Source organism: Eptesicus fuscus, chromosome 14 (assembly GCF_027574615.1).
Source record: "Eptesicus fuscus isolate TK198812 chromosome 14, DD_ASM_mEF_20220401, whole genome shotgun sequence".
Lineage (NCBI taxonomy): Eukaryota > Metazoa > Chordata > Mammalia > Chiroptera > Vespertilionidae > Eptesicus > Eptesicus fuscus.
The window spans coordinates 82,806,270-82,863,981 of record NC_072486.1 but is presented as its reverse complement, the minus strand read 5'-3'; the positions used below and the strand labels follow the sequence as shown (position 1 = coordinate 82,863,981).

The following is a 57,712-nucleotide window of genomic DNA, read 5'->3' as shown; positions in this document are numbered from 1 at the left end:
GTCCGCTCCGCGGTGACCGTTGCAGACGGAGTCGGGCCAGCGTGGCGGCAGCGCCCGCCGAGCCGCTGTGTGCTCCTGTGGACGGAGCCAGGCGGGCGGAGGTGTGGGAAGGTCTGCCCCGGGCACGCCCGCCCGACCAGGGGTGACACAGGAACTTAGATCCCACCCACTAAAACCTATTTTGGCAAAAAGAAGACCAGGTGTGACCGCTCGCCCGTCACAGCCCCACTGTCTCCAGGCTGTGAGCAATGTTCGAGGGTGTCCCGTGTCTGGTTTTGAGGGGCTCTGGGGGAGGGAACGGGGATCTCTAGCGACTGTTGGTGCAATTTCCTGAGAACGTGTGAGTACTTCACAAGTATGGTGGGAGGGTTTTGCAGCTTTAATCCTCCCAACACCGGCCAAAAGCTCTGCCCCCAGAGGTGACGCCCACGCGGGAGGTGGGAGGCAGCGCGTGGCCCTGGGCCTCTCCAGCTCACTGGGCCGGCCGCGGTGGCGGTGAGGCCCCACAGCGGCACGGACACGTCATGCCGGGGCTTCAAACTCTCAGGGCCCCGACAGCACCCCCGACGCGGCTCCAGGGCGACTGGCCTCCAGGGACAGTGAGGGACAAGTGCCATGAAACCGTCCCTCCCGCTCCCCCCCCCCGGGGTCCCCCAGAGGCTCCAGCGTGACAGGATGAGTCCCACTCAGGACAGACCCGCCTGGACCTGCACGTGCCGCCCCGCCCAGCGAGGCCCGGGCCTCAGGATGCCGCCGACGGGCACGGGCACGGGCAGGACTTTCGGGAGCACGTCCCTGCACCGGCCCGTGTCCCTGCACCGGCCCGTGTCCCTGCACCAGCCCGTGTCCCTGCACCGGCCCGTGTCCCTGCACCGGCCCGTGTCCCTGCACCGGCCCGTGTCCCTGCACCAGCCCGTGTCCCTGCACCGGCCCGTGTCCCTGCACCAGCCCGTGTCCCTGCACCGGCCCGTGTCCCTGCACCGGCCCGTGTCCCTGCACCGGCCCGTGTCCCTGCACCGGCCCGTGTCCCTGCACCGGCCCGTGTCCCTGCACCAGCCCGTGTCCCTGCACCGGCCCGTGTCCCTGCACCGGCCCGTGTCCCTGCACCGGCCCGTGTCCCTGCACCGGCCCGTGTCCCTGCACCGGCCCGTGTCCCTGCACCGGCCCGTGTCCCTGCACCAGCCCGTGTCCCTGCACCGGCCCGTGTCCCTGCACCGGCCCGTGTCCCGGAAGCGCGGGCCTCACGCTGTTCAGCGGGGGTGTCACCTCAGAATCCAGCCTTTTGCTCCAAAACATCCACCCCCGGAACTGAGACGGCGCCCGGCTGAGGCGGTGAAGGAGGCCGCAGCCGGTGGTGCTCACACTTTATTCCATGGTGGCGCCCGGTCAGGTCACCGTGCTGGCCGTTCCCACAAGCACTGCCCGGCCCAGCCCGCAGCGCGCCCCCATCCACACGAGAGCAGCGCCCGCGGCCGCCACATCAGGACCACACGCCACACCAGGCGCGGCACAGGCCGAGCCCGAGCCGCCGGCTCAGCGCTGCGGGTCCGAGTTGCTGGCATTTTTACGTCACATCCACACTTTTCACAATTCCTTTGTTTGCGCGGGGGCGAGGGGAAGGCGGTGGACAGCAGGCTCTCGTGTTAGCGGAGGAGTCGTTGCCACAGGGAGGGAGCAGCTGGGCGCCCGCCCGCAGCGGAAGGCACAGCGCTAGGCAGCGGGCGGTGCAGAGAAAGCAGAGGCGAGGCCGGCAGACAGGAGGGCCGCGTCCACAGATGAAACTCGAGTTCGTGCCTCCTGGCGCCCACATGCCAGGCAGCCGCCTGCCTCCCGGCACCCTAAACTCGGAGCCCGGGCTCGTGCCACGGGACCAGTGACGGGTGGGAAGAGAGGGGGACCAGCACTCATCACAGCACACTTGGCACCGGCGGTTCTATCCGAGGGTCGGGTTAAAAGCTCAGTGACGGGGCAGACAGGGATGGGGCCACGACGGGGCTGAGGTCTGACCCCTGCGGCCCCGCTCAGGGGTGATGTGTGTTGCCTGGAGTCACTACACTCACTACCCCCCGATTCCCACCAGCCCAGGAAGAGCCCCGGTGCCTGTCTGCCCGTCAGCCCCGAAAGCTAGCGCTGCGTCAGGGTTTGCACGGCGGCCGCACCGTCAAGAACAAGCGAGAGCCCCGACCGCTGCCCAGGAATCGCTATCTTAGAGCTGGGCTGAGGCCAGGGCGGGCGCTCACGCCACCGCCCCACGCTCGTCGCCCGCCGCCTGACTGGCCGCCAGTCCGCGTCCCGAGGCCGAGGAGGTGACAGGGCGGGGAGCAGGCGCCCTACCTATCGCACACACCACACAGCGCGACGCCGCGGCGGCCGGCGCTCTAGTGCTGCCCCTTGGTCGACTTCTTCTTCTTGGACTCGTCTCGGTGCTTCTGCTTCTTCCTCTTGCCGCCGTCCTTGAGTCCTAGGGAGACACGGCGTGTGAAACACTGCGCGGCAGCTGCCCCCCGTCCAACCATCCCGCACTAACAGCACACACGGCAGGAAAGCCACGCCTCCTCACACGGCACGGCCCACACCTAAAGCTCAACCAAAGGCTTGGCTTCACCACAACTCGGGCGCCACGGCCGCCGCCTGGGCCCACCGGCAGGGCACAGCCCATCCCTGGCGTCCCCGCGTCCCCCACCCGAGTCTACACCCCGGGGACCAGCACGGCTTCTGGCCGGTGGTGGCGCCCGAGGGACAGAGGCAAGGCCCCCGGGGCCCCGTCCGAGCCACGCGAGGCCCTCTGCCCGGAGCAGCTCTGCAGCCCGGGGCCGAGGCCTGTGGAACGGGCACGGGGCGCACCCTGAAGAGCCCAAGTCACGGGGCGACGTTTCACAGCCGTCTCCAGTCCTGACCTCGGCCGCCCACTGAGGACGCAGCTCAGCGACCATCGCAGGCGTCACAACCCCGTGGTGGGTGCCCACAGCCGCGCCTGCTCCCGGGTGGAAGCCGAGGCGCACAAACAAGGCTCCGGCCCCTGGGTTCTCAGCGTGGCATCGGGGCCTCCGCCAGCCTCCGCCCTCGCCATCCAGCAGGAGGTCCGCGACGTTTGCAGAGCCGCAGCACCCGAGGTGAGGGCGGGCGCCCCTGCTGGCAGGGCCGGCTGTGGGGACACGGACCTGGGCCCTGGCAGAGGACCTGACAGGGAGACAGCGGCCTTGGAGGAGAAACGTGGGACCAGAGCCGCGGAGCCTGCGGTGTGTCCCGACGTGACTGCAAGGAGTGGGACGGGACGAGGTGGGGGAGGCGGCCGCGGCGGGCCCACCTGGGTCCTTCCTAGTGGGGAAACCCGGAGGCAGGCGGGTCACGGTGAGAGGGGCAGCGGAGGCCCACGGCTCGTGGGGGGCCAGGCACCCCACCAACATGAGGAAAAGGGGAAGGCCTCCTCACTCCCATTCTTATTAAACATGAATTTCTAAGTTTAAGAGCACAGGAAGCCCGGCCGGCGTGGCTCAGTGGTTGAGCGTCGACCTAGGAACCAGGAGGTCACGGTTCAATTCCAGTCAGGGCCCATGCCTGGGTTGTGGGCTTGGTCCCCAGTGGGGGGCGTGCAGGAGGCAGCCGATCAATGATTCTCTCTCATCATTGATGTTTCCATCTCTCTCTCCCTCTCCCTTCCTCTCTGAAGTCAATAAAAAATGTATTTAAAAGAATAAAGAGCACAGGACAATCACCTCGGACTGACAAGGGATTTAACGAGAAAACAGAGCTGGTGTGTGTTTGATTGGCGCAGCCACACCCCCCCACACACCCCGGCACGCCTCCCGGGGAGGTGCCCGCCCTGCACCTGGGGCCCATCAGAGCCCCTCAGCCCAGGAGCTGGGCAGATGCAGACACAGCCCCACCACCTGGTTGGGAGATTTCTTCAAAATCGTGTCAAGTGCCCTGCAGGTCTGGCTCAGTAGAGAGAGCAATGGCCAGCAGACTGAAGGTCCTGGGTTCAGTTCCTGGTCAAGGGCATGTACCTGGGTTGCAGGTTCCATTCCCGGCCCTAGTCGGGAGGCAGCCAATCAATGTTTCTCTTTCTCTCTTTCTCTTCTCTCTCTCTCTCTCTCTCTCTCTCTCTCTCTCTCTCTCCCCACCCCTTGCTTCCCTCTCTCTAAAAATCAATGGAAGAAATTTCCTCGGGTGAGGATTAATAAAAAAATGTTTTTAAGAAAATGGATGTGTGATGGGAACGGTCCTCGTCTGATTCCAACAGGCCGGACCCGCAGCCACATTTGGGTCAAAGGTTCAAACCCAGGGGAGCACAGCAAACAAGCTGCTGGTGGGTGCATGCGCTGAGGGGATGGGGGTGGGGGGCCGAGGAGGGTGCTCCAGGGCAGGTGGACACTCAGATCCCGCCAACCCTCCCACGCCCGCTGGGCCTCGCACCTCACCCGCCCTGGCCCTGCAGCTCCACCCACAGCCCCGACCAGCGGCCAGCGGTGTGCGGGCCTGTGGCAAAGTCCTTCCTGAGGCGGAGTCAGGACTGGAAGGAACGCTGGCTGAGCCCGAACACGGTGCAGGTGAGTGACAGGGCGGGCACCCGGGCTCCTTGGAAAACAACTCCTCTGCTATTTCCTTAAAATGCTCAATGTTCACATTAATTTAAAACCAAACAAAGACGTGGGCCGCCCTGCCAGGGATTTCGAGGAGACACGTGGGGGCGCCTGGGAAAGAGCAGCTGCGAGCCTCATGGAGAAGCGCAGGCAAGCAAGTCAGTTTCACCGCAGACAAGCCCCCACCTCCCGCAGACCTGCCCGCCAGCTCCCAGCCCGCAGCCCGCAGCGAGGGCGCGGCGGCAGGTCCGAGCAGAGTTAAGGGCATCCTGACCGGTGGCTCAGTCTGTTGGAGCGTCGTCCCAGGTTGTGGGTTCGATCCCCAGTTGGGGTGCGTGTAGGAGGCAACCAGTCAATGTTTCTCTCACTTGCTCTCTCCCTTCCTCTCTCTAAACATAAATTTAAAAGTGTTTAACAGGAGTTAAGGATGGAGGCCCTCATTCCTGCGTTTTCCCTGCGCAGGAATTTCTTAGTCCTTCCCAGCAGCCGCACCTGCGGGAGCGTGACTCACGCAGAAGCCGACCTCCTGTCTTCCTGGCCACTTGCTGGTTCCTGGGCTGTGCAAGGGCACACGGGCGTGACGTCAGAAATGAGCTGGCGAGCTTTATGGATTAGAGTGGAAGGCAACGCACGTTAAGAAGCCAAATGCGCCCTCGCTGGTTTGGCTCAGTGGATAGAGCGTCGGCCTGTGGACTGAAGGTCCCAGGTTTGATTCTGGTCGAGGGCACATACCCGGGTTGTGGGCTCGAACCCCAGTGTGGGGCGTGCAGGAGGCAGCCGATTGAGGATTCTCTCTTATCATGGATGTTTCTCTCTCTCTCTCTCTCTCTCTCCACTCCCTCCCCTTCCTCTCTGAAATCAATAAAAATATTTTTTTTAAAAAGCCAAATGCCAGCAACTGAAGCTGCTTCCCTTGCCCCTGCTGCCAGTGCCGGGCCTGGTGGCCCAGAGCCAGGGCCAGGGCTAAAGTCACCCCCCACCCCCGACGGCCAGGCCCCTTCCGTGCATCCTGCCGCCATACGTGAGCCGAGTGTGGGACTCTCACTTCCGCACCCGAGTTCCGCGCGTGAGGGGGTCTCACTATTTCAGTGTAAACGAGCCACTTGCCGAAGCTGCCGCTGCCTCCAGGCAGCACTGCCCCGGCCTCAGGGCACCGTGTCCCGGGAGCCAGGTGCCTCCCCTGTGCTTCTTTTACAGGAACGTTACTCGGGACTTGGAGTATGGCGGACGATGACCAGGCCAGCTGAGTGAGGGGCCAGCATGAAGCGGGCCCCGCGGCCACAGGAGGGGCCCAGCCGTGGACGCTGCGGAGGGAGCTGCTTGTGGGACGAGGTCACCAGAGACCAGGTGTCAGCGCCCCGCAGGCAGCAGCGGCTCAGATGGCCTCGCCGCCCCCTTTCCTGCACCCTCCTTCAGGGCGCTCCTGCCGGCTGACCGCTCGCTGCGTGTTTGTGCGAGAGTCACGCCTTTAATTCCGTGTGACGCGCTCAGTCTTCTCAACGTCTCACAAGTTGATTTTAAAAAAGGAAACAACAAAAAATGTTTGACTCCAACATTCAGAAATGCTCCCAGGGTAGCTGGGTCCCCAGAGCCGGGGGCTCCGGCCGAGGCAGGCCACCCCGCAGCCACGGCCGCGGACTCGTGCCGGCGCTCAGAGAGATGCCCCACTCCCTGCGGGACCGACGGGCCCAGTGTAGACACTGACAAAGGCAGGTGGCTTCAGAGAGAAGGACTCCGTGTCCTCTGCTAAGCTGGCGTTCCCGGGGTTCTCTGGCAAGTGACCAAGTGCCTTCCACTCCCAGGCACATCCGGGACACGGCCTGGCGCTGAGCGTGGATGCGGCTTCGGCCTGGGAGACGGGCTGGACCACACGCCTCCCTCCCGGGAACTGGGACCTCCTGACCAGGGGGCCGAGGTGTCCCTCCAACCAGACGACGCACCCATTAAATCACTGTCAAGCAGCGCTCGTCCAGGGAAATGGAGCCTGCAGCCCTGCCCTGGTCCCGGCCCAGCCCCCGAGCTGCAGGAGGGACAGGGAATCCTGGCGAACATCCATTCAAGGCCAATGGGTCCTTCCTGAGTCACTCGGACTTCCAGCCGCCCCTTTTACTGTCACCCACAGAGGCTTCTCCCCAGCGGCGGCAGCGTTGGTGGCATGGCCGGCCCCAGGGGCGGGGCTCCATTCAGGGGGTGGGACACTTCCTTCTGCCTGAACAGACACCCAGAAGGACTCCAGAGATAGATTTCGATAAGAAAGCTCTGGGAGATGAACTTATTTCTGCCCTAAGTCCACCGAGTTAACCTCACGCCGTCGCGGGACACGAAAGACCAAGGGTGAGCCTTTTCCTCCCACACAGCCTGCAGGATAGCTGCACCCTCAGAGCCCCCCCCCCGGATTTGAAACAGGCCCCCCAGAGCCTGGGACAGCCCCCCCCCCCAGAGCCTGGGACAGCCCCTCCTTCCCCGGGACCTGGGACAGCCCCCCCAGAACCTGGGACAGACCTCCCGGAACCTGGGACAGATCCTATGCCTGGGACAGACCCCTGAGACCTGGGACACCCCCCCCCCCCCGGAACCTGGGACAGATCATATGTCTGGGACAGTCCCCCCCCGGAACCTGAGCCAGACCCCCCCGGAGTGAGACAGACCCCCGAGAACCTGCGACAGACACCCAGAATATAAGACAGACCACAGGCCCGGGAGCAGGACGGGACAGCCCCAGGGGCGGCCGTCAAGGCCACCAGGCCCACAGGAAGCAGCGGGCTCAGCACCCACCCAGCCTGACAGAGCCCGGGCGGCCGGTGTCACTCTGCAGTGAACCAAACACGGGGGAAGGCAGGCGGCGGAGGAAGATGCCGAGGCGGCAGCGCGGAGGCTGCCTGGGCCGGTCCGTCCAAGACGGACCCGAGACCCGAGTTACCGAAGGAGCACTGAGGCTGAGCTGCCCCTGGTGACTGTGGCGCCCGCATCCGGGCCAAGACAACACATTCATACAGAAGGTGGCACCCCTTTAATCGTGGGGTCTCCGGAAGGCGCCTCCCCTACCTGCAAGGCCAGCTGACCAGCCGCACCTGCCCACCCTGCCCATCAGGTGAGGACACAGCACAGCAGTGATTTCTGTCCTCGCTGGCCTTGGGCAGGACGGGGCACGTCCCTGGGGGGGCGCTCTGCCTCAGTTTCCCTCCGCACACCTGCTGAGAAGGTGGAGGGGTCCCAGTGGCTGGCGGCCCGATGGCGGCCCGGCTCGTCCTCGTCCTCGTGCTTGGGCGGTGGGGTGGGCCTGTGGGACCTCAGAGGGCGGGCGCTGGTGCTGGCGGGCTGCTCGGGCAGCGCGTGCTGGCCTCGGAGCCGGCAGGCCTCCCGGAAGGCGTCCTCGTCGGCCACACCTGCAAGGACAGACAGGGTCGTGTGAGCGGGTGCCACCCTCGCTCTGGAGCAGGAAAGCTGCCCACCTCCTCAGGGGCACAGCGGGGGCCGCACGTCGCTGAGGGATCGACCATGGGAACGCCCGCCCGACCCGAGGCCCAGGGGACTCGAGGGCACCCGCTGGAATCCGTCCTCAGACTCGCTCTCCGCACACTGACTCTAGAACCTGCACCCAGGCCCTGTCCGCCCCCCAACGCTGGCCACAATGGAGGCACCGGAGGCCCGTCCCTGTCCCACCCACGGCACTGGCGTCAGCCACGCTGGACGCACGCCCCACTCGGGACAGTCCCCCCGCCCAGAGCGTGTTCCTTTGGCCTTTCGAGCCTAGGAGTGCTGCACCGCCAGGGAGGCCAGGAGGCCGTGGCAGCAGTCAGATTGCAAGTTCACCCTCTCGGCAGTTTTTGACGAAGTCATGCTTCCCTTCCAGTGCCCGAGGCAGGACGCACACGTGGGGCAGGAGACACCTCCGCCGGCTGCCCTGCCCCCACGCCATGCCGGTAAGAACTGCTGGCTCCAGAAGGTCCTGCGGTGCAAGGTGTTAGGACAGAGCTGAGGCCTGAGGCCTGGGCAGGGCAGTTAGAGCTGCTGACCTCATGCTGGTGGCTGAGCACCTGAGCTCGGCAGTGCTGAGAGGCTGGTGACCAGTCCTCGGGGTCTGAGCTGGGAGGACGGCTCGATCCTCGCAGGAGCCTGGCCGCGGGGCCCAGCACGTCCTCCACGGCAGGGCTGGCCGAGGGGCCCGGGTGCCGTCCGAGAGGCCGCGCCCTCCCACACCAGGCAGCTTTCTGGGAAATGCTGGGCTCTTGGTGGCCTGCCTTCTGGGTTTGCATTTTAGAGGATTTCCAAACTGTGTCCAGTTCTGTTTTATTAAACCTCCGACCTGCACAGTCCTGGGCACGGCTGCGACCCACAAACATGCATGTGGGCTTCACAGCTGGGGTCCAGCTCGCGGGACATGCCCTCGGGGCCCGGCCTCACCCCTGCACCCATCACATCCCCACCCATTTCCCCAAGCAGCTCCTGCAGCTGCGAGGGAACCCCAGCTGACGTCACACCAGAGCTCACAGCCCCCGCCCCCCGCCGGCTCCTGTCAGATGGCCCTGTGGGTGAGCTGGGCAGTTGGCTGGTGTCGGACGGCCCTCCCCTCGAGGACCCGCCTGCCCCCCAAGAGGGTGCCAAGACCCCCGCCCCCAACACCGGCTGCTCACTAGGCAAGCAAGCAGCACCAACTGCCCAGGCCTCGCGCTCAGGCCGAGACCCACGCGCACTGTGGGCCTCTCCGCGCGCCGAGCTCCTGGCAATCGCACGGGAGCACGTGGACCAACCCCTGGGAGCGGGTGGAGAAATGAGCATGTAGCGGCTTCACCGGCCTCGCCCGAGTGGAAGACGGAGGCGCTGATGGCTGGGTCCTGTGCTCAGGGCCCATCACTGTGGTGTCCAAGGCGGGCAGACACCAGGAGAAACCTACACGAACCCTGACCCAGGTCACATCCTGGGGACAGACAGCGGGCGCCCCACATGTGGCAGCAGAGGGTCAGGACCCCCTGCCTGCTTGAGGCCCTCACACCGGGTCACCCACCCCGTCACAAGTATCACTGCCCACCAGAGGGTGCCATCCTGTCAGGTCTGAGTCTGCCCTGTGAGGCTGAGCCTGAGCTGCACGGGTGCGGGGGGGGGGGGGGGGGAGTGAGGAGGGGGGGAGTGGCAGTGGCGGACCCCGGAGCGTGTCCACAGTCCCACTTACCTCGCCAGCAGGGTCCCGCTCTGCAGGGGGACTCAGGACCCAGTCCACCCTGCAGCCCTGTCACGGGAAGGAAGGAAGCGGTGGCACTGGCGCTCACCCACGGCGGAAACCCACGTCCACGAGCACTCATCACCGTGTCCCGCACAAGCAGCACAGCAGCTGCGCTGGGCCTGGCTCGGGGCAGCACGTGGGCGGGACTTGGCAGGGCCAAGACGCAGGCCCCCGGCCCCCTCGGATCCAGCGCCCGGGCGGGAGCCACGGGGCAGCTGTACATCAGCCAGGCCCCCACTCTGTCTGGATGAGACACACCCACTGGGTCAGTGGTGACACCACCTATCCCCTTGCTCAGCGCCCACATGGGCCGGGACGCTTCCAGGGCCACTTGGTATGTGTCTGCTGTTTGGAAAAGTCACTAAGATGTTCAGCGTGATGTTCTGAGAACACCCCAAATGCAGAGAAACACCAGACCTCTCTCTCTCTCCGCGTTCCCAGGAGCACAGCCTGGGGCAGGGGTGGGAGACTGGGGGGGGGGGGGGGGGGGGGGGGGATGTGCACACCGCACTTCCCAGCAGCCTTCAGATCGTACTTGCAGAGCCCCTTGCCCCTGCACCTGGGCCCCGCCTCCTCGCAGCCTGCAGGCTGCGCAGCCCTACTGCATGTCCTATGGTCAGGGGGAGCCTGCAGCCGGGCTGAGCTGGGCCTGGGGGCCCGGCCTCCACGTGAGCCACAGAAATGGGTGGGACACACCACGGAGCCCCGTCGCGTGCGAGTCCCTGACCGACTTACCTGCATGGTCAACCTGGAGGACACGTGACCTCTCGGCGCCCGCCCTCCCAGCCCTGCTATGGGGTCCAGGGTCTGGAGCAGGGCCCCAAAGGTGCCTATGAAATGCTAATGTCTCAAGTACCAGAAAAAACCACTTGAGGACAGGAAGTAACGGTGGAGAGAAACCAAGACTAATCAATCATTCCTCCGCTCACCCAGAAGTTCTCACTGGGCCCCTGCTCGAGGCCACACAGGACCCCCAAACCCCTTCATCCCTGTGTGCACATCACCAGGCCACCCTTCAGAGCGATCCTGAGCTGTGAGTTTGAGGAAAGGGGTCTTAAAAGGGATAATCCTGCCTCGGCCGCATGGCTTAGAGGTTGTACATCCACTGCCCACTGCCCACCCCGCCTGCGATCCCAGAAGTCACGGTTCAATCCAGTCAGGGCACATGCTCGGGTTGTGGGCTGGTCCCCAGTGGAGGGCATGCAGGGGCAGCGATCAATGACTCTCTCATCATTGATATTTTTTTCTCTCTCTCTTCCTTCCTCTCTGAAATCAATAAAAAAATTTTTTTCATAAGGATAATCCTGACAACGTCCAGGGGCACCTGGGGAGGGGACACTGTCTCCATCCTCACGGTGCTGTGTTCTCACCCCGGTCCCAGCCTGGGGACTCTCCCACTGCTGACCAGAGACGCCCCTCGGGCCTTTCCAGAGCAGGTGTGGCCAGAGCAGGGCTGCTCCCCCTTCCGGGCCCCCAGTGACAGGGGTGTCAGCACAAGGCGGAGTCCTGCCCACTCCCGCCCCGTGAGGAGGTGCTGGGCTGCTGGACACTACACAGGGGGGGGGGGGGGCAGGGCGGGGGAGAGATAGTTGTGCACAGCAAGGACCACAAGCCTCCCATGGCCATGCCTCAGTGGCAGTGTGTGTGTGTGTGTGTGTGTGTGTGTGTGTGTGTGTGGGTGTGTGTGTGTGGCGGGGGGCGAGGGGGGAGGGGAGTCCAAGACACCCTGGACTCTCCAACATCCTCCTCGGACTGCACATTCCGAGCTCTGTCATGTCTTTTCGGAATCCCCACCCACCACCCTCCAAGCACAACCCTCGTGGCCTCCCACCCACATGGCCCCTGCCTGTGTGCTCCTCACCCTACAGGCTTGTAGGGTCAAAGGAATCTGCTCCATGTGGAGGCAGGTTTCTGCTTCGGTTCCAAGGACACAGCCTGTCTTCTTGTGGTGGGGGACGCCCCAAAACCACAAGGGGCCCCAGGAGCTGCTATTTGACAGGTAACCATGCGGTTTTCCCAGCCCTGCAGGCTCGGGTGGTATGACGAGAGCTTCAAGAACAGGGTCTGGGCTGGAACCTCCCTTTGCTTGTATTCCTTTGCCCCCTCCAACCCAGCATGCAGCAAAGCCCCCATAAACTGAGGATGCAACCTACTTTTCAACTGCATGCTGAACCCCTAGGGTAAGTGAGTGACAGAAGCGCAGGCCACGGAGGGGGGTGTGGGGGGGGGGGCACACATCCCTTTCAGGACACAGGGTCCCTCAAAGACACGGGAGGTCCTGACTTCAGAGCACACAGTGAGGACCAGGCCTGCACCAGGGGCAGGAGCGACTCCGAGCTGTGAGCGCTCACACCACGTATGACATAGGCACCTACACACAAACATGTTTCCCGCACCACGGCTGTGGGCACTGCAGGAGACAGGAGGGGAACAGCTCTGAACCCGACACACCTGCCCCGAAAAGAAACCTCTAAGAAGGCAGGTTCACCAGCAGCGGGGCCTGCAGGGCAGCTACAACCCCACCAGCAGCCCACCTGCCACACCCACCAGTCACCCTTTGCTTTCCAGAAAGCACTGTTGTTAATCCTCCCCTGAGGATAGCTGTTCTCACGGATTTTTTTATGAGAGTTGAAGCGGGTGGGGAGGAGAGGAAAGCATCAATAGGAGACAGTTGGTTGTCTCCTGCAGGCACTCCAATGAGGGCCTGAGATCCAACCTGCAACCCAGGTACCTGCCCTAGACAGGGAACCAAGCCCTCCTTCAGTGCACAGGCAGCTCTAACCACCGGGCACACTGGCCCGGGGAACCCAGAACATCCAAAGGCATTTTCTCATGAGAAGCTCCTTGCTATCCACCTTACAACCCATCTTCCAAGTGAAATGCAGTGGACAATGACGGCATGGTGCAGGCAGCAAAGCAGACATCCTGGGGGGGGGGGGGTTGCCCAGCAGTGGGCACCCAGCCCCAAAAATCACCCAGGAGGATGTAAGCCAGGTCTGTGGCTACACGGTGCCCCCCCCCCCCCCACCCCGAGGGCTCTCAGGGTGCCTGAACCAGTCAGTACACACTGGGGGGAGGGGGGCAGCTCACAGGGAGCGGGGCAGCTCACAGGGAGCGGGGGAGCCCGAGCCAGTGTATCCTGGGGGTCCATTCACAGGGACGGGAGGGGGGTTAGGGGGTGCTGAGCCAGTGCCTGTATGACCAGCTGGTTAGTAGGAGGGAGCGCAGAATGTACGGGGGCCCTGCTGCTCCCCAGACTGGGGCAGTATTGGAATAAAGGCTCATGGATGACTCAGCCTTGTCTCTGCTGAACTGGGCTTTGGTGTCATTTCAAAAGTACTGCACATTGCTTATACCAGCACAAGGACTTGGCCTGGCAGTGTGGCCCGGTGTTTAGAGCATGCCCCTACACCAAAGGATCGTGGGTTCGATTCCTGGACAAGGGCACATACCTGGGTGGCAGGTTCAATTCAATCCTGGCCCCAGTCAGAGCGCATTCGAGAGGCAACCAATAGATGTTCTCTCTCTCACATCCCGCCCTCCCTCAGTCCCAAAAAAAGTAAAGGGGAAAATATCCTTGAGTGAGGACTAACAATAACAAAAAGCACAAGGACTTTGAAAACTATGTTATAAATGCACCATATTCCAATGTTCTTGCAAAAAACTGCCCCCTCCCTACAGGCCCCACCCCAGGGGAGAGGCTGGGCGGGCTCTTCGGCTGACAAGGACCTGCCAAGAAATCGACTCGGTGCACACGGTGCCTCTCGCAACAGCCTGATCGCTGCCACAGCTGCCACCACACTGACCACAAGCCAAGCAGCTCGGGCTTCTCTGACCGCCTTTTCCCAACTGTCCACTGTCCCACTGGTTCCCGAACCTGTGACAACTTCCATTAACTTCAGTGTGAGGTTAGCAGGCTGTACTACATCAAGGCAACACGTTAGAAAAGAGCCGCGCCTAACTCTACATCCCATACGGAACGTGCTCGCTTGGTATCAGTTCTGAGCCTCTTCCTGTGCAGAACCACAGTCAAAACCTGTGACAGTGCGATGGTTACGACTGGCCCAGCATGCTTTTCATCAGAAATCTAAACATACCGCAAAACATCCTGCCCCCCAGCACCCGGCTAAATTTAAAAACAAACACGCGATCTGCCGTGGCCAGGCCAGAGCACTGAAGTCACCACGAAAACACGCAAGGAATGTTCCCGCAGCTGTCACACGTGCTCGGCCACTGCCCTGGGCTCGTTCTTCCCCCAAATGGATCTCAGCGCAGTGCGGAGCCCAGCTGATAACATGCAAGTGAAAACAAACCTCCAAAAATAAAGTCACTTTTCCCAAATATGTGCAATCCTTGGTTGTGGAGGGTTCTCTGTACTTTGGGGGAAGGAGGGTCAGACTCCGACTACCACCCACACTGTGATTACTCAGTGTCCAAAAACGCGTCCCGGGCCCATCAAATGCGTTCACATACCGAGGGCCGGCCGAGCGCCGCCCCCGGGGTCCCGGGAGGGACGCCTTCTCATGGGCCTGTGGTGTCCACGCGCACACAGAACCCAGTGGCACCGACTGCGGGCTCTGCACAGGCTGGTGGCCAGAGGACACAGAGGAAATGAAGCCGGGCAGGTGGTCAGCACGCGCTGCCAGGGACGAACACAGCACAGACCGTGATGTGACTTGGACACAGTGATATGAAAACATAGGCATGAGACCAATTCTGACATCTCTCTCAAGCCAGGGGAGACGGAGCCATTTTAACAGGAAGGCGACCAGACTGTGGACACACGACGTGGTGATATGACAGAGAAGTCAAAGCAGAATGGTCGAAAGTGAAGGCAGATGCCACGGCCACCACGACTATCGCCAACAGCTACTGACAAAGGGATGGACGCACCAGTTCTCGAAACAACTGGAGAATGATCACCATGAGGGTTACAGGAAGGGAGACCAGGTCAAAGCGGCGCCAGGTCCTGGAGATGGGTGGTGGTGCTAGGGGCACATCAGGAGGGACATGGAGGATGTAGGCAAAGAACACGGATGAGCCCTGGCCAGGTTGGCTCAGTAGGTAGAGCTCCAGTCCGTGGACTGAGGGTCCCAGGTTCAATTTCTATCAAGGGCACATACCTCGGTTGCAGGCTCAATTCCTGGCCCTGGTTGGGGCATGTGTGGGAGGCAACTAATTCTTGTCTCTCTCACATCAGTGTTTCTCTCTCCTCTCCCTTCCACTCGCTCTAAAAAAGTCAACAGAGAAATATCCTCGAATGAGGATTAACAACAAAGGCAGCAGCTGAACTCTTCCTGCCCTGGCCCTCTGCACCTGCAACGAAGCAGTAAAACCCTGCCAGGCCCAGGAGGCAGGCGCAGGCTCCCCACCAGTGCCGTGGCTTAAGGCAGGGTCACTTTTGTTAGGCACCCAGGACAAAACGCGTAAGCCCCGTCGTGGGCATTGGCACGCAGGCTGTGTGACTCCTTGTCCACGTCTGAGCTTGGACAAGCCATGAGTCTGCCTGTATGTCATGGGCACGCACACAGCCAACGCTTACTGGTGGGAAGGCAGACAGATCCTGGTTGTGAGAGCGACCCAGCATGGCAACTTCCTCCAGCACAGACAGGTACTACTCAGGGTGTTCCAGAAACAGGCCTGGGTGGGGACATCCATCAACAGCCTCCTGGGATGAGGAGCGGGCAGGCTCTGACAGGGCTGGGTCCCAGTTCTGTGCCTGCTGCCTCGTCCAAAAATCTCCACCTGAGGGCCGTTGTGCTAACCAAGGTACCAGTGCCTAGAGCACAGGCCACCAGCCAGCATCTCATCTCCACGTGCTGGGAGCAGGGGTGGTTTGAGGGGCGCGCCAAGGCATGCCAGCGTCCACTTTCTCCATCTGCCTGCAGAGGCTGGCACTGGACGCATCTGAGGCCCTTGCTCTGTCTCGACCCCCCAGCAAACCCAGAGGCAGCAGTAAAGCCCTGAGACCACGCTGGGGCTGGATCTCACACCCTCTTCCCACAGGGACCTTCCTGCGGCCTCAGGGCCACTCATCCCTACTTAGGAAAACTTGGGGCGTCAGGAGAATCAGGGTTCCTTTAGAGCAGTGATGGCGAACCTATGACACGTGTGTCAGCACTGACACGCGTAGCCATTTCTGATGACACGCGGCCGCCTCATGAAACATTTGCTGCTCCTGAGGATGAAACATTTGTGACTAGTCTTGGAGTTAGTTTTTCCCTCAAAGTGACACACTACCCGAGTTATGCTCAGTTTTTTGGCGAAGTTTGACACACCAAGCTCAAAAGGTTGCCCATCACTGCTTTAGAGGAAGGGGGTGGATCATTGCAGACCAAGGGAAGAAAAACTCCAGTTCAGTTTCAGGACACCTGCTTCCCTGGGGGTGTCCGGGCCACCCACAGCAAGGGGACCAGGACTGTGTGTGAAGCACGACGTCCTCAAGATGGCCTGAGGCTGTCGTGCAATTGAAATACATCTTGAAAGAACAGGGTCGCATACCCATAAAATCTGGTTTTTCTAAGACACAGCTGAATCCACATAAAATTTTAATGACAAGTGTTTCTTCTAAAGTTCTTCAGGCTTCTTTGAAATATTAGCCTGTTAAACATTTTTTTTAAAACCTCTACAGACTAGACACGTGCCAAGGAATTCTTGTAGCTGTTTCAATGCAAGTGACCCAGCAGAGGGGAAACCCTAGTGCATGCTGGTGGGAATGAGGCTGGCGCAGGCACTGTGAAAAACACTGTGGTTTCGTCACAAAATTAAAGATGGAACTGCCATGTGACACAGTGACCCCACTTCTGGTAATATATCCTAAGAAGCCCGAAGCACCAATCAGAAAGAATATATGCACCCCTATGTTCACAGCAGCACAATTTACAATAGCTAAGATCTGGAAACAGCCCAAGTGCCCATCAGTAAATGAGTGGATAAAAAGCTGTGGAACATCTACACCATGGAATACTACACAGCAGTAAAAAAAAAAAAAAAAAGGATCTCTTGCCCTTTGGGACAGCATGGAGGGACCTGGAGAGTCTCATGCTAAGTGAAATAAGCCAGTCAGAGAAAGACAAGTATCTCATGATCTCACTCATATGTGGAATCTAATGAACAAGATAAACTGATGAACAAAAAAGAACTTATATATATATGCATAACCAAAGAACACAGACAACAGTGTGGTGAAGGCATAGGATGGGGCAGGGGTAGGAGAAGGGGGACTAAAGGGAGGGGGGAGGGAATTGGGGAACATCTGTAATACTGTCAAAAATGAATTTTTTTAAAAAAAGTGACCCACTAGGAACAGACTGTCCTCATCGTCACCCTAGTCGTCACACATGGTCGCTACTGGACACTGGGGAGCCCAACATTGTGTTCATAACCAGAGTGACCACTACTCACCTCACAACATGCCTATGAAATCCTCTTCAAAAATTACAAGTCCAATAAGAAAATCATGATTGTTCCCTACAGGCTTTACACTTGGCATTGCTGCATGCCACACAGGAGGCTGAGGGCTTCCTTCAAGCCCAAAGACGACCCAGGACACCACCCCGAGTGCTGCTCATAGAACTCCACGTGTAACTAGTGGGAACACACAGCTCACTCACACCTGTGCTGGTCATGTTACACCGGCAGATGAACAAGGTACACACCTTCCTTTGACATGTTAAGGGCTAGGGTATTCTTTCCCTGGCTTTAAAAACCAGTCCTTAGCCCATTTATTCACTGAGGGGGAACCTGATAAGCTGCCTCCAAAAGCAAGTAAAAATCCGGAGACAGGCCCATTACTGAGACATCACTCACTGCCAGGGGCACGGGCACAGTACCTGCCCAAATGGCAGGACAGACGGTAGGCCCCATGCCTCGCGCGGAAGCTCTAGCGGGTTCGTGTTCCCCAGAGCAGCAGCCCGTCTACCCAAGGCAGAGACACCAGCAGAAGCAAGGTCACGACAATGACGCGGCAAAAACGTACGGTTCCCGAGCCCTTCATTCCAAACAACACTTTTCCATGGGCCCAGTTTGGAATGAAAATAAAAAATACAACTAACTTAGAAATCAACAAAATGGAGACTCTTTTGTAAGTCAAACTCAAAAGCAATTTTTAAAATTCACATTTGTGAGCAAAAGGCTGCAGATAATCTGCATAAGTGCAACTAACAAAGAGAAGGAAGAAAAAGGGTTACAATTAGATACTGGTTAATAAAGAGGCTTGAAAAATGCAAAAACACTGCTTGGAGAGGGAGGGACCACAGAAAACACAGGACGAGCACTTGAAACCCTCCAGAGGACAATGTAAGGCACCCAGAAATCCAACCAGATGGACAGAGCCTCCCGGGTCCCCAGCAAGACGCATGTCAGGTCGAAACAGAGCTTACTAAACTGATGACAGAGAAAACCTGCACAAACCTGTCCTAACAGGCCATTTTTAAAGACATCAGTAGGTCGACCAGGTGACTTGGGGACAGGACAGCTCGAGGCTTCCGAGGCATGCTTACCACCCGGCCCGGCCCTCCTGACACAAGGGAGGTCCTGAGTGAACTCCAGCGAGAAGCAAGCAGGGCATCGGAGGTTCCTTTTCCAAACAGGAGGCCAAGAGCATGCCCCCCAATGGCAACTACTGCCATCAGCCTCCTGGGGAGCAAGGGAGAAGGTGCCTAGCGCTGGTACTGACCAGGTGAAAACACGGGGGATGTGCACCTTTCCCGCTATAAAACCTCTCCCTGGTGACATCGGCGCGTAGACTGTTCCCAGCCGGAGCTGCATTAAGCACAGCAGGTCCCCAAATGGGGCACCAACCATCACAGAGCACTTCCTCACGTCTCCCCAAGTCCCTCAGGACCGTGCAGCCACTCCATCAAATGGCTCATCCCTGCAACCCCCACCCTGAAACATAAAACCCTGAGGTTCAAGCATTTCCTCGAGTTTCTCACCACAGAGAAACCATCTATCCTACCAGCGTAAGTGAGAAGCAGGCATTCTGGTGATGTATTTGTTAGTGACACCAGGCCCTGCAACCCTTTCCGAACGAAGCAGGACGAGCAGACACACCTCCCATGTCCAAGGTGCTCAGGCTGACCATGCACACAGCGTCTTCATTGTTCCTTGAGCTCGGGTGCCTCGGAGTCCTCACACTGAACTTTGCGATGCTGTACTTCCAGTGTCTATTCTAAATACTTCCCCTTGTCTTCCATCACAAGACACTCATGTTCTTACCGAGTGGATGGAACCAGAGCAACTTCCGTGGGCTTTCCCACGAAGCCTGTGTAAGGGGGAACCCTACTAACTCCTATCCTAACAGCTTTCTTCCTGCTTATTTCCAAAACACAGCCAAGTGGGGTGGCTTCCATCCGACCCAAGTCTCACTTAACACCCCTCTGGCTGGGGCCCTAGTGTAGGAAATGGGCCTCTGTGATCCATCTCCAGCACAGCAGTCAACTTTTAACTGCTGCATTTCTTCGGGGCAAACAGAATGTAGGAGGGAAGAGGGTGTAAGAACAAACAACTGTGGCCATGAGCCAGCGTCATGGTGGGGACGCCCCTCCCCCCCCCCCCCACAACTAGACAGGGGTAGGTGGAGGCACCTAGAAAGGCCTCAGCCCTCTTTTTTTTAAATGGCCCAATGGGCCCTAGCTGGTTTGGCTCAGTGGATAGAGCATCGGCTTGCAGACTGAAGGGTCCCAGGTTCGATTCCGGCCAAGGGCACATACCTGGGTTGCGACCTCGATCCCCAGTAGGGGGTGTGCAGGAGGCAGCCGATCAATGATTCTCTGTCATCATTGATGTTTCTCTGTATCCCTCTCCCTTCCTCTCTGAAATCAATAAAAATATATTTTAAAATAAATAAATGGCCCAGGTCGTTGACCTAGGTAACGACTGTTAACCAGAGCACTCAGCCAATGAGGACCCGGAGGAGGGACACTTGCACCCTAGGGATAAATGGGCTGTGATCGCCGCCCCGGGTGAGCCTGTACAACCAGACGGACACACGCTCCTGAGAACCCATTCCAGGTCTCGTTTTCGCCATACTTCTGCCACATGGCACCTTTTGCCACACTGCATCACTCCGTGTCGTTTCCGTGCAGTCTTGATGGAGCTGGCGTCAGACCTAACCCAGTAGGCATGTCAGCATATTAAAATGTTCAGTAAGTTGCTAATCATTATTTAACATAAACAGGAAATCTGCACACACTGTCCAAATAGCCTGAAGGAAACGAGCACAGGTTTGGTGAAGGTGGCACCCACCTCGGTGCACAGGCCGGACAGTCAGGAAGCGACAGAGCCCCAGGCACAGAATCGCACAGAATCACACAGACACAGGAGGCTGCAGCCCCCCTGGGAAAGAATGCACCAAACACATCGCATTTATTTTCTTTTTTTTTTTTTAAGCAAATAACAAAGACCCATTTTACCAGCTTTACTTTTTAAACCTAAGCTTAACATTACACATTTAAACAATTGTCAAAACTTACTAAGTTGCCAGCATTCATGCACAACTAGAAAACATCCTCAATTTATACTAAACCAGAAATGTATTACCATTGATGCATTAGTACCTTTCACTACTCAACACTGAAAGACTGAAACTACTCTGGGAGGCGCGTCCCGGCAATGTGAGCTTCACAGCAGGCCACCACTGCTTGGCTCCCGCTTAAACACAATGGAAAGCAGGTCCGTGCTGGTGTTAGTGTATGAAGTCACGGCCGCCCTGGATCACGTTTAATAAAAAGCAAAGTGCATACAGAGATTTACAACAATTGCAAAGACCAAAAAGAAAAGGTCCTATCATGTGGTCCCAACAATAACTCAACAGTCTGACAAACAGGCTCCGATGAGCTGTGTATAAATACTTTAGATTAGGGACAGTTATACTGAAAGTCGAGTTCGTCTGAAATCTTCAAAAAAATGTTCCTGTTAGTCCTCAAATGGTGCTTGTTACAGTTAACATCTCTGTTACATGCGTGCGTTGAATTACTTGTTATCCAAGCGTAGCAGCTGCTCCTTACCATTTATCGTCAAGGACTTTAACTGGCCGTCTTCTTCAACTTCTACTCTTTCTTGACCATTCTCGACAATTCTGGAGGATAAAATGCATTTTTAAACTTTATCTCTTGCAGAAAACGTATGTTTGTATATATGCATTTGGAAACCAGGTCTGCCACAGACACGCATGAAACCACAGACTCTGGGGCTGAGAACCAGCTGAAGGCACCCAGGGCCATCTCTGTGAAAACAGACCGATTCCGACAGACAACACTGTACCGCTGACCATGACCTACATGGGGACACCAGGAATCAAAGGTCACGGTTTCGGGGAGCATCTGAGATCTTACTCCCGGGCATATGTTGTCAGATTGGCTAAAAAAAAACAACCAGCTTTTACTACTAATTGTTCTTTCCATTTTGTTATCCTAACAATGCCAGCAAACCGATTACACTATTATTACAGCACTGCACATTAAAAATGGCTCTAGCCCTAGCCGGTTTGGCTCAATGGATAGAGTGTCAGCCTGCGGACTGAAGGGTCCCAGGTTCGATTCCAGCCAAAGGCACATGCATGGCTTGCAGGCTCAATCCCCAGTAGGGGTGTGCAGGAAGCAACCAATCAATGATTCTCTCTCATCTTTGATGTTTCTATTTTCTTTCTATCTCTCCTTCTCTCTTCCTCTATGAAATCAATAAAGAAATATATTTAAAAATAAAAAGATTGTTTAAAAAAAAAAAGGCTCTAAATGAAGAGAGCTGTTAATAGGTAACATTGAACAAAATTTAAAAGGAAATGCCCTAAATTCGGATATTAAGATTCTCAGGTACCCAATTTAACATACACCCTGTACTTCACACTCAGGGGCAGGAGGGTGGCACCCATAAATCATTATATCTACTTATTAAAAACATGAAATATGCGAGACAACTGTACCTCTTTGTAGTGATTTTTCTTCCGTTAACAATTTTGGTAGAAGTCGATACGGACTTGAAGTTGCCCATCCCACTACCACCAAATGACGTGGAAGAGAATGAAGTGAGACCCCCATGGCCTATTGACCCGAAGGAAGTAAATCCTATGAGAAATAAAGGAAAAAAACAAGATCAGAGACTAGAATGTCCGGCATTTAGTGGAAAAACCCCCAAGTGTCAAAATCCCATAGCCGACCTCTCCCATAAGCAGGGTACTGGCAGGGGCAATGCTGGGGTCCGGGGACTCCTCTGAATCCAGGGGCAAGATAGCAGGCTCCTTTCACCTCCCCTGCCATCCCCTACTCCTGCTGGGCTGGGTCTTGTTGAATTTCCCCTATTTATGGGGGATCCTCTAAGCACTGAGCCTCCTGGAGGGACTAGGATGGTATACACTCTGCATCTCACAGGAACAAAGTGACCACTGCAGACAGAACGGCAGACCCAATCCGCTCACCTTCCCCTTGCAATGTGACCAAAAGGGACAAAAACCTGAATTATTAGAAACAAATTCTAAAATAATTACCTTAAAAGTATGGCTCTGTAGTTCATGTACAACCTTCTCAACCATGTGGACATTACACCCCGATGACGGCCACAGATCACCCTGAGGCTAGCCTCCTCTTTCATTGTGACAAACACCCGCACTCCCTACACAGGACTCGGCCCTCCAGCTCTATCCTGTCTAAACCAGCGATGTCCCACACAAACAGAATGTGAGCCAAGTATGTCATTTTAATTTTTATAATGGCCCCACTAAAAAAAAAAAAAAAAAGGAAAGTGGCAAAATTGACTTTAGCACTATTTTATTTAATCCAGAATATCCAAAATATTATCTTATGCGATAAAAAAAGCTGAAATGGTTTGCACTGACTTAAATATTCCATCTCTGAAATGAGTGTGTGTCCCACTTGTAACACGCGTTGGTGTGGACGGGCCACACACGAGGCTCAGCAGCTTCGCGTGGCTGTGGCCACCAACCAGGACGCACAGGTCTAGAGGCTGGAGCCACAGGACACTTCGCAAGGCCCCGACCGGTCAAGACTGCACTTCTCTGGTGGTTTGTACCAGCTGTTTCCCTCTCCCCAAGACTTGGGCACTGCCATAAGCACAATGCACAGGCCTGAGGATCTGTTGGAGAAAAGCCCTGGCATGGTGCGCTGCGGGAGAGAGCTCTCCAATCAAAGGAGCTGCTAGCTGCTAGCAGCATGACCCTTGCAGGAGGGACCTTCTGGGCGGTACCATGCTGGCAGCCTGGGTACCAAAGCGCTGCAGGTTCTTACCAGAGCGTTAAGACAAAAACAAGATCCAAAGACAGCAGGAACTAGGTGAGCGTCCCGGCAAGGTTCTCCTTCTTGAGGTAAAACAATCTGTTAGGCCGCCACCCCGCCCCTCGAGCTGCTGACCTGCTTTACCAAGCGCTAACGCCAACACTGTGCATGTGGCTGGGCACCCACAGCAACCATGGGTGTTATTACTGCCCCGCCTCGGCCTCCATCCGTGGACTCAGGGCCTCCTTGGACTAAACTGCCCAGAAGGTTAGATAAGCGAGGACTAAGTAAAACTAAGTGGGTTATTTCACAATTACCCCAAAACACATTACTCCCTTGACCAGGAACTTCATTCTTTACTGGTCAGAGTAGAGATGGATTTTCAGGTGTAACGTTCTTGGGTCAGGAGGCAGAGATTTCCACGAGTAAAAACGACTAGGGAATCTACTAGACTGTTCTATCAAAAGGAACACACGTTTCAAACTATTTACCAGTTACCAGAGGTGAAATCTTGGGATTTGATACCTGCATCAAAAGATGGAAACCCTCCGCCGAAAGCTGGGAACCCCGTGAAGGCAGAGAAGAACGAGGTGGTTCCCCGGTTCCTGCTCCCACGCGGACCCCGCCGAGTCCCAAAGAAGTCGTCAAATGGGTCTTCTGGAAACAAACACATGCATTTTGTAAAATTTTGTTCCGTGTCCGTGTTTCATGGGAAAGCTATAATAAGGGAACAGGAAGCCTTGGAAAAGTCACAGCCACAGCTCACCCGGAGCTCCTGTAATGCAAGCAGAGCCAGAGGCATCGGGGACAGACCCAGCCTGCCCACCATGCAGCCTTCTGTGAAAGGTCAGCAAGGGTCCATTCACTCAGGTCCTTAGGAACTCGAACTCCATAAGGTCTGGGTTGTCTCCGTTATTCAGAAATAAAAACAAATGTGGGCTATTCAAGCATTCATTTTAACACAAAGGGAGAAGGGGTAATTCTGGGCCTCGGATGTAAGAACTCCTTTTTAAATTTCCTGTAAACTTGCCGGAACCGGTTTGGCTCAGTGGATAGAGCGTCGGCCTGCGGACTCAAGGGTCCCGGGTTCGATTCCGGTCAAGGGCATGTACCTTGGTTGCGGGCACATCCCCAGTAGGGGGTGTGCAAGAGGCAGCTGATCAATGTTTCTCTCTCATCGATGTTTCTAACTCTCTATCCCTCTCTCTTCCTCTCTGTAAAAAATCAATAAAATATATTTAAAATAAAAAATAAATAAATAAATTTCCTGTAAACTTGACATCTCAAAAATATTTTTTAAAGGGTTAGTCAAGGCAAATCTAAATAAATGTGAATTGCAGACATGACATTTGTGCTCCAATAGGAAACTACTGGACTAATAGGCATCATCTTGCTAGTGGAGCTATCAAAATGCTCCTGAAAATAAAAGGTCGACCACATGAGTTTAACTCTCTGATTATCAATGAGTTGCTAAAAAACACAAATCATAAAAACCTTTTAAAAATTTTTGCTGAAATTCTATGAAATTAATCAGCAATATATTTTTTTCAGGTAAGTGGGAATTCTGTGAGAAACAAGAAAATAAACAGATGATATCAGGAATCCTACAAAAGCTTGCAGGGAAAGAGAAAAGCAACCCATTACAGAGACTACAGAATTAGTCTGGCACACCTGGAACATGGCAGCGGTGACCAAAGTGGGGAAGAGTGACAGGAAAGTGACACACACCCCCCACCAACACGAGCCCTGGGGCTGCACTGTCCTGTACACACCAAGCAGCACACTGTCTTGTCCTGAAATGGCTCAGTGGTCACTGCTAGAAAAATTGGTTATGTCTTTAGGTTAACAAAGCAACTAAATCCTCATATGCTGTCTGCCCATGGGACATGATACTCAAGCTAAATCAAGCATGTCAAACTCAAAGGCTAACATGGGCCAAATAAACAAGGTTTAAATTTATGTGGGCCACAAAAAAAAAACACAAAAGCTTCAATTTTCATAGAAATGTTGGTTTATTTCAATAGACACATGCTGAATACAAAAGGCTGAAATAAATGAGTTATCGTTAACATAAAATGGAACATTTTAACAAAAATTAATATTTTTTCTTGAACATTAACTTACCAGACACTGAATAACTGCACAAATTAATAAGCGTAACGCAAATAAACCTATTTTTCTTGTTCTCCGAAAGTGAAATATTTCCTGTTGCGCACACCAAACAAGTCAGTCCAAGACTAATGACATGGCAATCGATCAGCTGCTGAAATATTTGCTGCTAGTGTTAGTGGAGAGAAATGGCGCACCTGTGCGTAAGGCATGTAAGGGAAATGAATGCAACACGAGTATAGTAATTAGTATTAGCAAATGTTGTAGTTCGTTATTAATAATTACGTATAACAGGATATTGTAAAAGTTAAGTTACAAGATTTTTATTAAAACGTTTCTTACATACTGTTATATTGGCTGGGCTGCAAAAAAATTCATTGTGGGCTGCGAGTTTGACATGCTTGAGCTAAATGACTTCTGTCACTATAAAATCACATTATTGAGAAACTACTTCAAAAGTTGGGTTACACACAACCACTTCAAAACTACAACTAAAAGACAAAACAGACATCATCCAGAACCACAGGAAGGCTGGCTAAGTGGAAATGCTATAACTAGAAGGAAAGAGAAAAGCTCACTGAGACTCAGAGGAGGGGCGGAAGTAAAGTGCGGAGGTACCGAGGCGGAAAAGGCAGGCAACTGAGGACGCAGTTGTCTTTCTCAATCAGGAGGGAAACACAAGCTCCCTACTGCTCTGAACTCCAGTTCCCAGCAAGAATCTGGGGACCCAGACTCATACGGGGAGAAACTGGATGGGCGGAACTCGAGGGCGGCTTTCTCTTAGAGGTGCACCGAGGGACACTGAGACCCGGGGGCCTCTTAGGGCAGGGCTGAGGATCACCCATTGCTGTTTGCTCTGCCCTGTTGATTCCCTGAGACCCCGCCCCACCCAAGCTGTGTACAGAGGCTTTTGCATATGAATGGCCTGGCCCTTTGCAATCTAAAATTACCTAACAAACTGCAGCTGGGTCAGAGAGCCCAAGAACTTCCAAAAGAAGGCCCAAGGCCCCACAGCAACTTGCATTGCTTCACAGCTGGGCCACATCTGGGCACCTCCAAACCCCAAACAAAGAAAAGGAATCTGCAGATCTCTCCTTAGCTCCTGCTGGGTGGCCTCAGGCAGAGGCTAAATTTGCATCTCCTTGGAGATTCAAGAGCCACTGTACCCAATGGTCAGAGTGGAACCATCGAGATTATAACTCCTCAGATCCATAAGGGACACACTCAGGGGGCAGACTCAGTGAGCACCAAAGCCCCACTGAAGCAAGTCTTGCCCCATAAGGGTGTCTCCAACACAGTTCTCCCATCGTAGACACAGCTGATCCTCACAGCCAACTGGCCTGGAGGTCAATTCCTCCCAGTGATACCAACAGCAATCAGGGCTCAACTATAACAAAACTGTGCACACAGCCCACAAAGGGGTGCATCAAGAGTGTCCACCTCAGGTAATTGGGGAGGCCGAGCCACTGGGCCCTATAGGACACATAGCAACAAAGCCACTCTATCAACTCAGGGAAGCAGCCAAAATGCAGAGACAAAGAAACAGGTCACAAATGAAAGAAACAGAGGAAAGCAAACTACTGGATATAGAGTTCAAAACCACGGTTATAAGGTTTTTCAAGAATCTTCTAGAAACCGATCAATTTAGTGAGACCCTTGAGGACATGAAAAAGGACCAACTAGAAATTAAGCATACATTGACTGAAATAAAGAATAGTATACAGAGATCCAACAGATTAGAGGATCACAAGAATCAAGTCAAAGATTTGAAATACGAAGAAACAAAAAACACCCATCTGGAAAAGAAAAAAGAAAAAAGAATCCAAAAATATGAAGGTATCAAAGGAACCTCTGGGACAACTTCAAATGTACCAACATCCGAATTATGGGGGTGCCAGAAGAAGAGAGAGAGCAAGATACTGAAAACCTATTTGAAGAAATAATGACAGAAAACTTCCCCCACCTGGTGAAAGAAATAGATTTACAAGTCCTGGAAGCGCAGACAACCCCAAACAAGAGGAATCCAAAGAGGACCACACCAAGACACATCATAATTAAAATGCCAAGAGCAAAAGACAAGAGAGAATATTAAAAGCAGCAAGAGAAAAACAGTTACCTACAAGGGAGTACCCATACGATTGTCAGCTATTTCTCAACAGAACCATGCAGGCCAGAAAGGAGTGGCAAGAAATATTCAAAGTGATGAATAGCAAGAACCTACAACCAAGTTTACTCTACCCAGCAAAGCTATCATTCAGAATTGAAGGGCAGATAAAGAGCTTCACAGACAAGAAAAAGCTAAAGAAGTTCATCACCACCAAACCAATATTATATGAAATGCTGAAAGGTATTCTTTAAGAAGAGGAAGAAGAAAAAGTAAAGATAAAAATTATGAACAACAAATACATATCTATCAACAAATGAATCTAAAAATCAAGTGAATAAAAAATCTGATGAACAGAATAAACTGGTGAATATAATAGAATCAGGGGCATAGAAAGGGAGTGGACTGGCAATTCTCGGGGGGAAAGGGGTGTGGGGGGCGTGGGGAGAGACTGGACAAAAATCGTACACCTATGGATGAGAACAGTGGGGTGGAGGGAGTAAGGGCAGAGGGTTGGGTGGGAACCGGGTGGAGGGGAACTATGGGGGGGGGGAACAACTGTCATAATCTGAACAATGAAGATTTTCAGTGACATTTTCTTGTGCAGGACTCAGTGGATCCATGTTTCTCTCTCATCACTGATGTTTCTCTCTCTCCCCCTCTCCCTCTCTAAAATCATTAAAAACACAAACACAGAGCTCATCTCAAACACAGAGATAACTTACTGCACTAAGAGTTCAAAACATTATTTATAGTGAAAGTTGAAAACCTAATTTTCAAATAAGGAAGGAGATAAAGAAATGGGGTATGTTAAACGCAGATTTTTATATGGGCATAGCGTTTAAGCTTTAGTAAAAGGCAGAAGAGAACATAAATCGACACATCACAGTTTTAGTATCTGAAAAATGTTAGCAGTCCTTTCAACTGGGAGTAAGACAAAGGCCATTCCTTCCCGTCTCCTTTCTACTCATTCCTATGTTCCTAACTCTTACATGGAGTACACATTGTATGTTATTTTTAAGGTTAAAAAGGATATCATACATTGATATTTCAAAAATGAATTTGACAGACACATGAAAATGACCAAATGTGCTGCCATGTCCTTTCCTCCCCACTGGGTACAAGACGCCCCACCCCGCCCATCAGGGCAAGGGTAGCTGCACCCCTAGGACCAACACAGAAACGAGGCGTCAGTGCCATGAGCACCCCCTCCTGAGTTTGTCAGGAATGGAGTTTGTGCGAACTTATCAGTAAGTAAGCAGCAAGCATCTTTGCTCCCCTGCCTATCCCCATATGGTGTAAGGCACAATACAGACCTGGTATCAATACTGCCACTGCCGGGGCACCAAGGCCCCGCCTCCTACTGGGGGAAGGTCAGTGCACTCTGGGTGTCTGCGGGACAGATGGCCTTGCCAGTGTCTTTACATGGTGGTGAGTGTAGTTTAAGGTGATGGTGAGCATGGATGCCTGACCGGTGGACTTGTACTGGGAACTTCACAGCAAGTGGAGGGTGTTGGGGATGAAATTAGCATTTAGGTCAGTAGACTGATCGGAGCAGACTGCCCTCCTCAATGTGGGTGGGCTCACCCCATCAGCTGAAGGGCTGATTAGAGCCAAAGGCTGACCCCGAGTCTCCTGCCCGCGCAAGCTTTCTAACTGCAACCTGGCCCTCCATGGTGGTCTCTGGATTGAGCTGGAACCTCAGCTCTGCAGGACCCAACCTTGTCTCCAGAATCATGTGAGTCAACTGCTTACACTAAATTGTCTTCAGAGACCGAGACCGAAATGGAGAAATAGACACAGACCCTTTGTTCTCTCTGGAGAACCCTGATACAGAGTCTAGGGGGAGAAAGTATTCTTGATCATTTTACAAGTGTCCTTAGTAATGATATTATTCTGGGGTCCACGATATTAGCAAAGTGTGGTAATTCCCCCCCTTTATCTGAGGTTTCGTTCTCCATGGTTTCAGTTTCCTACAGAGAAATTCCCGAAATAAACAATTATTAAGTTTTAAATCACACACCATTCAGAGAAACATAATGAAATGCCACTCTGTCCCACTCGGGATACGGATCACCCCTTGGGCCAGCATGTACACTGGACATTCTAAGAGAGACCGTTCACAATACGTGTATTACAGTGTGTCATTACAACTGTTCTTCGTTATTATCTTCTTACTGTGCCTAATTTATAAATGAAGCGTTACAGAGAGACAGGATGTGCATGTATAAAACAAAAGCATGGTCCATACAGGGTTTGACGCTGTCTGTGTTCAGGTATGGGGGGGGGGGGGGTTTGGAACGCATCCCCTGCAAATAAAGGAGGATGGCTGCACTAAACTAACTGACAGCCTAAGGCAAACTTCTGAAAACAACTAGACTGAGCTGAATGGTATGAAAAATCTAGGCATAAAAGACAAATGTGTACATAAACACATACACACAAAAAATCCTTAAAAAAAACAACCTATGAGTGAAAGATGTTTCAACCCATAGATACATTTTCTGAAGTTTTACCACAATTCAGTATTGGAGAGCACGGAAGAGAAACCAACTCCTATGGAGCACTCTAACCCACACCAAGTCCGAGCCCCACCGCCCTCAGCAGACAAGCCTGCAGGCGTGGCTTCAGGCCATGTGGCCCACACTAGTAACGCCCAGCACAGCAACACTGGCACAAAGGACAACAAAACAAAATCCAACAGGAAAGCATTCGTCTATTCTCCAGTCTCAAAGCTAAGCTACACAGCAACCCTCAGAAAAGGCAAACGCCTGAAATCTAGGCTTCCACAAGATCTCCCAGCTAATCCCAGCAACACCCACTAATCCCAGTAACACCAGCAAAAAGTACAACTCATTTTTAAAGTGTCATTTCTTACACATTCAGAAGCAGAGAACCTATCTGGAAGAAATGTAAAACAAACAGAAATGGGAGCAAATCCAGAATGCAGCCATTAAATTGGAGCCCCAGGTGAGTGCGGGGGGGAAAGGGGGGGGAGGGCTGCCTAGCGCTCACCAGCAGGCTCAATATCGGCCAAACTAGTAGTAAACCCATTTCCACTCCCCATAGCTCCTCTGTTACGAAGTAGAGATTCTGGTTATACCCTAGATCTGGCTGCAGCACTGTATTTTCCAAGATTTGCAAAAATCTATATATGGAACCAAGATGCAGGTGCTGGACCCAATGAGCTCCATGAACTTGACTCCCACAGAAATGACCTCCTCACAGAAGGAAAACCATGTATCTCATCTTGTGGGTGCCCTTTCTGTCCCCTCCTCCTACCCTCATGTCCACCTTCACCCTGTACCTGAGCCTAGGACACCTGCACCACCTTCCAGAAGGAAGTCGCTCCCTTGACCAGAGGGACCAAAACTCCATGAGACATGCACAAAGCCTACAAGGGACTCAGGAAAATTGTGACCCTAGGGTCACCTGCAAACTACAGAGAAGAATGAGGACCAGCCCTTGTCTAGGGGAACCAAACAGCAGAAGGCAGAGGGCTGGGCTGTCCAGGGACTCAGACATGCCTGCTACGCTCTGGGGTGGCTGCCACTGCTGGTCACGTGGTCCAGGAGGAACCATCCTATTCTCTGGATGAATGACCTTTCCCCCCCCAAAAAAAATCCCTCTCCCTATTTGGGGGAGAGGGGTAGTGTCAGGGGAGCAAATGACTGGGAAACATTAGTACATACTGGCAACAACTGACAAGCAACTGAACATCATCCGCACAGCATCCACCCTCATTTGCCAGCATAATCTTAAATGAAAATTAACTATTTTCAAACGCAGCTCCACACCCTTACATGTGCACCCGTTTCTGTTCCTAGGCCTACCCCACCCCACAGGGGAGAGAAACAGGTGAGGGCAGCTGCTCCCCCGCAGTGCTCCTCACTCGTGCCCATGGGCTTCGCAAGAAGTTATTTCATTTTAACGCTTCTCCGTGGCCTGTGTCGCACTGCTGTCCTCCACACGTGTCTCAGGCGGGACCACGCAGGTATAGGTCACTCCTGGGCTTCCTTCCCCTCACTGTGCCCATGTGGCACTGCCTTGGCTCCCGATTTCTCTCAGCAGGTCTAACTTGAAGCATTCCCCTCCGTCTCCTTTCCAATCTGCTGCTTCTGAGTTGAACACTGTCAGGAAGACAAATTCTAAGCTGAACTCCTGACCCCAGAACCGGTAAGGTCACCTCACTTGGAAAGGTCATCAGGGTGGGCCCTAACCCTTGTCACTAGCAGCCTTATTCAAAGGAGCCATCTGCAGAGACGAACCTGCAGCGAGGAAACATGATGTGCAGGCACCTACATGCCGAGGACCCTGAGGCCGCCAGACACTACAGAGGCCTGGCGGGGACTCTTCCTCACAGCCACCCCTTGGGCCAACCTTGGGTTCCCAGCCCCCCAGCACTGTGGTTCTGGCCCTGGGGCCCTGGCACCAGAAAAGACCCACGTACAACAGCTGCTCCCAGACCCCCACTGGCCCCCACGTCTCGGCTGTCACCACATCAGCGCCGTGGTGTCTGACCAAGGACCCAAGGATGCGCTTCAACCACACAGCAGTAGCAGAAACTCTTTATTCCAGGTACACTTTCCAGGGCCGGCCCTCTGTGAGCCGGCCGTCCCATCCCGGGGTCGCCAGCAGCACCTCAAGCTCGGGACCGCTGTCCTCGCTCAACAGCTCCTCGCAGTCCTCGCTGAGCTCCTCCTCGTCCCTGGGGCTGGCCTCATCCTCCTCGCTGGATAGGAACTCCAGCTCCTCACTCGGGAGCTCGGCCTGGCCCCAACTACAGCCCTCGCTCAGCTCATCTTCACTGACGCCCTCGAGCTCCTCACTGGAGATCACCTCCAGTGTGTCACTGTCCCCCTGGCTCGGGGCGTGCTCCGCTGGCTGGTCCCCGCCAGGCTGCTCCAGCTCCTCCCTGGGCTCCAGCTCCTCACTGTCCACCTCCTCGAACCCTGGAGAGCAAAGTGACGCTCACTGCACCACCCGGGCACCGGGCTCAGCGACACAATTAGCTTCCTCCAAAGGCTAAGTTCCCAGGCCTACAGGCCGTATTACCCTCCACTAGCCTCTTCACTCACTAGGGCTCATCACAAAGACAGATGCCAGGATGAAGGGAAAATATGCTGACATGAATAGGCTCTGGAAACAGTTTTGGATTTTCAAGTTTGGCCTTGGCCTTCCGACATGAGAATGCAAGCAAATGAATGCCAGGCTACACCCAGACAGGTCTCCCAGACAGCGAGTCCGGCCGTGACTTCTCTGAGAGCACCAGTTTACTGAGTGCCCTGTAAAAATGAATGAAGATGGTCCCCGACCAAGTGCTCCTCCTCGGGCCAATTAGACAGGTCTCCCAGTCCAGCTCTGGTAGGCCGTCTCTGGCCGTGCCTGGGGAGGGCTGCCACTCGGCGCCTCAGAAGTCGGGCTGCACCGTGCGTCCGTGCTGGTTTGAGTCCACCTCCACCTCTTCTCCCGGGGAGGACGCCTGCCCTCCAGGAGGGTTCAATGTCAGCAGGACCAGGCCCAAGCCCTCCCCGTCAGTAAACATCCTTGCAGCTTGGTTCTCAGGCACAAAACTGTTTACAGCCTGTCCAACACTCTTCACCCTCCATTCTACCTGGGAAGTCTAAGTCGCACGTGAGGTCTGATAACTGACAAATAACTTCAGCTCAGAATGCCTTGTGATAGATCTTGAACTACCATTTTGGAAGCCAGAACAGGAGAGAAAAACAGTCATGTGAAAATTGAAACAAAAAGATAACGTGCTGCTATAAATGGGCATTACAACAGGGCTGAGTCCCGGGAGGCGGGTGCTGATAACCATCCATGGCCGCGCTGCCCGCCGCACGTACCGCCAGCAGGCCGCAGTGTCACTCCAAACATGCAGCAGCCGTGCAGCAGCTCCTCCTGCGGGTAAATCCTGACCGCCTGAAAGTGGAAGTCCCCTAGGACACCTATAAAAATGGATTGAAGAGGTGTCACTGCCACCCCACGCATGGGGACCCGGCAGTCCTGGCGTTAGCACATGGAGTCCAGAATGGCAATGGGACCGGCCACCTCCTAAACTGGGCTCTGAGGCCAACAGAAGAAATTGCCACCAAAATGTGCCCTGTGTCCACAAGCTATAACCCGTCTAAATGAAAAAAACACAGGCACATAAAGGTTCCTTTATATACACAAGTCACATAGTTTGGAAGATGTAAGTGAAGAGATTCAAACAGCTGACGGTAGGTGAAAGGGCATGTTACTCATTCACAGGTAATTCTCATCTCTGCATCTCCTTTCCCTAGAAAGACCTGCTCAGGGGAATCACGTCAGTGAGGAGGCTGAGACTGGCCTGTCAGACGTTCTCCCAAGGAGAACCCAATCTGCTCACACTTCACTTCCTCGGGCCTCCTCCCTTCCACGCTTTTGTTTAAAAAATCTTGAGACATAAAAAACAAAATAAAATCACAAGACACAAATCGTGCTGAAGAAGTCCCAGGCTTACAGGGTCCTTCCTTCTCTGCTGTATCCACCTGGTGTGCCTGGTGCACCCAAGCCCAAGGAGGCCAAAGGGCAGGCCCGGCCCTAACACGGGGTGACACTCCCTGCTCCCCAAAGCACCCCGCCAAGGTTTGTGCTGACACACAGAGGAAATTTCAGAAGGGACAGAGAATTACGGTCACCTACAGCAGGGGTGGGGAACATCGGGCCCACAGGCCACATGAAACACGCCAAATCATTTGGTGTGGCCCTGGCCAAGGCATTAGGGGTGAGCTGATTAAATATTTGACAAAACAGAGCAGGCTATTTATTTGTAACGTACGGCCTGAGAATGATGTTATAAACATTAATGGCCCTGGGCAGAAACAAGGTTCCCCAATCATGGCTCACAGGGAGGCAGTCCAAGCCACATTTGACAGTTAAGGCAGCAGGAACTACAGCAAGTCTTCACAAGAGTCACACAGTGGGCCCCACCTCCGAACATTCCTCTGCTTTGCTTTCACTGTTCCATTTGTCAATTAAAAGGCTCCTAAGTAAATATTTATACAGATATCACGTAAGCTACTTTCTTACAGCCAGGCCACATCACAGCAGAACAAGGAAGTCTCTGAATCCCCATCAGCCCTGAGCACAAGGAAGCCCACACCACCGAGAAGGCCCAGCACCTACCGGCCTCAGAAGCGAGTTGCTCCTCCTCGAGCAGAGAGGGCAGGGGCTGTTTGGTCCCATCAAAACCAGGCTCCAGAAGAACGGGGTTCACACAGGATGTGCTTCCCCTCAATGAGCCAAAAGAAGAAAATGACAGTGGAGGAACTGTGCCCTGCCTCCCCGGTCACCTAGCACAGGCGCTCCACCGCAGTAACGAGTGTCCCAGCACCGCCTGGGTCTCAGACACTCCTGGACACGGAGGTGACGGGACAAGCCACCCTCCGGCTCTGAAACAGCGGGAACGGCTCAGCTCCGCTAGAAACACCATCCTCTGGACCAAGGTCGGTGTGCAGCCCTGACTCACCACAACACACCCCACCCCCCGCACTGAGAACACAAGCCAGCAGAGATCCACGGTCCTCCGCACAGCGCGCTGTGACTCGGGCTTCCACCAGAACAACGCTGAGTTCAGCTCCCACGGAACAGGAGAGCATTTCCAAGCCCGGGCACCTGGGCACCTGTCTCATTCAGGCGGCAAAACGAAGTTAATTATAAAGGAATGCATAAAAACCTGCACTATGTTAATGTGCAAGGTAAAAACTCAGAAAAGTCCCCGGGAAGAGGAAAGAGACCATTAGGATTCCTAAATGACAAGTCAGATGACAAGATACAACAGTGTTAAACAGAAAAGGCACCACCAGTCCTCCTGTGAGTCATGGTGACACCAAGTAGACAGCAACCCTGACAATGAACTTACCAAAGAAGTCGAATGAAAACGGGTCCCTTCCACCAAAAAATTCCCTGAACACATCATCTGGGTTCCGGAATGTGAAGCCGAACTCGAACGGGTTGTCGAAGTGACTTCCACCTGCACAAGCACAGCACACTCGCTCATCAGTTCTTGTCCACAGAACCTTATCAAATTTCAAGACCTTAAAAAGTATCCCATAAACCTGAGGCCTAACATTCAAAACCATAGCCCCGCCCTGACTCAGGTGACATGTTTGGACTTGTGTTCTAGAAGGTCCCATCAGAAATGTGGCTCCCCTTCCTTCCCCACCATCTCTCAATGTGTCATTAGCACACCCTCTCTCACCAGGTTTATTTTTTGTTAGGGAACTTCGTGTAAACCAAGTGTGTGTCCACATTTACTCTCAACCTTTCTAGGGTTGGTTTGGAGCCTCGATTCCAAACGTACACCACAGACGCGCTGGCCAGGAGGCTGTCAGCTGGAGCATTCGCCCATACACCAAAAGATGACAAGCTGATTCCGTGAGGGCGCGTGCCCAGGTTCTGGGTTCGATCCCTGGTTGTAGCGTGTAAAAGAGGCAACCAATCGATGTTCTTCTTTCTCTCAGGTGAGAATAAAAAAATAAAAATACACCTGTCTAGCCTTACCACAAGAGCTAGTGATTTTAGTTTTTCAGTAGACCTATTTTTAATCCCCAAGGATATTTTGACATAAAGCAGGTGGTGATGTGGGTGTACAAACTCACAACATAGTATTTCATGTGTAGTCTAACAAAAGCCTCCTAATAGGCTATAGAAACACTGTCAATATGTCCTTCCACTCCCACTCAGCCCAGGGGGCTTCGTCTGTACTTACTGAAACCTGACTGTCCCAGCGAGCTAACCAATTCCAAAACCTTTTGTTGCCAATCAACATTTACATACCTCCACCTCCACCTCCACCATTTAATCCTTCTTTGCCATATCTGTCATAGATGTCCCGTTTTTTAGCTGTAAATTTAAAAAGAAAAGTCAATAAAACCAAGTTCCCGTGCCATCCAAGTCCAATAGATAAAGTTTTCCAAGTTGCAAGTCAAAAACACAGTTCTGTGTTCACTATTAGTGATAAGGAGTTGGGACCAGCTTACTTTAAATGACAAGGGGGGTACAGGGAAAATCTAAGTACAGCTCTCCATACTCAGATAACTAATAATTATGAAGTTTATAACATGATTATAAACATTAAATATTTCACTTTACCACCCAGAGAGACCACGTGTGCTACATTACATCATATCACCAAGTAACAAAATGATTCCTAGAAGTGATGGTAGGAACTGAAAGCAAGAAAAGGAACCTGCCCTGACCTACAACCTAGCCAAGCCTTTCAAGACATGCAACTTTCCTGTCCTCATTACTTTCTAGAATGAAAGGAATGACAATGTAGCCCTATTTACACAGCAACCCTGTAGGTTCTTCTGATGTACCACCACGTGTTCTCCAAAACCGTGCAGTGAAATGCAGGGCTGTGGGGAAGCCAGGCACAGGAGCAAACCACTCCCAGCCAGGTTTGGGAACCAAAGTCCTGCTAAGAACAATAGCTGTACCTGTGAAGGGGGCTCCCAGCAGCCTGGCTGGGGTTCAAGGCTGCATAAGAGACCATGAAAATTGCACACTCCATCAAAAAAAAAAAAAAAAAGGGAGCAACAAGCTTGGCTGGTGTGCTCAGTGGTTGCACCTCGACCCATGCACCAACAGGTCGCCGATTCGAGTCCCAGTCAGGGCACATACCTAGGTTGCATGCTCAGTTCCTGGTAGGAGGCAGCCAATCAATGTAACTCTCTCACTCCCTTCCTGTCTCTAAAAGTCAATTTGCCGGGGGGGGGGGGGGGGGGGGGGGGGGGGGGGAGGGGATTATTTTTTTATTGATTTCAGGGAGGGGAAGGGAGAAATATCAATGATGAAAGAGAATCATTGATCAGCTGCCTCCTGCATGACCCCTACTGGGGAATCAATGCTGCAAGCGGGCATGTGCCCTTGACCAGAATCAAACCTGGAACCCTTCGGTCTGCAGGCCGACACCCTACCCACTGAGCCAAACCAACTAGGGCTAAAAATCAACTGTTTAAAAAAAAAAATTTTTTTTTTTAAAAAGAGGCCTGGCCGGTGTGGCTCAGTAGTTAAACGACAGGGCACATGCCGAGTTGTGGGGTCAGTCTGTTTCTGCCTATCACTCTCCCTTCCTCTCTGAAAAATAAAAAGAGGGCAATGAAGTTTTAACGGGGGTTTAAAGATCCTCTTTCTGCGAATTCTGAGTTTGAGCTAATGTTCCTGGCCTAAGAAACCCACAAAAGAGACACAGGTCCCCTGTGTTCATGTTAGTCCAGCTCAAAAGCTGGACCATCAGTTTAAGACCTTAATGCTGCATTATATAGTAAGACTAGTGGCCCGGTGCACGAAATTCATGCGGGCGGAGGGGAGGATGTCCCTTAGCCTGGTCTGCACCCTCTCCAATCTGGGACCCCTCAAAGGATGTCCTACTGCCAATTTACAGGGATCGGGTTTAAACCGGCAGTTGGACATCCCTCTCACAATCCAGGACTGCTGGCTCCTAACTGCTAACCTGCCTGCCTGCCTGATTGCCCCTAACCACTCTGCCTGCCGGCCTGCTCACCCCCAACTGACCCCCCCCCCCCGCCAGCCTGCTCGCCCCCGCCAGTCTGACACCCTCAACTGCCCCCCCATACCAGTGTGCTCGCCCCCAACTGGCCCCCTGCTGACCTGCTCGCCCCCAACTGGCCCCCCTGCTTATCTGCTCACCCCCAACTGCCCTCCCCCGCTGGCCTGATCACCCCCACCAGCCCCCCCCCCCCCCCCCACTGCCGTCCCATCCTGGTCTGATCACCCACAACTGCCCTCCCTTCTTGGCCTCTAACCACCTCTACCTCGGTCCTGCCACCATGGCTTTGTTCAGAAGAATGTCCGGAAGGTCTCTTGGAAGGTCTCCCAGTCTAATTAGCGTATTACCCTTTTATTAGTATAGATAGAGGCCTGGTGCACAGGTGGGGGCCGGCTGGTTTGCCCTGAAGGGTGTCCCAGATCAGGGTGGGGGTTCCCTTGGGGCATGGGGCGGCCTAGGCGAGGGGCCTGTGGTGGTTTGCAGGCCGGCCACACCCCCATGGGGTGAGGGTCCCCACTGGAGGGGCGTGGCCAGCCTGGGTGAGGGGCTGATGGCCGTTTGCAGGCTGGCCACGTCCCCAGTGACAAAGGCCCCCCAGCCCATCCTTGAGTGGAAGCCAGGTTGGGTGGGAAGCTTGGCTTCCTCCATCGCCGGGGGCAACCCAAGCCTCCTGCTCACTCCAGCTCCGTGGCCGCCGCCATCTTTGTTGGGTTAATTTGCATACTTGCTCCTGATTGGCTGGTGGGCGTAGCAGAAAGATGGTCAATTTGCATGTTTCCCTTTATTAGCGTAGATGGCTGACAGGCATCCGTGTTCTTGTGCTTTCATAAGTAACCGAAGTTACTTGTGAAATTAGATGCCTGGGCCTTCCTTTAAAATAAAGAAGGGAGGCACTAATGGATACAAGGTGCTCCCATATCAGTAACTGCTGACATGGTTGATGGTAAAATGGGGTTTGTCCCAACATAAAAAATGACTTTCAATTGTGACCCCAGCCCTAGACGGCCTGGCTCAGTGGATAGAGTGTCAGCCTGCAGACTGAAGAGCCCCAGATTCGATTCCAGCCAAGGGCACATGCTTGGGTTGCAGGCTCACTCCCCAGTAGGGAGTGTGCAGGAGGCAGCCGATCAATGATTCTCTCTCATCATTGATGTTTTTATCTCTCACTCCTTCTCCATTCCTCTCTGAAATCAATAAAGAAATATCCTATCTAATAAAGAGGGAATATGCTAATTGACCCGCACGCCATCACAAATATGGCTGCACCCACAGCCAATAGGAGGCAATATGCTAATTTACTGTCCCACCCTCAAAGATGGCGGCACCCACAGTCAATAAGGAGGGGATATGCTAAATTGACTGTCACACCCTCAAAGATGGCAGTGCCCACAGTCACAGACTGGTGGCGCCCAGTCCCCTCAGCCCCACCGGGGCAAGCAAGTGCGCTGCAAGGCCGGGCCCACCCCCAGGCAGACCCAGCCATTCCGTGTGCCTACCTCCATAGTCCCCCAGTCCCCTCAGCCCCCCAGGGCCGGCCCGAGGTGCAGGCAAGCCTTGGATGGCAGCTGCCCAGCTGACACCCCAAGCGCAGGCATGCCTCAGATGTCGGCTGCCCTGCCGCCCAGAGCCGGCCACCAGGCAAGCAGAGGTCGCCTCCCGCCCCTGAGGGCTCCCGGACTGCGAGAGGAGGCAGGCCAGGCTGAGGGACCCCCCTCCAGTGCATGAATTTCCATGCACCGGGCCTCTAGTATTTAACCCTTTGCACTCGCTTGCTTTTTTCTCAAGCTGCTACTGATGCTAACCGTGTCGAGTCACACTCGACATCCGAGTGCAAAAGGTTAATAATAAAAAAAATTAGTGACCCTGACCTATGCAGACACGTGGAGCTGGCATCCACCCCGTGGTCAGTGAATCAGCCTCTACCCTTTCAAATGCCTCCACCTTGACTCACACTAGGTTATCTAGTATTGCTTCCTGGCAAGGCTGACCAGTGGTTTTCCGGATTCCTTATAGAGTTCCACTACCCCAGAACCCAGACACGTCTCCTCTTCACCAAGAACTGTGGACTGGATTTTGTTAGCAGCTAAGCTTTAGCATGACTCATGAAACTAGGCGAATGGACCTGACTTCCATTAGCACTCAATACCTATGCTCTCGACCGACCGGGGTCCAACCTTATGAGGAAAGTCGAAAGTCGTCTTCTCGGGCACCCACTGCCCAGTGAGGTCTTGCCCTGGGGTCACTTACCATCAGAGAGCACCTCATACGCCTCAGCTACTTGTTTGAATTTCCTCTCCGCTTCTTCTTTATTCTCAGGATTTTTATCTGGGTGCCACTTCAATGCCAGTTTCCGATACCTTCAAAGAGTAAAAAGGTATTGATCACAACCAAAGTCCAAAAATCCAATAGTCTCTGAAACAGAATGAGACAAGAAAATGGCTTCAGAGCTACAAACTCCCATTTTCATTCAGAACCAAATTAAGTAGCTCTAAAACCCAGAGAACGTAATACACACCGATCTCTATCAGTAGAAAAGTGTTAACTTGCGAGGACGAAGTGTGCACAGCATGGGCCCAGATGTGAGTCTGAGACGGCCCTGCTCACTGAGCACTAAAAGGCTGCCGTACGACTGTCCTCCTGCCCTCACATTCTCGTTCCTCACAGGGAGGCAGTCTCAGCCACAGCAGTCATGTAGTCCATGTCTTCTTCAAAGCCATCCCATTCTGGAGGTAAGTCTATGGCCAAGGTCACACAGTTCCAAGGGGTCAAGTAACATGAAAATCACATGCTTTTTAAATTTTAAAATATCCTGCCATGGCAGGTGTTCCCCATGGTTAGAGCACATGTGCCTGCAGATGGAAAAGTCAATGGTTTAATTCCAATCAAGGGCATGTACCTGGACTGCAGGTTGATCCCTGGCCTCAGTCAGGGCATGTGTGGGAGGCAACCAATCGATGTGTCTCCCTCACATGGATGCTTCCCCCTTTCTTTCTCCCTCTCTCCCTCCCTCTCCACTCTCTAAAAATCAATGGGAAAATATCCTCTCGTGAGGATTAACAAAACAAACAAACAAATCCTGTCTAATACTAGCTAAATGTAAGTAGCATATACTTAGTATGAGGACATTAAATGGGGAGGGAGGGTGCCCTTTAAAATCTAAGACCAGAACAAGAACCTGGTAATCCTCTTAACATGTGGCAAGTTATTATCATGACGCTTTATTCTCACATCTCGTGGATCTGATCATGGAGAAGCTGACCCAACCCTTTAAAGGGCTTCAGCCCTCCATAAAAAATGACAGAGCACTCGGAGAACTGGAGAGAAGAGCCGATTCAAGCCATGCGAGGATGAGAAAATGCACCCACACAGGTAGGTTCGACTGCATGTTGAGTCAAGGCCTACGGAGTGTAGGGTCCTGGGCTTGAGCAGCAGGAGCAGGGGCCACCACGAGGAGGGCCTGTGAGCACACACAGTACTGAGGGTTTTCTCAGGGGGAGGACAGCCTCACAATTTTCCCAATCATCTCACATGAACAAGGATAAGTCCACAGAATGGACTGTTCTAAGAACATACACCACCCATGGCTGCAATTTTCTTCATTAAAAATAAATGAGGCTAGCCCTAGCCAGTTTGGCTCAGTGGATAGAGCGTCAGCCTGTGGACTGAGGGGTCCTGGGTTGATTCCAGTCAAGGGCACAGGTTGTGGGCTCAATCTCCAGTACGGGGCGTGCAGGAGGCAGCCGACCAATGATTCTCTCTCTCTCTCTCCCTCTCCTTTTCTCTCTAAAATCAATAAAAATATATTAAAATAAATAAGGCTAAATCAAATCTGTCAATATTTATTCTTTCAGCTGCACAACACAAAATGGGAACATCTTGTTCCTTTTAAAAGTACTAGCATTTTCTAAATTCGTATATCAGTCACCCTGGGACCCTGATGTCCCATGCTCACAAGCAACTGAACCCTTTATGTTAACATCTAATGATGCCCTGGCCGAGGGCTCAGTTGGTTAGAGCATCAGCCTGATACGCCAAGGTTGTGGGTTCCTCAGGGCACATACAAGTAGCAACCAATGAATGCATAAGTAGAACAAATTGATGTTTACGCGCCCCCCTCTCTCTCTCTCAAAAAATCAGCATTTTTCTCAATCCCTTAAGATTTTGCTTCCCAACAATTATCGTCAGCAGTTTGGCTCAAATTAGCTCACAAAAATTATCAAAAACAACAACAAGCCAAAACCGGTTTGGCTCAGTGGATAGAGCATCGGCCTGCGGACTGAAGGGTCCCAGGTTCGATTCCGGTCAAGGGCATGTATCTTGGTTGCGGGCACATCCCCAGTAGGGGGTGTGCAAGAGGCAGCTGATCGATGTTTCTCTCTCATCGATGTTTCTAACTCTATCCCTCTCTCTTCCTCTCTGTAAAAAAAAAAAAAATCAATAAAATATATTTTAAAAAAACAACAACAACAACAACAACAAAACATCTTAATGAATAAATTAGATCCAAGTCACAGTCAGAGGCGCAGGCTGCGGTCTCCCAACAATGGGGATTTTCAGACCCCACGGGATGCTTGTGGCACCACACTCCCCAAGTGCCAAGTCAACTCCATTTCAAAGTCCTATGCCAGGCTCTCTGGGATTATCTCACATCCTCAGGAAGTTTCTGACCCACTTCCAGCAGAAACAGAATCCACTGCCCCAAGGGAAGAAACAGAGGAAACCATGCGACCTAATCCCTCCCTCCCACCCCGGCCCCCATCTGGGCATGCAAACAATGACTGTTCTACTACACTGAATGCCATTTTTATAGGCAGTACAGAGCTATACTGTCCAACCGCACAGACGATTTCAGAAAGACAATTACTTACGCCTTTTTAATGTCCTCGGCGGAGGCATGTCTCTGCACGCCTAGAACTTCATAGTAATCCACCATGTTTTACAGGCTGTTGGAACGAGTCCTGCTATTAGAAATCCAGGGTCAGTGACATCAGGGCAGGGAACAGCGGATTTCCCAACTTTTTTACCTCATGGCACATAAACTAATTACTAAAATTCTGCAGCACACCAAAACATATTTTGCAACCTGACAAAAAAAATAGGTATAATTTTGATTCATTCACACTGGATGGCTATGGTGTTGGCGGCTGACATGTTTTTATTTGACAATCTAAGCAGAAAGAGGTAGTGCCCCTCACTACACAGGCTGGTATTGCATTTCTAAAAGTTTTTGTGGCACACCAGTTGAAAATCGCCAACCTAAACGAAATAAAACTAACAGGTGACTTGCCAGAGACATGGTGCCCACCTGAGCAGCAGCAACTGACAGGCCCCTGGAGAGCATCCTGCTTTCTCGCCTCAACATGCTCAGAAGCTTGTCGCCTCGTCCCTTATTTGCGTCCCGTGTCAGGCACTGGGCAGCACACTGGGGCCACCAGGAAAAAGAGTGCCTCGCCCAGAGGATCGGCAGCATGGAACCACACACCTTGGCCTCCCCACATCCTGGGAGGGAAAGGGGGGCCATCTTTGATTAAGGGCCATCAGTGTGAACAACTAACTAACATGAAATTCAGAAAAAAATGTATAACCTCAAATACACCAATGAAAGTTCCAAATATTAAATGTTTAAGAAACCAACAGAACAGACTACAAATTTGCCACTTAGATTACTAAAATATGGCCCTCGCTGGTCTGGCTCAGTAGATAGAGCATCGGCCTGCGAACCAAAGGGTCCCAGGTTTGATTCTGGTCAAGGGCACATGCCCCGGTTGCGGGCTCGATCCCCAAGAGGGGGTGAGCTGGAGGCAGCCAATCCATGGTTCGCTCTCATCACAGATGTTTCTCCCTCTCCCTCTCCCTTCTTCTCTGAAACCAATAAAAATATATTTTTTAAAAACAGAATAGTAAAATATGTATTTCCCAAGTAGAATCCCACAATGTTTTTTAAATTACCAATTAGCCCAGCCAACATGACTCAGTGGTTGAGCATTGACCTGTGAACCAGGAAGTCACAGTTAAGTTCCCAGTCAGGACACATGCCTGGGTTGCGGGCTCTGATCGATGATTCTCTCTCATCATTAATGTTTCTGTCTTTCCCTCTCCCTTTCTCTGACATCAAAAAAATATGTATTTTTTTAAAAATTACAAATTAGCCCTAACCGGTGTGGCTCAGTGGATAGAGCGTCGGCCTGCGGACTCAAGGGTCCTGGGTTCGATTCCGGTCAAGGGCATGCACCTTGGTTGCGGGCACATCCCCAGTAGGGAGTGTGCAAGAGGCAGCTAATCGATGTGTGTCTCTCTCATCAATGTTTCTAACTCTCTATCCCTCTCCCTTCCTCTCTGTAAAAAATCAATAAAATATATATTTTTTTAAATTACAAATTAGGGGGAGAAAATGATATGGTTACTATTTTCTTGTAATTCCTCCAACCTGGCATTCAAGTCCAACTAGCTGAGAGGCACACACCAAATGTGGCACAACAGTTAGTGGAAGGCATGTCTGGGTCCAAGGTTGTTCACTGTAGTTTTTTCCATTTTTTAAATATGTTCAACATAAGGTATTAGGGAAACTGTTTTAAATGCAATCAATTAAAAGATATGGGAGTGAGCCAACTATTATAAAAGTTTTTCTCACTGGTAGTTACATCATTCAAAGCACAGTGGTCAGCAGTGAGAACGTTAAGTCCAACCTGGAAATGACTCCCCACAAAAGAGATAGCCATTCTTATGACCAGAGGCCCAGCAACCTGAAATCTTCAGGAATTAAAAACATGGCCATCAGCCACAATAGTGCAGCAGCAGCCAGAAAGCAGCAGAAAACCAGCATCCCTTCAGCTCTACTCAAAAGACTAAGGATACACTTGGCTACATGCACTTGGAGCTGCTGTTGCCGCGGGTCTGCGGGCAGTCTTAGCAGTGACAGACAGGGAATGATGCCAGCCCACTGTCACAACGAGAGAGACACCTCTGCACAAAGCTCCCACTGCAGAGGTCATCTGGTGTGTCAAGGCCATGCTTAGGTATTTTTGCTACCATTTCAAAGCCCAGACCCAGGTTCTCTAAGTCCCAATTGCTCGCCTTATATTTGCAATAAGTACGACGTTTGTGCAAATGATTATGGTTTTGTGGCAGCCAGATCCTCAAGGCAGTTGGTACAGCCATGGGAAGATGGGTGGAAGAAAGCCTTGCCTACCAGGTGGTAAGTACGTGATTGCTCAACCACCTACCATCCCCCTGGGAGATTCCTGCCCCCGGGCACTCCTGTGAGCATGGCCAATTGGACACAGGCAGCCCTCCAAGGCTGGTGCTTTGATTCTTTCTAAACGAAGACCACCCCATGAAGAAAATTCAAGTGAACTGAGTGAGACCAATCACCGATCGCACCCTGCTACCCGTTTTGCCAATGCTGACCCTTCTCTAATCCCTTGTCCAGCCCTGGCCAGCTCCCACCCAACACCTGAAGCATCCTCTTACTTAAAATCAAGAGCCAGCCTCCCCCATTAGCTTCCCAAGAGACATTTTCGGGGCTTGTACTGTGTGACTTTCCAAAGCCCTGAGCACACTGGGCTTTCTGGTCGAGGCAGTCTCTGGTCTGCCTTTCCTGCCAGCTCGCTTCCCTCAAAAAGACCTGCTGGGAAAGCTCGGGCACTCCCATTATTTAAATAGCATATATTTAGCAATGGTTCTCCAATTGTATGTCCAATCCTAGGTCTCTCTTAGGCACATCGCATTAACAGACAGACAGCTCCTTGCCTTAGCCATCTGGACGTCTGACAGACATCTCAAATAGAACATGACCAAATCTGTCGACCGCTCCCCAACAGGTCCCACCTGGTCATTCTCTAGTAAATTCTACCTTGAGCTTCCAAGCTGCATGACTGGAAATATCACCAGCATTACCATCGCTACACCCCCATATACAAAGTGAATTAATCCAGCTTTGTCTAGTGTCCAGCAAACTATCTCAAACACCTTCCCTTTTCTCCATCTTCAATGGCACCAGCATCGCCACCTTCACACACTGCAGGTGCCGGCTGACTCAAGCACGCCCTCCCCTCTCAGTGAGGTGAGCTGATCACTGATAAGCAGATGCATCCCCCACAGCACTGGACAAACCAGCTGTCCTGCGAGGGCAGGACTCCGGCGCTCACTGTCTCAGACCGTGTGCACCTGAACGTCTCTCCCTTTGCCTGGGGAGAAGGTAGATGAAATAAAAGTAACTGTCCCGCTCATGTACGTCTGGGGCAGGAGAGATACAAGAGCCTAGGACATGGGTCAGGCAAGAAAGGAAGGAAGCTGCAAAAATTACAGGCCTGGTCAAGAGACACAAGGAATGACTGAGAAGTGTACCAGCATGGAGGTGACTAAGAATAGACCACTAAATGCCATCTGGCTCCTGGAGCAGGAAAAGGTCATTAACACTTGATGGGATGTAAACAGTCTATAGTCAACAGTCCAGTAGCAATGCTAATTTCTCACATAAGATGGTGTAAGGAAAGCTGGGTGAAAGGCACACAGGAAAACCCTTGTACCATCCTTACAATGCCTCTGTAAATCTAAGATATTTCAAAATAAAAAATTAAAAGTAAGTCAAAATAAACCAGTACAGCCATGTCAAAAGGACATGAATCCTGAGGGTGTGTCTCAGTGGTTGAGTGTCGACCTATGAACCAGGAGGTCCCAGTTTGATTCCTGGTCAGGGCACATGCCCAGGTTGTGGGCTCAGTCCCATGTGGGGCATGCAGGAGGCAGCCGATGTTTCTATCTTTCTCTCCCTCTCCCTTATTCTCTGAAATCAATAAAAATATACCGTACTTTCCGGCGTATAAGATGACTGGGCGTATAAGATTTTCCTGGGTTAAAAAGTTGTTTTATACGCCGGAAAATACGGTATATTGGACTATATTGATGGGATTAGATATAATGGACTAGATATATTGGACTACCGTATTTTCCGGCGTATAAGACTACTTTTTAACCCAGGAAAATCTTATACGCCTAGTCGTCTTATACGCCGGAAAGTACGGTATTAAAAGAAAAAGAATAAGTGAATGAAAATAACATCTCTTTCACCCTGGACAGTGTTGATTAGTGGTTGGAGCATTGGCCTGAGCATCAAAGGGTCTCGGGTTTGATTCCTGGGTCAAGGGCACATAACTAGGTTGCGGGTTCCCTCCTCACTCCTGGTCAGGGCTTATGCGAGAAGCAACCAGTCTCTCACATCGATGTCTGTCTGTCTGACCCTCCTTCCTTCCACTCTCTCTGAAAAGCAATGGAAAAAATACCCTCAGTTGAGGATAACAAAAAAGTAAAATCTTTTTTTATTCCTAATTGGCCAGCATAACAACAATAATTATTCGATTATACAGGCTTGTGTGCGTCCATGAATGTGAAATGAATGACAATGATGGGCAGGGAGGGAGGAATTAGGAATATCTGCTTTTAGAAGATACTTTGAAGGAAGCTAGTGTTCCGTCCATGTACCCTCCATTGGTGCAAACTGACAACCACGTAGAAGTTTTAGAAGCCCATGTCATCGTGCTGTTTCACGTCACTGCACTTCACAGATGTGTTTTTTGTAAGCTAAAAGCAAGACCCTCCACTAGCAAAAAGATTACGCTCCTTTTACTGTGGTGGTCACCTTACTGATACCCCTGGTATCTCCAGGGTCTGCCTGTGTAACAAATACTAATGACAAAAAATATAATCATATAAAATGTTCAATTAAAGCCCAAAAGGCAGAAAAAAAGGTGTAAGACAAAAACAGCAACAAAGAACAAGGGCAACAGGTAATAACAAATATGGGAGCAATTAACCCAACTACACAATCTTCACTTCCTACGCCAATGGTCTGAAGCCTCCTAACCATAGCTCCTGTGCTAGACACACCCCACCAGGATCTCCTATGCTCTGCGTGACATCCACGTCACCCCACTCATGCAGCTGACCACATCAGAAACCGAGGCATGCCTAAGATCTACCCTTCCCCACAACCTCCATAACCAATTACCTGTTAATCAGCAGCTTCCCATGCCCTGGTTTAGACCCTCACATCTGTCAGGCACACCACTGCCAAACAACTCACACCACACATTAGGCAAGTCAGTTATTCAAACCCTCCAACAATTCCCTACAGTTTAGTAGGTTTTACCAATTTCTGGTCTAATTCTTCCTCTACATGCTTATCTCCCTTACTATTCTTTACATTTTAAAAAAATTGATTTGTTGATGGACACACTGTAAGACCCACAAAAGTCACATATTACAAATGCTAGTTATTTTTACTGCAACAATGTGAAATTATTAAAATAAACTTCCTTAGTGTACTCTCAAAACTACAACACATGGCACCTTCCAGGGACAGACTCTTCTGCAGAAAATCAACACCCCACTCCCCCCACACCTTCCTGGGTGTAAAAGGATTCCACCACCTGCGGACTCCAGACAAGGCAATGCTCTGATCCTCCTCCTCCTGCCTGGAATGCCTCCCCAAGCACCGTGTACCTTTCCTTATGTGGACTCTATCTTATACATGCCTCCATTATAATAGTCATACTCATCACACATGACACTGTAGTTTTTAAAATGTTTTTAGCCCACCCGGTGTGGCTCAGTGGTTGAGCATCAACCTATGAACCAGAAGGTCACAGTTCAATTCCAGGTCAGGGCACATGCCAGGGTTGTGGGCTTGATCTCCAGTAGGGGGTGTGCAGGAGGCAGCCGATCAATGATTCTCATTGTTTTTCTCTCTCTCACTCTCTCTCCCTTCCTCTCTGAAATCAATAAAAACATGTATTTTTTTAAAGGCCCATCTGTGCATCAATGGCCATTTAAGTATGTGCTGTACTCGGTGACCTTAACAGTGGCGCACAAAGGGTTTATAGGCCCTAAGTCTTCCAAAGGTTTTCCTCTTTGGAAGGCTTTAGCAAATTAATGAATATTCGGGTTGACCTGTTCTTGCTGTCTATCACCATAACCTTTTCACTCCGTTAGTCAATTAATTCTCTCTCAGGACTTCTACAGAAACCATCACTACCTACTGGCCTGGGGGTCAATTCTTTGGTCACTATCTGAAATGTGCTTTTATGTCTGTCCTCCTTTCTCCCTGGAGAAACGGGAACCCTGAAGCCCAGGTGCGGGATATCCAGCCTAGCATTACAGCAATGGGGAGTAAGGAGCCCAGACAGACCGACCTAGGCGCTCCAGTGCAAGCTGCCCTCTCAACACTATAGGTAAGCTGTAGAAATGCATGCATCAAAAAATGTAAACATAGCCCTGGCTCACTTGGTTGGGCATCATCTCATGCACCCAAAGGTTGTGGGTTCCATTCCCAGGTCAGTCAGGGCACATACAAGTTCAATCCCTAGTAAGGGGCATGCAGGATGATCTGCTCACATTTCTCTCCTCCTCCACCCCACCCCCATCTCCCTTCCTCTCTCCAAAAATCAACTTTTTAAAATGCACACATAATTTTTTAAAAAGACTGCCTACCTGCGGTCTAGAGATTGCACTAATTCCCATTCTGGCCAGTACTGTTAGCCTGAAATTCCCGGCCCTCAGAAACCATTACTGACCTGGGCCTGATCTGACTGTCCTGCAATTCCTCCTCATGTTCAAGTGCTTCCTGCAAACTGCTTGCTGGTCGTGGTCCATTTTCCATCTAGCTGTTGGCCTTTCTGAAAAAAATTTTTTTAACCAAACCTTACAAAGGCTTTGTTGGGACCAGTGGAAGCCAAGCATTAACTGTGTCTACTCATCAGCCTTTGACATGGGGATGCCCACTGGATGTCACATGTTGTTAGGGCCGGGAAAAGAGTGTTAAGTCAATATACCGCTTCTACCGACATTAATGAGAGCAACTCAGGGCTCTGAAAGGGCTCAGGAACAGCACAGAGCAGGCCCACAATCTGCAAGGGTGAGTGCTGTGAGCCTGGGCTCCAAGAACACAGGAGCCTGTACAAGCACAACCTACCAAGCACAAACTAAACGGCAGTCCACTGATTAGTAACGCGCATGAACTTGTGTAAAGGAGGGTTCCTAGGCCCATTTGAAAAAAGGCTCTTTCACCCAGTCGCATGTTAGCCTATGCATCTGCATCTGAAACAAGCACCTTGCAGTCACCTGGAAAGCAAAACAGAGCCTCTTGTCCACTCAACAAGATGAATTTTCAGTAACCAAGCCCAATTAGCAAAGCAGTAAAATGTGACTGCACACCAGTAACTGCTACATTCTACAAACCCTAATCTACTCTCCCCTCAAGGAGATGCCCGCAGCCATTCACCATCGCCACAATGAGCACGACTGGTTTTCCCTTGAGTTCTACTTCAGCCTCAGACTGCTGGGGCAGAGAAGTCTGTCCTCACAGCAGAGCTGACCCCACCAAGCAGGAAGCGCTTCTCTTCCCAATCTGCTAGTCAACAACCACCCCTCTAACTCCTAGGGTCCACTGCTGCCCATTCAACACTCGCATTCTCCAAATAGGTATCTATATATATAAAAGGCTAATATGCAAATTGTCCCTGGGGAGAACAAAGTTTGATTGCTCGCTAGATGTGCGCTGACCACTAAGGGGGCACCTCGGAATGAAGGAAGGCCCTGGCAGGCAGCCAGAAGCTGGAAGGCCCCTGATCACCGGCCAGGCCTAGGGACCCTACCCATGCACAAATTTCCTGCACGGGGCCTATAGTCACAAATATGACGATGAGCCAGGGTGCACACACAGTACCCAAGACGCTCAGTCAGGGGAAGGCTGAAGTGCACACACCCACTTCCCTCCTGGTGCCTGCACTGTAGCAGGTGTGGACCATCGCATCAACGCCTGGCATAGAAGTTCTGACTCCCAGAGCTCTATCAGCTGGCATTATCTCCTCTACAGGTGAATTAAATTGCTATCACATTTAAATGCTTTATCATTAGAGTTCCTGAAGGTAGAATTCTGTGTAAAATAAGTCTAGCCCTTTGCACTTGCTTGCTTTTTTCTCAATTCCTTTATTCTACTCGGGATTTAATTTTTTAAATACCCCAGATTTTACAAAGCGCAGCAGTAGAATAAAAAACTGGAGTTTCTTGCTGAAACCGGTTTGGCTCAGTGGATAGAGCATCGGCCTGCGGACTCAAGGGTCCCAGGTTCGATTCCGGTCAAGGGCATGTACCTTGGTTGCAGGCACATCCCCAGTAGGGGGTGTGCAAGAGGCAGCTGATCGATGTTTCTAACTCTCTATCCCTCTCTCTTCCTCTCTGTAAAAAATCAATAAAATATATTTTTTAAAAAAAACCTGGAGTTTCTTTTCATACAAACTTATTTGGATTTTTTTATATTTCAAATTATTGATACATTCAAAGAGTATAAAAAGAGCTACTACCGATGCTAACCGTGTCGAGTCACACTCAACATCCGAGTGCAAAAGGTTAAGTCACTGAGAAAAAAAAAGTGCCTAGGTCCCCCAACAAAACCGCCATCACTAAGTGCTATTCCTGTGTCATCACTGAAGTACTAGAAAAGCACTGTACAGAATCCCTAACCTGTTGGTTACCTTCATGCCTCCCGTGTTCATTTTTTTTTAATATATTTTTATTGATTTCAGAGAGGAAAGGAGAGGGAAAGGTAGAAACTACAATGATGAGAAAGAAATCATCAGGGGGCTGCCTCCTGCATGCCCCACACTGGGGATCAAACCCCAAACCTGGACTTGTACCCTGACCAGGAATCGAACCATGACCTTCAGGTTCATGACTGAGCCACGACGGACAGTCGGTGGTCATGTCCGTGTCCGTCCCCTCCATGTTCTTAAGGAAACAAAAAAATACAATATGTGCCCAACACAATTGTTACTAATATACCAGTCTGGGCAGCCTGGCAGAGTTCCCTGAACTCCTCAGACACCTCCACATCCTGAGGCGTTCTGCTACTCTGTCTTGGTCATTCACATAAATAGGTGTTACTGAACAAAACTGACCGTATCTTTCCACCCTCAAGACCGTTCTCCAATCTCTCCCTCTAGAATCAAAGAAACCTTACTCTGCTTGCAAAAACAGCACCAACTCCTTACTCCTTTCCAATCCGTAAGACTCCACTCTGAAACTGGAGGTGAAGCAGGGGAAGGGTCCTTCTTCCATAAAGCCTTTCTCTGTTAACCACCTGCAGGCTACACCTACCTTGTGTAAGTAATGATTCAAAAGGTCGTACTGTCCACTGGACACAGTCCCTATCTTTAGCTTAAAAAATGGCTAATCAAATACATATTACTGCTATTAACCCAAAAAATAGGCAATTTTAAGTAAAATATTTTTTTAAGTATTTAATTCATGTTGTGGCATCAAACTAACTGGTTACAATACTACTACTGGAGTGGAAGCAGGCAAGAAGTTTAAAAGAAACTGGCCAATCTGGAGCAGCTGCCCAGGTGTCCTTCATTTCTGATGACTTCCTAGAACAAGTCCACAGGTGGCAGAAACCAACAGACCATCCACTTAAATACTTTGTTCTTAACCTAATACCCCCGTAGAGCTTTCCTAAAACGCGCAAGTTTTTCCTTTATGACTCAAGATGGACACCAGCGTCACCTATTAAGATTCCTTTCATTAAAATAAAATAGAACACAGACCTGGCAAACACTGTCTCTAGTACTTGTGAACTTAAATTGTATGCTATGTGTATATTTTTCCAACTTTCCTAAACTCTGGCTCCCACTGTTAACTGCAGAACAGGAATCAGAATGCAGACAAAGCAAGTAGAAGGATCCAATTCAACCAGCACTTTCTGAGCACTCTGGCTGGGACAATGCTACAGGCACCAAGGAACACAACATCAAGGCCTAGCCTGAGGAATGCACAGGGTTGCCCAGCACCGCACACAAACACAAGGCAGACTCTAAATGCCTCTGGGGGAAAGGTAGGGTGAGAATTTTAAAGGGCACAAAACCACATTCTTCCTTGAGGAAATCACTCTTCCAAAGACAACTGACACTTGCAACTGAGCCTGAGCCTGGACAATCTAGGTTTCCACCCAGAGATGAATAGATCCAGTAGTGCAGACATACAATGGAAAATTGCTCAGCCATAATGAAATCGTTGCCATTTGTGACATGTAAGGACCTAGTGTGTATTGTGCTAAGAAGTAAGTGCCCTAGTGGTTTGGCTCAGTTGACTGAACGTCGGACTAAGGGGACCCCAGGTTCGATTCTGGTTAGGGGCACATGCCCAGATTGAAAGCTCGATTCCCAGTGGAGGGGGTGCAGGAGGCGGCCTATCAATGATTCTCTCTCATCATTGATGTTTCTGTCTCTCTCTCCCTCTCCCTTCCTCTCTGAAATCAATTTTTAAAAAAATACTAAAAAGGGGGGGGGGGGGGAATAAGTCAGACAAACACCAAAGGATTTCATTTATATGTGTAATCTAAAAACCAAAACAAATGAATAAACTAAGCAGAAACAGCCCCATACAGAATGGACCGAAGATTATCAGCACCCTAACAAAGCTAGAGTATTTGGATATACTAATAGTTCTACAGCCTCGCAGCCATAAGCAACAGTTGCCATTGTTTTTCATTTACAATGGCAACAATTTCTTACAAGTTTTATATAAGGTAAAAAAATGTGAGAAAACCAAGTTATGCCTAGGTAAGATAAAGCTTCTGAAATAAGGTACCAACGGTAAATGACATGACAGAACCTTCTCTCCTTAGACATATACTGTAAACCTTAGAAATGTAACTACTTGTATTTTTCAGAAGTTAATTTCCACTCCTTAAAAAGGTTCTTTAAATTTACTTCTTAGGTAGGCTATGAAAACAAAAGGGGTCAGCTGTGATTTTAAGTCCCCCTAAAAATACAAAGCTTATGGGGGGCGGGCAGGCAAGAAGGGGTCAATGGGGGAAAAGGGAACATATGTAATACTTTCAAGAATAAAGATATTTTTAAAAATACTAAGTTTGAAAAACACTTTATAATCAAAACCTAAGAAAATCATCAAATTTTTGCTACGTGGCTTATGCAGTGTCATTTTTCCAACGAGGCTTTAAAATTGTCTTTCCATTTCCAGCACTGTTCTTATCTTCGCCAACTTGTTCTTATCTAGCCCTTTTTTTTCAAGTTTGAAGTTCTCCCAAATTCTATTCAAAGAGAAACTACAGAATTTGTTCAATCTTGTCACTAACCCTCCATCCTAGTTTACTAATAAGCCTGCAGTTACCTGCCTTGCACCACGAGGTGGTGTCCTGGACAAATTTAAAATCCAACCAATTTTTTAACACACCAGCATCCTAAATTCTAGACTCATTTCCTAGGAAGTGAAAAGGCAAAAAGAAATAAAGGGTTTTTTAAACCCTGTTAAAATATCAACGTACAAGGGCTGATCCTGCTCACTTACTGCTCAGCACAGCCACCAGAAGTGCTGTGCAATCACCCAGAAGAATTAACCAACATAGCAGCTGACCTTTACCCCCAAGGAAGGAACCAGTCACACCACTAAGGTGACATGGTGAAGATTACACAGACCGGAAAAAAATAAATTTAAAATATTTGCCAAGTTTTAAAGTGCCCTCTGAAGTTGTAAAACACACACACACACACACACACACACACACACACACCCCTCATAGACCAAACCTGGTTTTTGAGTTTGCTAGGTAGAAAACTGTTGATAGTGGTGACCAGTACAACTGTAGATTTGAAACTATCCAAAAGAAAATATTTTTGGTTCTACCACTTAAAAATGGATGGCTTAAACAGGAAAGCTATTGTATGACTCTTAGCTGCAGGTATCAGACAAGTTCCCTCACCAGCACCCAGTTCAGAGTATTACTCAACACTCCCCACCCTCTCCTGCAGCCAGAAATACCTCCCAAATACAGTTTTCAAATCCAAAAGAACATTTTGAAGAGAACACTGAACTCATCTGACATTTTTAAAGACTCTGAATCCCCCCACTTTCTCATCTTCAGCTCCACTCAGCCCATTTCTTCCCCTCCCACTTCCTGTCTTCTACACCTCCCCAAATGCATGTTCTGCATAATCCAAAAGAACCCCAGCTCATCAGCTGTAAATAAAGGTGCACTCACCTTTTCATCAGAATGCACAGAGCCCTAACCCCACAGCAGCCGAAATATCATTGGAAACAAGTTGGATGAAACTTCCCAGAGAACCTGGCGGTGGGTGAACTAGGTAGATGGGGGAGAACAGCATGTAGTTCCTTAAACATTTTTTATCTTCACAATTCTTTTTTAAGAACTGTGATCACACCTAAAGGAGAGTCACCAAACATATTTCAAATTACGGGTTTATCTTTCCCTTGTGGACTGAGGCCACATACTAAACCTGACAATTTCAGGGGAGGCCTATGTGGCGGCCTTACAAACTCAGAGAAATTAAAACTTTTTAACTAAAAGCAGTTTTTGGTGGGTAGTCATGGCCTAGGGCAGTCTTTTTCCCTAATGATTTTTTTTTTTAGTATTTCTTTATTGATTTCAGAGAAAAAGGGAGGAGAGATAGAAACAACGATGAGAAGCATTGACTGCCTCCTGCACCCCCGGAGAAGGGGATCAAGCCCCCAACCCGCCCCAACCGGAATTGGATGGTGACTTCCTGGTTCATATAGGTTAATGCTCAACCACTGAACAACGCCGGCCGGGCCCTAATAATCTTCACCTTAACTCAGCCGGTGTTGTCTTTTTGCATCTAGGATAAAAAACCTGGTCAACAAGCCATTGCAATACCTAATTTCTTTTTCTCTGGTCCCCTCCAAGCGCACGCACCGACCAGAGCACAGACCACAAATCCCCTCGTTGTTACTATTAACCAGTTAATTGTTGACTGTTAACTATCCCGTACCCACCTAGGTAAAAAGTATATCATTTTATTTTTTATGCAATCCCATGGTTTCCCCACTTTGCTTTCTCCCACCTTCCTAATCTATGACCAATGGATTTCAAGTAACCCAATTATATCTCTTTTGATTTTAATGTATAAAAAATAAGGTGCAACACTGCCATTCTCCGGAACATTTTCTCAATCTGTTGAGGTTTTTGCTCCAGCAATTGTCATCAGTTTGGCTCAAGTAAACTCATAAAAATTCTCTACAAGTCTGAACGTTTCTTACGATGACACCCTCTTTTGGTCATTGAACTTTTCAATCAGCTGCCTTAAAAGATCCTAGTCACAAAATCTCCCTAGGAATCCACAGCTGAAATGCAAATGTTGAACCGCAGGGAGCGCGGCAGCCTCCTCGCCCCGGGGCAGCCCCCGGGGGGGGGGCGGTGCGACCTTTCCACCGGCTTCCTTCCGGCGGTAAAGCCAGCGGGCGGAGAACGAGGGTGGCGGGTCTGACCTGCACCAGCACAGGCTCCGAGAACCTTTCCGAGGCGACAGTGTCCCATTTGTACCCCTTGCGTCCTTCCCATACTTGGGCAAAAATGGTACAAGCTTCAGTTACATAAGCCGCGGTACGGAGAAGTGAAACCGGCGTTGTGCTCAGGGACAAACTTTTCAGAAGCCGGAGAATTCTGGAAGCGTCCCCTCGCCCCGCCCGCCCTCGGTGCGCCGCGGTCACACGCACCCCGTCCCCGCTTTAGAAGAGTCTACCTTTTAGGGCCAGAAAAAGGGGAGAAGCCGGCCTCTCCCGCCGCAGGCCCTCGGCCGCTCCTGGGAGGACGCGGCCGCGCCGGCCGGACGGGGGCGGGGGCCCGGACGACCGCCCGCACGAGTCCCCGCTAACCGCCGGCGCGGGTCGGGACCCCGAGACGGGACGAGACCGGCCTGGAATCCGAACCGTGCCTGGCCGCCCGGCCGCCCGGCCCTCCGGCCCTGGCCCCACACCGGCCCCCGCCGGCCTTCCGCCCCCGGCCCGCCCGGCCCCGACCCTCGCCCCGGCCCCCGGCCGCCGTCCCCAGCGCGGCCTCACCAGCACGCGGAGCCGGCGGCGGGGAGGCGGCGGGGCGGCAGCCCGGTCTCTTCGGCTTCTGAGCGGCGGCGCTGGTGACGGCGGCGGCTCCTCGCGCTTTCCTTTCTCCTTTCTCCAACAACAAACAGGAAGTGCGTCACGCGGCGGCGGCGTGCCGCGTCCACTTCCGCCCGGCCTGACGCCGCGCATGCGCCCCGCCCGCCCCAGCCTTCCCGAAGGTTCTCGGCGGCTGGGCCGCGCTGCGGCCGCGGAGGGCTGCTTCCGGCCGAGTCCCGCCCCCGGGGGCCTGACGGCGGCGCCCGGAAACGCCGGGGACGCGTGCGATGTAGGGCCGGTGGTCTCGGGGTCCTGCACCTGGACGTTAGGGTGGCGCCACGCGCGTGTCCCGCCGCCTCTGCGCCTCCTGCGTCACCACCGGTCCCACAGGGGACACTTGCGCGCAGCATGCGCAGGTGGAGCCGAGCTAAAGAATGAACCTTGACCCTCGGGAGCCGGAGTGGGAATGGAAGCCGTGACCCTGACCCCGTGGAAGCGGGGTGGGACTGGAAGCTGTCGCCAGGCCCGGGGAAGTCAGTGCGGTGGTCTCTGCAGAGGCCGGGTCTGAGTTCGGCTCCGGGACCAGGTGTCTGCTGTACCCCCCTTCCCCCCCAGCTCCCCGCGTGACACAGAGCACCCTCCGCACCTAACCAGGTCCCTTAGGAAATGAAGGGCTGCTGCGTCCTGCCTCTGCACCCTGAGTGCTGCCTTGGCTGGGCCCTGGGCCCTGGCTCGCAGCCACCTTCTCAACTAACCACCTGCTGGTCCTCACTCCTCTGAGCGGGCACCCCACTGACGACAGAGGCTGACCAGGGCCTTCAGATCCCAGCTCCGGCGTCAGGGACACTTGCATAGCCTTGGTTCTAGTCTAACCCACTTCCAAGCAAAAGGTCGCTCGTTGTGTTGTCCACCCGAAACTGATATACTGTATGTCAACTATAATTGGAAAATAACTTTTTAAAAAGGATTGCTTTATATCGTGCATATTTCTCATGTTTC

The 57,712-nt window shown here is 52.0% G+C and overlaps 1 protein-coding gene across 14 annotated transcripts; it reads right to left on the bottom strand.

Annotated features, from left to right (window-relative positions):
- Nucleotides 1-1,352: 1,352 nt before the first annotated feature.
- On the bottom strand, nt 1,353-56,765 carry DNAJB6 (DnaJ heat shock protein family (Hsp40) member B6). Of its 14 annotated transcripts, none has more exons than XM_054726659.1 (10): nt 56,678-56,765; nt 42,655-42,744; nt 40,034-40,143; nt 36,052-36,117; nt 35,135-35,245; nt 23,559-23,690; nt 21,728-21,869; nt 20,814-20,884; nt 7,775-7,969; nt 1,353-2,461 (listed from the first exon to the last, which is right to left on the bottom strand). In XM_054726659.1, the coding sequence occupies exons 2-10, from the start codon at nt 42,717-42,719 to the stop codon at nt 2,379-2,381; spliced, it is 975 nt and encodes a 324-aa protein (XP_054582634.1). In that variant the 5' UTR covers nt 42,720-42,744; nt 56,678-56,765; the 3' UTR covers nt 1,353-2,378. The 14 variants fall into 14 exon arrangements, 13 of the variants coding, with proteins under 13 accessions (XP_054582634.1, XP_054582633.1, XP_054582637.1 ...); XM_054726658.1 differs by having other exon boundaries at nt 42,655-42,747; nt 56,678-56,757; XM_054726662.1 differs by lacking the exon at nt 56,678-56,765 and adding an exon at nt 56,359-56,525 and having other exon boundaries at nt 23,559-23,687; nt 42,655-42,747.
- Nucleotides 56,766-57,712: the final 947 nt, after the last annotated feature.

Excerpts from the sequence above, each read along its gene's own strand:
- DNAJB6 (XM_054726659.1), bottom strand. The coding sequence starts at position 42,719 with ATGGTGGATTACTATGAAGTTCTAGGCGTGCAGAGACATGCCTCCGCC. Across the intron at positions 40,144-42,654 it reads GCCGAGGACATTAAAAAGGC|GTATCGGAAACTGGCATTGA; the intron begins GTAAGTAATTGT and ends TACTCTTTGAAG. Across the intron at positions 2,462-7,774 it reads CCCCTCCACCTTCTCAGCAG|GACTCAAGGACGGCGGCAAG; the intron begins GTGTGCGGAGGG and ends GTGTCTCCCTAG.